Source organism: Protomyctophum parallelum (genome assembly GCF_964188405.1).
Source record: "Protomyctophum parallelum genome assembly, chromosome: 10".
In the NCBI taxonomy this organism is placed as follows: Eukaryota; Metazoa; Chordata; class Actinopteri; order Myctophiformes; family Myctophidae; genus Protomyctophum; species Protomyctophum parallelum.
Genome location: NC_139704.1, coordinates 40,600,749 through 40,672,837, shown reverse-complemented (window position 1 = coordinate 40,672,837; position 72,089 = coordinate 40,600,749). Strand labels below are relative to the sequence as shown.

Genomic DNA, 72,089 nt, shown 5'->3' with positions numbered 1-72,089 from the left:
GCCTGGCTGAATAGATAGCCTGAATTTTTGTCTCTAGACCCATTCTGTAGAACACAGATTTACTGATCCTTCTTCTTCATGCGGTATTATGGCAGTTTGCATCCTTAATAGTTGCATTACTGCCCCCTTTTGTATATCTCAGTATCTTTACTAATCTATTCAAGACTTACTGATACAAGGACTTAAGCTTCTAAAATAAATACTGCTGCTGTAATTAAAGAGAAAACATACTCTCAATAGTGGATAGACTGAATGATTAACTACCCCAAAAATATAGTTTACATTTTACCACTACTATTAACTTAAAACAGAATTCTTAATATTGTAATGATATTTGGTCATAACTCCCTTTGGGGAAGGGGGTTGTTGTCCAGACAGGGGCCAGACTGGTGAACTGTGGGTCATGGGTTCAATAGTGGGTGAAACGTTACAATGGTAATATGTTGTAAAACAATGAGTAATGGTAATATTGAGTGGTTTTCACTTAAAAAAAAATATATATATATATAATATAATATAATATAATATAATATAATATAATATAATATAATATAATATAATATAATATAATATAATCACCAAAAGCAGCTGATCTACAAGCTCACAAGCTGTCATGATGTTGTGCAGCCTATATATTTTGGTTATTTGATTTTATATAGTGCTTAAATTAGTCCTTTAATGCAGACCGATACAAATAAGGCAACATAAACCCATAATAATTGAATAAGTCTGGAAAACATCATTGGTTTGTGATCAGTTTGACTGCTTAAGTTAAATAACTCAGAAACTACAAAACATTTCAAAGTAAAAAGTTCCAGCATCTGTCTCCACAGTAAACTGAATTTTTTGTGAATGGAGTTTCTAGGTGAAAGTGATTTTTTGACATGCCACTATCTGCCTATAAATTTCTCAAATTTGAAAGCACTATATTTCTAAAACTATGAAACATTTCAAAGATTCCTTTTCAGGCAAACATGTCCACCGTAAAATGAACCTAAATAGGTTTGAATGGGGTTTCTAGGTGTAAGTATGTAGGACTAGTAGCATGCCAAAGTTTGTGCTATTGCCATTGAGAATGCATTGGGCGTTTAATGAACAGTAAAGACATCAGGATTAGGTTAAACCTGGCTGTTAGCCTGGTCCGGAGCAGGCTAAATCCAAAGCATTAGTTTCCATGGTAACTAATGTAGCATCACTTTCATGAAACCGAATCAAGCCTCAACATATCCAGGTTAACTGGTTAAATTAATCTGGCAATAAATCTTTCATAAAACCGGTTAATCGCTGATCCAGGATATGTGTTAAATCCCGGCTTAATCTCTAATCCAAGTTTCGTGAAACAGGCCCCAGGACACGCCCCCCCCCCCCCCCCCATCAATACTGAGTGGCAAAACATTGAGCAGCATTGAGTGTTGGAGTTTGGAAGCGCTCGTTGGAAATCACTCAACCGCCCTGCGTACCACCTGTTTCTAAATGTCACATAATGCAGGAGGCAGCAAAAATGTGTTATTGAAAACAAGCACTTCCGAACTCTGACACTTAAAATATAATCAAATGCAGGGCATTTCTTGACAGAAAGTAGCTCATAACGTTTCTATGGTGGATTTTTATGAAACAAAAACTTTGCAGATAGAGGATAATTCAAGCTTTTCGTACAGCTGCAATGTTGGTGAGTTTAACATTGTTTAATGCAATCAGACAGGACTTTTCTGTTTGGATGAATGGGCTGTCAAGGCCAGAAAGTAGTTTTTTGCCACTCAGTGGGTGTTCCCGCATAACTTACAGGTACGATGATGTCACGCGCAACAAAACAGAATATTTCGGAACACAAGGGAAATATCCATGTATAGAAGTTAAGCACTTTATATTTAAAATGTGTAAATGTATGGAGAAGTAGGACCATTAAACACAAACATCCAGTGGATATATACCAAGATCTCTGTCAGTCTCTTCAAAGCGTTAATCAACCAGTCAATAACCTAATAAGACCTACTCAACTGTACTTTAGCTCCTAATATCCGTAATAGACAATGTTATGGTCTAATACAAATCATTTATGACCGTAACATTGCATTCATATTTTCAATTTATGTAACCAGGACAGGTACAGTATACGTTACTTTAAGTTTACTTTCATTACTTTTATTTTCCACCAGGTATAAGATATATTAATAAAGGCCCTATGTGAAGAATTGAAACAATACTGTTTTTCTGTATCATTGTCATTCGGAATGACTCATGGATAAGATATATGATATATGAATATGGATTATTTGACCACAAGACCAGGAGATCAATGATCATTGTGGTAGCTAGCTATAGACAGTGCAGTTAATAATGAGCTACTTTGAAAAGTAACTTCACCAACACTGATTGCAACCGCCTGCATCTGAAATTTATCAAAATGTAGCAGTGTGTCTTTCTCTCAACTTTCAACTCAAATTAGATGTAAATGTAAAAATAAATGTTTGAAATAGTCTGATCTGCATTTCTACAGTGCCTTTTCCCAGAGAGCTTTACAATGTGCGTTACATGCGTTCACACGCCGACGGCATAGGCATCCGTGTAAGTTACCAACCGGCTCATCAGGAGAGTTTAGGGCTTAATTGTCTTGCTCAAGGGCACTTCAACAAGTGTCAAAGTAGGAGCCGGCCAGCCAGGGAACCTAAACGGCTGCTCTACCTCCTGAGCCACTGTCTCCCCTGTGTACTGTATGTACTAGCCTCTCCAGTGTTGTGTAGTTAGGGTGGCTGAGCAGCGGTGAACACTCGAAGGGATTTAGTCTGCACAGGGGCCCTCCCTCAGGTGCCATGTTTGTTTGTTGTCTCCACCAGGCCGAAGGCATGTGGGGAGAGTATGTTTTGCACTCCGTCCGTCCGTGTGTCCGTCCGTGTGTCCGTGAACAGCTAATCTCGGCCACCGTTAACCCGGTCGATGCCATATTTTGCACACACACTCCCTGGATGCCAACCATTAACCTCTGCCCCAAACTTTCCAGAACGGCCTGTTATAGCGCCACCAGGAGGCCGCTTTGTGCAAAACAAGTTTTTGCACAGTACACCTACAGATTTTGTCCAAACATCACGCAAATTGGTACACAGTCTCTCTAGAGCCATTCAACGAAACGGGTCTTTCAGATTTATCATCATCCTGATTGGTTAAGATTGGCTTCCAAAGTTCACAGGAGTGCTCAGTTTCAAACAAAATGCTGCAAATCATGAACACATCGCGTGATTTCCGTGAAATTGTACACCCACATTCCCACTAGGCCGAGGACGAAATGCCACATGAACAATTTCAACTCAGCCTCAAGGTGGCGCTATAACTGGCCGAAAAGTGTTTTTACCTCTAACTGCACGGATCTGTGGATAACCTGGTGGAGACCTGTGCCCGGAAGGGCACTTTTTCTAGTTTATTTATTTATTCTTGATAAATATCGGGGGATCAGTGTGGTCTTGAAGCGCAGAATCCGAAGTGGCAATGCATTTAGCTGTCCATGTCTAGACAGCCATTCAACTCGGCCTCGCCACAGACTCAATTCACATGCAATTACCTTTTCCCTCGTGCCTTGTGATCTGCCCCGAGGCTAATGTTCTTGGTGATAACATCGGCGACTGCTGCCCACTCGTCTGCCCGTGTTTACAGATGTGTGCGTGCATGGCACGCTCGCACCCTTTCCTGTGTCTGCCCAAAGCAACCCCCACTGGAGGCTTTATTGACGGATAGACGTAAAAGGCTGTCTAGATACATGATTGGTTGGCTGGTTAGAAAAACATCATTAGATAATAAAAAAGAAAAGAAAAAGAACACAATGGGGCCTAATAACGGCATGGCCGCCCTGTCCAATCTTATTAAGCTACTGATAGTAAGTTAGTATGTGCAGTTTGTGAATGAAGCCACACACATCACAATCACACTAGTCATCACAATCACACTAATGTCCTAGTGTGGTGACAGTACAACAAACAGAAATAGCGATTGGTGATTCACAAGAACAATGTTGATATAGCCTATGGAACATTTCCTCTTTTTCACATGCAATAGATTTTCAACTGTGATCCAACGTACCTTCACCCTCTTCGTGAGTTTCGCTGTCATATTTATTTCTCCTAGAATTTCAGGCCACCATAGACTGTGGTGGTACTGTTTGACTGTTTCATGATGTCATGCACATAGTGGGATGACCTGTGCTTGGTCTACATTTGAGAGCACAGTAGCCTATATGTAAATACAGACTATACCCTGTCCTGTTCTTGGCCTTCATCCATGCAATAAAAACATTCCAGTATTAGGCTACCAGTGGTGGAAAGTAACATTACATTTACTTACGTACTGCACTACATTTCCATATTTTTACTTATACTATACACTACACCTTGGATTAAAATATTGTACAGTCTGCTCATCTGCTGCCCCCCAGGTTGGCAGAGGAAGTGTAGCGCCCAGGATTACATTAGATAATTGACACTGGGTGAAAAAAGTGGGTTGCAAAATCGTGGCATATAAATTATAGAAAAAAATAAAATTTCATTTTGACCATTTGACAATAGATCTTCTATTTTCAAAAGATTTGTAAACTTGTGAAATGGGACATAATGCATAATGAATACTTTCTACTTTTGGTGCTTTAAGTACATTTTGATACCAATACTTTTGTACATTTATTCAAGTCATTTATAATTCTGGACTTTTACTTTTAGTATTTCTACATTGCGGAATTGATACTTTTAGTTTTACTTGACGTGAGTACTTTTCCCACCACTGAGAAGCTTGTAGATAAAAAATATATATATATATATATATATATATATATATATACTGTATATATGTACCTCAAATACTTGAGTAAATGTATTTAGTTACTTTACACCACTGGGTGTGGGTATTTATATGAAAGCTGAGACGGCATGCTCTAGAGACATAGCGATGAACTGGGAAATCCATTTGGGCAAGGACTTACATCACTGTCTCCACGAGGGGCTTTGCTGAGGGGCCGCGTGGATGGGGAACCATTGTATAGTGGCCACTGCAAACCGGCCGGATCCTCCCAACCCGATTCCCTCCAGCGCTAAACGACTCGTACTCTGCAGCACGGAGCATCTGCCTTCACTCAGAGCATAATGTAACTCTCTCAAAAGATCCCTGGTTTCCTGGTGCCCTGGTTACCTCACATTAATGTTATCTCCACATGAGCACATTCTGTGACATGTTCCATACTATACTGTAGTGTATATCGACCCTTAGAGAAAGGGGTTAGGAAATGCTTGTGTTGGAGGTCATCCGCTCCCTTTGAAGTCTTTCTGAAGATGAGGGATTGGGCCGTGCTATCTTAGAGCAACAGAGCAGTATCTCCATGGAGAAGTTCATACTGAAAGACACATGGCACGACGTACAACAGAAAATGTTAGATGTTGGTTTGGCAGACAGCATTCTCTAACACCAACATAGGCACGTGTACACATAATTAACCAACCAGTGCCCAAGCAACAGACAACAAATTTACCTTAATGGGAGAAACTATCAATTTTAATGGCAACATCATTTGTCTTTTCACTATAGTCCAGCAATTCCCAATCGAGGATATTGCAACCCCCAATTAACTGACAAAACACAAAGTTTTGTGTAAAAAAACCCAACAACAACAACAACATAAAACAGAGTATTTCTTCAAAGGCAATTGCATGAAAAACTTGTTTTCATTGTCATTCAGATAACTTTAGCTCCATTGATTCAAGTCAGACTCAGAACACAATCGATTGATTGGTCATTAAAATAAACAAGCTCTGGCCCAACCATCAGCGAACACTTTTGAGATATTCAAGAGGGCCTTGATCGAGAAAAGGCTGGGAACCACTGAGTTCACATCGGTCGTTTTATAATGGCAGAGTCCCACATTTCCCCCTCCTGATAAATCTGGTGTAACGTGGTGTTAGGCCCGGGCATGCCTTGCATGTCTATCCCATGTATGTCGTATACATACAGTACATGTACTGTTGATAGGCTTTTTAACAGATACATCAGTCAAAATTCTTAGGGGCCTAGCAGCAAGCGCCGTGCATTTTCAACTGGGAAGAAACACTTGGGTGGACACACATCCTTATTCATATTAATAACTAAAATGGTTAGACACTTTTATATTACTATGTTGTTTGTTTGTTTCTCTGGTTTCTAAATTAGCTGTAAAACATAGGCTAATCTCTTTATGACACACACACACACACACACACACACACACACACACACACACACACACACACACACACACACACACACATCCTCCCCTCCCATAAGTGTGTTTATGGCCCTGTGGTTTTATTTGTTTCATTCACAAGTTGTCTCCTACTCTCCTTGCAATGATTCGTGTAATTCACACACAGTTAGGTCAGGTTAGTTCACCAACAGGTGCAGATCATATAATACGTGTGTCAAACATGAAATGTTGCAGTTGCTATGTGGTCCTGGTCAAGAGTCAGATTTTAGAAGGTGATAATGTGCAGGGGTCTAACCTGTTGGCCTCTAAGCATAAATTTGCTACGGTGGGAAAGTCTTTGAAGTGGAACAGTGCAGCATTTTCCAGTTGTGCGGATGTAACCTGTCAGTGTTATTAAGAGGCCTGGTGCTTTCCACAAACTGTGACGACTTCAGAGTTACCTAAGCATGTGGACTTGCAAAACATTCAGAACTGCTCTATTTCCCATTGTAAGCAACCTTACAGCCAGTGATGTGATGTGACCTGCAGCCACACCACAACACAATAAGTTCTGACAAGGACCATAACACAGCAGTGTCCCTAATGAAGTAGACCTAATGAAATGATTACACAATGTCCTTGAATATGTATGAATAGAGGGTATGCGCATGCATAAAGTGAATGGCAGATCGAGTGGCAAAAAGTAGTTTTTTGCCACTCAGTAGGCTTTCCTGCATAACTTCCTGGTATGACGATGATGTCACGCACATACCCCTCTATTCATGCTTCTCCCTGGGTGGCAGTAGCAATTAAGCAAACATCTTGTCCTTCGTTAGCCGTGACCGTGGCCTTAGAATCCCACCAGGAGACCCCTGAAGGTCAGAGCCAGCCAGGTAGCAGCTGTTGTCTACAAGCATGTTGTTTCTTCCCATATGAGGCTGAGGTGTATAGACCGGGCATAGTGACTGCTTTCAGTGTGATTACAGTATACGTGTCCTCACTCAACCTATAACACAAATTAAATAAGTCATGAGACAAACAACGGTGACCTAAACTGATAAGGTAAACCTGGGCCTCTGCAGCCTTACTGCAGCCTGAATCTGTTTACATAAGCTGGGGGTTTAGCTCTATGCATAACAGTATGTGTGTATTGCGATCATACAGATATGGTTCACTTATGCAGCCAAGCCATACAATGTACAATGAACACGTCGCGATGTGTCCATTACAAATATTAAGCTGTTGTGTAAGTGCATTTGGGAGGACATTTTGTTGTGGAGACGGGCCAGAGGTAGAGCCCATGTCACGGAGCAATCCAGTCCATATTGCGATGGTGTTGCAGAACTCATTACATGCTCTTCTACTTTCAGTTTGTTACAAACTGATAGATACTGATGTTGACATCGCAGCTGGAGAGTAGCCATAATTGGTTGTGAAACTGCATATTCATCTAGCCGTCTGAAAGTGCTTACTCTGTGTTCTGTAGCGCTTTGACTTGGATTTCCAATAAAGGCTGCCAGTGTGTTGTTGTGATTCATGGGAGAGAGCTGGCAGCCACGCTGGATTGTGACCAGAAAGAGCGATTCCAGGCAGCACTAGTCGACCCAGATGTGACTAATGTGTGATGGATGGATGCGGACCAGAGGTACTGCCAGAACATGTCTATTTCCGTCCACCATTGTTTGCCTTTCAGTCATCACTGTGTGTAGCAAATGAACAGCCAGTCTGCTGGACGTATTCCCCTTTGTGCACCAAAGAAAGAGGATTTATGGGAAAAACACACACAGGGCATGTGTTTCCTCTCGTCTCTCTCTCAGCACGTGTCCTTCCACTGTGAGATGGCTCTACTCTCGCCTCTTTCCTGTAACGCACACACACACACGCAAGTACACACACACACGCACGCACGCGCGCGCGCGCACACACACACACACACACACACACACACACACACACACACACACACACACACACACACGAATGCCAGTTCCCACAGATGTGCAAAGTGAATGAGGAATGTCTGGGTGGCCTTTAATGCTGTAAATGCCTGGCAGCAAAGGTCTTTTGTCAAATACTTCTTACATGACTCTCATTGTAATAGAAGAACCCCCTTATTAAAGTCTAATTTATACTTTGACAACTTTGTCCTATAGCCTAACCGTGTTGCTATGTGTAAATGAGCCGCATGGCTAGCGGCAATCGACACTTTAAGGAACACTCGATTCCACCGAGCTGCTGTGTACACCGTGTGGAGATCATTAATGCCAGACAACGTCTCCATCTGCTACTCATAAAAAGCTCACTGAGAATGATTTATTACCACTGGTAGAACATGAAGTCTGGATTTGCAGGCGTTTATCTCGGTTGAATCAACAAAGCGTACCGTACTCCTCCTCAACTGCTGCTTATCTCCCACCATCACTTTCTCACCCTCCTCCTCCTCCTCTCCCTTCTCCTCGTCTCTCTCTTTCACTCTCTGATCCTGGCTGACGGCTACAAACGTGAGACGAGACAGCGGCCATTTAAATGTACTTTCCAATTTGGCATCGTGAGTATACACTAATTAATGATGTTGACACACAAATGTCACCTGACCCAATGTCCCCATACTAACGAACACTTCCAGGTGTTTACACAGGGTAATGATGTGAACCACCATTTGAGAAACGAGAACCTTGAATGTCTGTCAATGTTCTACCATTGATGGAGGCGACAAAATGGGGAACTGAAAGATTAATGCGTGGCCTAATTTGCTGCCATTGAGTGAAAACCTCATCATTACTAATTTGGTCTTTATTGATTTTTCTCTCAGACAATTATAGGTGGGCAAGGAACTTTATATCTTGAGTAATGGCACTAGAATGCATTGAACGAACCCGTTGTGTAATTTCAATCAATTTATAAAAGCCCATTTTTCTTGATTCCTGAAAAGTGTACTTCAGCAGCTCTTTGCGTACATACTACGCAGAGACTACACATTATGAGCTTGTACTGTATTTTCGGTACGCAACACCTGCACTTTGGGACTGATAATTAATTTAACAAAACCTGTTGAGTCCATCCATACTAGTAGTACATCATTAAAATGCATTAAGACCATATTCACATGGCTGCCATTTTGCTATGACATCATACAGTATACGTGGTCATTGTGGTGGTGGGGTTTAAGTCCCACCTCCTGTGTATTATGGCTACTGTGTGAATATGGTCAATTAAGCTGAGAGGTGAAGAGATTAGCAGAAACCACGGTGACAGAGTGCTGAGCTGCACCGGTCGATCCCATTGACCTTTGAGTGAACAGCTAGTCAATCAGTGACATGTGACACTGCAGCCACCTGTCCAACTGAGATAGGTGTCTGCTAGCGCACGCACACATGCCCACGCCCACGCACACAAACCCAGCTGGCCTGTACAAGATGATGAGTGCAACCACATACTGTAATGTAAAAGCAACAGGACAAAACACAATTATATTCAGTGAATGAGAGCCCATAATGACATATGAGCTTTGGTATACTGGACATTTGATCCTTTCCCCCCACAGCTCTGGTCCAAACTAAAGCAAAAAATCAATGATTCCCACTCAAGCAGCTATAGTGTTCAGTAGCAAAACGTCTATCTGTAAGGTGACGCCTGTTACAAGGCTCATTAAAAGGCAGATAAAAATGTCACAGACGGTATACAGCTGCTCTGACCCTCTTAAAAAGGAGCTCAAGTCTTTTGCTGACTGTGTATGTTCTGTGGAACAGGAGTCTGTTTTTGAACGGTGGGCACACCGTCTCCAACATGTAGCTTTGTGTGCCCCTATGTCTGTCTGTCTGTCTGTTTAGGGTACCAACAAGTGAGAAAGTGGAGCTTCACACTGTGCTCAGGTGCATGATGGGAAGCTGAGTTTTTTCAGCACAAGTGTATGTCTGTACAGGAGTTCAGTACAGTATAACAATTACAGTATAGTTCCACCGCTCACTTCACACAGGTTTCTCTCTCTCGCATGTAATCGAGGCCACACAGTAAGGATGCTGTAGTGTTTTGTAGTGCGTCCCAGCTTCCTCGCTCCGTCACGCCAATGTCTACTTTCACCAGCCTCGACTACAATGCTCCCTATTTATAGAGCAGGGGCAGCCGTTTTCAGTATGAATGTGTTTGATTTACCTTAGATTTTAACTCTCATTCCCACTCAGTTTGCCACTTCCTGCCAGAGAGGACGGTGTGTGTGAGGGTGTGTGTGTGTGTGTGCATGTGTGCGTGTGTGTGTTTGTGTGTGTGTGTGTGTGTGTGTGTGTGTGTGTGTGTGTGTGTGTGTTTCACTGACCTCTGCGTGTAGACTGTAAAGCATGATGATGATCCAAGCTTTTTGTATCTAGTCAGAGATCTTCTATTTCTCTGTGATCAGTGTTCGGCTGCTTCTTTTATCCTTCTTGTCCCTTCCCTTATTGATGATCAAACTAGATCTGTTTGTTTTGGTAGTTAATTGTCATTCATAAACATGAAATACATTAACAAGAAGAAGAAGAGAAAGAAAAGTGCAGAAATGCAGGCAAACAACTTTCACTTGACTTTGAGACTTTGGTATCTGTAGGCTACCTTAACATGAACATTCCCATCTTTAATGGCACTGAAGTGGCAGGACATGGAGGTTCCAACTCCAAACATGCTTCTCTTATTCTGACATCTAGAAAAAGACAGAGACTCCCTCTCATTGGAAAGGGCAAGGAGAGAGGCAGTCAAAAATACTGTATTTCCAGGCCCGGTTTTGTGTTTATACCAATAAAGGCACAGTCGGTGTCCATTTCAAGGCCTTTGGACGAGAGTAAACCTGTGTCTCACTGTTATGTGTGCCCATGGGGTAAGCTAACACCTCAGGGTTGAGATATCACCTTCCTTCAAGGCTACCATCTTAGGAAAGGCCACGGCTGGTTGGAACATCCTGTTTTGGAGGTAAACACTCTTCTCTCCCATGATGGAAAAACAATCTGTTCTATCACTTCATTTCAGCAGTCAGCTTCCTCTGAGGCAAGTAATCATGACAATGTGGACTATAAAGCCGGATTTATACTTAGTGGTGGGCCGACGTCGCGCATCGGAAATAGCCTAACTACAAGCACACAATGAAGCCTTTAACCGAGATCCCTCAGTCTAGTAGTCTGCTACTAATTCTAGGAGTAGATGTGGTCTTTAGTCTGCTTGCTAGAACTTGCTTAGTTTCCTGGACAAAGGCAATATAATGTAAAATCTCAAATTTGAACTATGTTTATATAAATTATATGAAAAGCTCAATGTCAAGTCATCGAAAATCCTTATTTTCATTGTTGCAAGATTGAGATGTTCAAATGATGTACAAAACGTCATGCCACCCCATTCTCTATTGTATTGTATTGACTACAGTACATCTAGAACTTAAGTCTATGGAGTACTATACATGTACTGGTAGTCTACACAGTAGACTATAACTAGGAGTCTACAATTATTCTAGTACATATAACTGATTGTCTAGCATCTGCAGATGGTTACAGTACAGTACAGTACCTTACGTCACAGTGACTTGGACAGACACACGATAGGCTATCCCCGAGAGGAATAGAGGGGATATGTCCGTCTGTCTGCCTGCTGTTGTCCAGGATCCAGGACAAAATACTTCTGACATCATGTCCTTTTAGTCTCACTAGAAGGTCATCATGGCTGTGGTGGGCTGGGGATATTCCAGCTAGACTTCCTGCTATTATGTAAAAGAATCACGGAGCACTGGGATGTTTACCTAACTGGCTGTATCCATAGAGAGAAATAAATAGAATGCAAAGCAACTCTTAAAGTTAAATGCCAATGTTCTGTTCCGTAAACAGTCAAGGCAAATAGCAAAAACATCTAGGGGCTATTGAACACAATTGACCGTTGAAAGAGTACGCTCCTGTGAATTGCCTCTCTGGACTGAGCGTGGATTTCAAAACAGCCCAAGAGCATCTGGAAACTGCACTTCTTTACGCTTTTGATGTGTCTTGTATTTTCTGCCATCATTATGTTGTGGTTAAAGGCTTAAAGAACTGAGTACTGCCAAATGTTAATTAGCTGTGCTGAAACAAAACAAGACGAGAGTCTACAGTTTACACATTTATTTCATGTCTATTCTGTTGACAGAAAGGCCTTGTTTTCTTGCTCCTTCACAAAAAGGTAATAAAAAACACTTAGAAAAATATACATTGATATTAGAACTGGAAAAAACTCGAGATTCAGTGTTTATTCAAAATATACATTTTGTTTGCATATTAAGAAACTATATAAAGGTCAGAAGAAGTTGGCTTCAGTTCAGGCTAGATTTTCTGAGGTGAATGAAGTAAGACAGCCAAGTGTCCAACAGAAGGCATTGTTTGGGTCATTATCCAAAATCTTAAAGCTTATTTAAATTCAGCAACGCAGCAAGTGTCAGCATCTCTTCCCGCTTGTACACAACATGAATACCAGGGTCAAGCCGGTGCTCTTTACTATCGCTTACCCCTCTGTCTCTCCCCGTCCTTCATGTCCTCTCTTTCAACATAAACAACAAAAACAAACAAAGAAACAAAAAACTTGGGCCAAATATAGAACTGCCCAGCTACAGCTACTGCTACAGTACTATGGCCCAAAGGTTAGTTGACTTTGGAAAGGTCCTCAGGTTGAAAAGAGAGAGGGGGGGTTTTGAGGCTCTCTTTAAGACTATATCCCTTGGTTTCCCCTCAAGTCCTGAGTTAAGCCAACTACCAAAAGGAAAGCTACAGCGAAGCCCTCCACTCTTTGATTCAGACAAACAATGAGACCGTTCAAGGCAACCGTGTGTCATTAAGACATAATCCAAAGAGGTTTATACATCCCAGTCCCACGTCCAACATACTTTGTCCTTATAACTCATCTAGTACGTCACTTTCCTAGTTGTCATTCCCAACAACAGTCCCTTTCAACGTTTCCATAACATTTTCTCCTTCCTTCAGTCTGTGTTTCCATCCTTTTGGTCATACCCCTCCCACACGCACACACACACACACACACTCACATGCACGCACGCACACACACAGTTGTTGATTTGCGACACTCCTGTCATGTGATGTACCTCAGTTTCCTGAAAACATTCTCAAGTCCCTTTTTAGTCCCCAACATAAACTCAATTCAATTCCTCTCGATCTGGTCGAGGTCCAGCTCTCCGCCCAGCTGGAAAATGTCCCTCTGCGTCCCACAGTCACCCTTCCAGAGGGTGCGTTTGTCGGCGTCCACTGCGTCCCCCACGGGGGACCCGGGCCTCGAGTCCATGCTGCACGCCGAGTCGCTGTCCAACTCCTCAAAGGAGGAGTCCTCCTCCTCCTCCTCGTCCCGCTTGATTTCCTGCCGAGAGTCCAATCGCAAGTCGGACACGGAGGTGAAGTCTGATTCTAATTGGCCGCTGCTCCAGGGGCAGGGAGGAGGCAGTCTTGATTGGTAGCTCAGGCTCTGAAAGGTCTGAAGTTTCTGTTTGGGAGAAGAAACACAGTAATGCAGATAATACTGGTTAGTTCACCTCAAAGGTTTCTAAATGTCCCCTAGAAGCTAATGCCTAATTTATGGTCTATCGTGTGACGGCGTGGCAAAATGAAAATAGCAGATGTACAAGCTCACTTAATGCGTCTTGGATTGTGGGTGGGCTATTTTCAGCGATCAATGTGAAGTATAAAATAAATCAGGCTTAATGAAGACTGAGCTATGACAGCTTTTGGAAGAAACTTGACCTGAGGGTCTTGCGGTATGTGGGTTTGTGTTTCGCTGTGTGGAACCTCCACTGTAGTGAAGGGAGTGTAGTAGGCACTGACGCATATCCACACCAAATCCCAATAGCCACAGAAACACGTGTAAATGCACATTCTGTGAGAGGCAGAGCTTGTGGAGATACACTATACAGACTGAGGTCATTTACAAACTACAAAGGTATCCTGTTCCTCTCTACTACCTGTTCTTTTCTTTCTGTGTTGTCCGACACCCAAGGCAAAGATTCTGTAACATAGAACCAGATGGAACCCAAGTAACCTTGTAGGAAGTATTTTGGCTCAAGTCATTGTTATTCACTGCTACCATGATAATATTGTCTAATATCGTCCTGGGGGGGTGGTTGTGTTGTGTGCATGCATGTGTGTGGGGGTAGAATGGGGGTGTAAAAATATGCTATCAACTGCAAAGACAACTGTCCAGCTCTAACATGTGTGTGGGTGAAACTAAGGAACGTGCAAAAGCGTACTCAAATTTCAACGTGTAAATTAGAGAAGGTGTGTGTGTGTGTGTGTGTGTGTGTGTGAGAGAGTGCGCGCGCATGCATGCATTTGTAACTCAATGTGTGCTTGGTTGTTAACACTTGACCTTGACCTCAATTACCCCTCCACCCCAGACACATGACAGCCAGTAAAAAAAAGAACACAAAACACAACTTCACCACTGACTCTACTACCTTACAATCACTAAAACAACACTCTTGATCACATATTCAAACGTATTGAAAATGGGTTCTCTTCCCTCTTTCCGCGTGCATTTGCATTGTCATTGTTTTGTCATTGTTTCCCTGGAGTCCTCTCCGTGGGGGGAGTGAAGGGGTTAATGATCCCCGGGAGGCAGCAGATGTCGGAGGCATGGAGGTGAATAAAGATGAGGTCCTATTTCAATGGAAGCCCAAGCTCAATGTGACGGACACCTCTGATGCTCCGTTAAAGCCTGATTAGCCTGATTAGCATTATTACTTACTGGGCACCCAAACCATAGCTGCCGTGGTGGAAAGTAACTAAGTACATTTACTCAAGTACTGTACTAAAGTAACGTTTTGAGGTACTTTTACTTTACTGGAGTATTTCTTACTTCTACTTCACTACATCTCAGATATTGTACTTTTACTCCACTAGATTTATTTGAAACATTTGAAAACTTGAAACGGCACATTCTGCATAATGAGTACTTTTACTTTTGGTACTTTCAGTACATTTTAATGCCAGTACCTTTGTAGCCTATACATTCACTCAAGTACATTTGGAATTCCGGCCTTTTTACTTGTAAACAGAGAATTTCTATATTGCATTATTGCTGCTTTTACTTCAGTGAAACAATTGAGTGCTTTTTCGACCACTAACCAGCTGATCTATACACGCTCACAATGATGTGTCATCCTGCGGCCGTCTGCGTGGCGGAGCGGGGCCATTGCTTTTCCTGTTACAACGCACAGGGAGTCTCCCGTTCCATGGCGTCCTGTTTACGTCTTTTCTTTTCTGCACCAGATTATTCCAGTGCTTGTCTCCTTGAAAGAGACGATACGCGTTTAGTTTTTTCCCCTGGGCTATAGGTTTGCTCGCTTTGTCGGAATTATCTTTAAATTGATTGATACAGGGGGAGGGTGACGGACCTCAGAAAGGTTTCATCTTGAGTCCGGCCGGCGTCTGGTGCGACTACTTGAGGTGATCACGTGAGAGCTGGGAGCTTCACTGTAGTTACCCCACTGGAGTGGAAAAGGGGATTTCTTTAGGCCTTTCTCTCTCACTCTTTCTTTCTTCAATCCTCTGTAGTACCACTACTAATTATCACGGGAGAAGTAGACCAGAGGAATGAGAGGGGGAGAGAGAGAGAGAGAGAGAGTGGGGGAAAGAGGAAGAGGCGGCTTCTCCACAATATGCTTCCTATTAAATCCTCTAGGGCTAAGACCGGGATTGGGGAGGGGTTTTAGTGTTTTAGTTCACTGCAGTTTACCCGCAGCTTTGCCTTTCTTTTGTTTATTTGAGCTTACCCCCGCCCAGCCCCGACACACACACACACACGCACACAGCACACACATGCGCACGCACAAGCACACAGTTCCATGCTGTTCAGGACAACCCCCCCGGGGTTGAGTTGGCTATTAAGTAAATGTAATCCAATTTCAGATTATTAATCATTGAGAACAAATACTTGATCTAATCATTCAGATTACGCACCGACTCTGACGCTGGAGACAAAGAACAACTTTAATAGAGGAATATTTTTGTTCCAATTTGAATTCAAGTGGGGAAACATTAGAAAAGCACTGGTGTGTGGAATTGGACAGATGGAGCCACTGGCGTGATGCAGACATTGAAGGCCATGACGAGATTAGAGGAAATGTCCCCTTCATAATAGAGGACAAGGCCACTTCCAATGTTTCTTTTTAGGGGCACTATTTTTGGCATCTGCCACTTGAATTAAGGTGGCTTGATTGATTGATTGATTGATTGATTGACAGACAGAAAAAGGGCCTGTCAGCTTAAACCCACAATGATGAAATACTTTGTTTTCTCAAGAGTGTTGCACACAAACGTCAATAGCCTTACAAAGTAATATACAAAACAACCTACCCTACCAGTTCCATTTCCCATTCCAAGTGCTTTTGCTTTTGTAATGCCATGCAGCGCCGCTATTCCAAAGCCCCCTCAGGTACATTTCTTAACTATTTTCAGCAATGGGATAATATTTTGTTTGGTATAGGTAGATCTTGTTGAGCTGGTCATTTTTTAAAGTAGCTCTCAAGTTCAAAAAGTGTGGGCACCCCTGGTGTAGCTCCCGCCAGCTAAATGAACACTGAAGGTTCTGCTGTGTGCTGCTAGAGCACATTGGTGAAGGTTCTGCTGTATGTCTCAGAACCACTGACATGCTTACAGTAATGCACACACACAGGCACGCACCAAAACAAACACGCACATACACATAGCCACACACTAATAAGCATACGGGCACAGCCTCCGCCGCATATGGACATGCACGGACTGGTAGTCGTGCATGCAGGCAAATAGGAGCACACAGTTCAACAGTGGAAGCGTATGCGCACCACACACACACACACACACACACACACACACACACACACACACACACACACACACACACACACACACACACACTTGTTTTCTTTTCGCTATCTCCGATAAACAACATCCGGCGACGATTGAGGAAGAACGAGAGGGACCTTGACTAACGCAAACAAACACTGAGACAGAAAATGGTAGAGGGGGAGTAGAACCGCAAGCCAGCAAGATAACCACATCACCTACAAACTCCCAGACTTCTGCTTTTTGTACATGCTGCATGGCCATGTGTCTGTCTCTGTCGCAAGTATCCTTTTGTTTATGCAGTGTACTTCAGCATGAATGCCGGGCAGATAGATACTGCAGAGTGTGTGTCTATGCTCGCACGCATGGACATAGATCATTCAGGGTGTGTGTGTGTGTGTGTGTACGTGTGTGAGGTGAGAGAGAATGAATGAATGAATTCACAGAATCAATCAATCAATATTTTGGTCTATCCCGTACTTACAGTATAATAAGACACCAAAAAACATAACTAGCCTATAGATTCTATAGGCTATTGAAAAGTGAACGTAACGTTCTATAGTATAGAACGTTACATTCACTTTTCAATTACTGAAAGCTGCATGATAGGCTGTGTGTGTGTGTGTGTGTGTGTGTGTGCATGTGTGCGTGCGTGGGTGTGTGGGTGCGTGCGTGCGTGCGTTCAATTTGAGGCATGTCTCAACACAGCACCTTGAAACACTCGCCACACAGCCACCCAGTAGGTGTTGCTTGTCGCTCAGCTATGAGCACCATGTCTGCTATCCCAGGAATGGAATGAGATGCAGATCAGACAGACAGACAGACGAACGGTGTGTAGCAGACTGGTGGAGAGAGGGAGGAAGGGAGGGGAGTCCATTTGTACAAGTTTGAACGGTTGCCAACAAATAGATATTAATAGTTAGACTGTGTCTGTGTGCCAACAACCTCCCACCCCAGCTACCCCACACATACAGAATAATACCCCTCTTTTCATCTTACTGCCTCTTCTTAGCCACTTAAAACAGACCTGAATTCTTGGTGTTTTTTCCACTGAGTCTACACCAAGTATTCTTTCCCAAAAATTGCCAATCTACAAGCTCACTTAAAAGTGGTTACTAGTGTGTGGACAATAATTTGGAGGCTAAATGATTGCTGCATCATAGAACGCAACATGCACCATATAGGCGCCATGAAAGGCCGTTCGATGCTTTAACCCTGATTTAGACCTGACACGAGATTCTACAAAATGTCCTAAAAAAAAAACTCGCCCGAAAAGATAAAAATAATTCATCTTTTCGGGCGATACTGGGCGATGTACCGGCCGATGCTCATCCACTGTTAAAACGTACTGTAAGCGTTAGCGTTTACACGTTGGGAACAAAAGCATGTAAGCGTGGAGGAGGCGACTGTGGTCCAGTGGTAAAGTACATGCCCAACAATTGGTCTGAATCCAACGCGCCTTTGTCGAGCGGCTGGTCCGAGTTCGACACCCCTGGTTTAACTGGTGACCCGGGGTCAGACTGCGAATGACTACATTCCTCAAATGACAGACCTATACTATTTCAAGACAAACAAGACAAAGGGCCGAGTCATGGAGGCTAGCCAAATACATGGCGGTTAATATGTTAGGGATGGAAAGAGGAGTGGAAAGATGAACTTGACTGACGGGGAGGATATTTGAAGAATTCTAAGGGGCAGGCACTCTCAAATCCCTGCGGTAGCCACGCTGCAGTCCATTAGCATGGCATGCATCCTCAGAATTCACACCCGGCCCTCAGTGGTGTTGTCGAACAAGACTAAAGGGCCAAACTACATGATGTTCCACTGTTTACACCACTGACCTGCATACCAGTGCTACACAATATACAATACAATCCTTAGTCTAACTCTGAGATTGTACCAATGTAATGTAAAGTGTAGCACTAGATTTGTTCCAAAGAATTGCAGATATGCATTCAGAAATGTGTATGGGTGGGTGTGTATTAAGAAAGTGCTGTGTAATAACATGACTGGCTTTAGTCCAGTGTGTTTAGCCCTCTGAGATTCACAAGAATGTAAAGTGCTTTATAAATCAAATGCATTATTATTCTTATGTCATTTCTCAGTTCCTCACATTCAAAAGTCCATAACCTTTGAATATACACCATGAAGAGGTATACATACATACGCCCTGATTCTATAACATATTATAACATACCATCATGTTTATTAAATCAATCCCCATGATTTGAGCAAGATGGTTAAGTTAAACAATGAACACCAGAAACGCTGGTGTCCAAAAAGAATCCTCCCACAATTCTTGGAAAGAATTCCCACAAGAGGCAGTAAAATGTCATCTGCTCCCGAGCTTGGCCGTAATTCTTGTGTGCTGTCTGCACTCGGACAGGACAGGCGCAGGTTGTAACCAACCCCAACGTTTCCACATTATCTCTTTCATTTCCACACACTCAGACAGCTTCTACTGGCGCTCTGAATCCTACTGCCCGAACAACCACTGTGTTGTTCATCAACCCACAAGACAACAACTGGAATCTTGCACAGGCACTTTGTGTGTGTGTGTGTGTGTGTGAGAGAGAGAGAGAGAGAGAGAGGTGTGTGTTGTGTGTGTGTGTGTGTGTGAGAGAGAGAGAGAGAGAGAGAGAGAGAGAGAGAGAGAGACAGTGTATAAATAAATACTGGCCACCATACGTTGTTCTTGAGGGTGGTGTAGCGTGCTTGCACACACACACACACACACACACACACACACACACACACACACACACACACACACACACACACACACACACACACACACACACACACACACACACACACACACACACACACAGTACCAGTGGTAATGTTGTTGGTGATTCATTTCCTCTCTCTGGACTCTGAACTGTCCTGGTAATCAGTGAGATAAAATAGTTATAGCCAGGTAAAGTGTGTGTGTGTGTGTGTGTGTGTGTGTGTGTGCGCGCGCGTGTGCGTACGTGCGCGTGGAAGAGAGACTGTTAAGATGAGATGCAGAGTGATCTGCAATGTTTCCGTCGTACAAGGTGTTCAAGACCGCTAGCATGTAAAGGCCGTGTTAGATGTGTATCTGGTTTCATCCGTGTGAAGTGGTTTACATACAACTGATCCAACCTGCACTACCTGACGCCCTCTGGCAACACCACACACAATCTAGCAACAGTACAAGAATCATAAATCATAATATTATTGAGACCAGATACCTTTAGAAGGCATAAGTAATAGCTTACTGGAGAGGTATGCTCTTGCATTCAAAGAGAAAGGCAGAATTTGTTTAGTGTGTGTGTTTGTGAAATGCAAGAGCATGCATGTGTTTAGTAAATGTGCTTGTATTCTGTGTGGTCACTCTGGTGTGCATCCTGTGTGTGTGTGTGTGTGTGTGTGTGTGTGTGTGTGTGTGTGTGTGTGTTTGTGTGTTTGTGTGTGTGTGTGCCTGCTTAGTGGTTGGCAAGGATAGAGGAAACATGCTTGCTAGGCTCCATTACCAAGGCCTTGTTGATCCAACCCTGGCTAGAACCTGAGGGTGACTGACTGGGAACACAATTCTTTTGGAAAAGGAAGGGAGGGGATATGGAGAAATTTATGGTAGTTTTTAAAAGGGAAGGGAAATCCTTCTCTTTTTGAGCACCTTTCCTCCATTGTGAGCAAAGCTGGCTGAGTTGGATTGAACGCAACATGCAACAGATAGCATCCTGCTGGGATTCGGGGCCAGGCCAGTAGGACCTCATGAGAGAACAAACTACAAATGTAAGCCTTCGCATCCAAAATATCCCCCTATTAATCATCCCTGGCTGACTGATATTACAAACATGTTGCAGGAAGGAGGAGGAGCTAGAAAGGGAAGGGGGGCAAAGTGACCAGCAAGGGCTTCAACCTTTGGATGGGCCTGTTTACCCAACAGAGTAAATGAAATGATAACCGGAGCTGGGCCTGCTAGAGCGTGGAGCAAAGCAGCGTGACCGACCACGAGGAATGCTCCTTTAGCAAGTGCCACTTTGCAAAACCGGAGAGGGGAGGTCCGAGAACACTTGGCAGCGAAGCCTCAGACCTGACGACCCAGAAAACCTAATTCAGCTTGATTTAATCCTGATCCCTGATCAGATGCTGAGGGAAGGGGGGTGGGGGGGACAAGTTGTGTTTGAAGAGCTCTTGAACTTTCCCCTGCGACTAAGAACAGAGAGGTATTTGTCTCGGTAATTGTGCTTTGGCCCGGGCTATCTAATGCGTTGGAGTAGACTCTGAGGCATTATATGGGTATTAGAGCTAAGCTGATGGCTGATTTACATTTAATCAACGCAAGAAAATGATACCAAACCTCACAAAACCGGATGAGTCACCACACATCAAGATCAGGTCCAATCATCCCTCGTGCTTATAGGAACTCAACTGCGCGTGCTTTGTGTCTGTATTTCCAAACTAACCTGAGTCATCTTGGCGAGGTCCAGGGAAGGCCGTTGCTCCTGGGCATCCTCTGGTCTCCTGCGCTTCATGCCGATCTTCTTGTCATTCAACACGCAGGGCTGTGACCGGCTTCGCGACAGACCCCCGGTGCCGACGGCGATCTGCCCACCCCGCCTCCCCAGCTCCGGAGTGGAGTCTGGGGAGCTGGCCTCGGACGCCTCCTCTCTGTGAAGCTCAAGCAGGCTGATTTGCTCGTGGGAGAGGGAGAGAGATCGAAGGGAATGGTGGTGCTGCTGGTGGTGGAAGTGGAGTGCGGGAGGTGAGGTGGGGGAGACGGTGGAGGCCGTGAACAGGGGATGCGACGGCAGGCTCTGGGTGAAGCATGGCAGTTCCAGCGCTCCATCCACGGGGTTGCTGGAGCGCGAGGGCAGGCTGAAGCTGGAACTGCGCTGCATAGCCGGGAAATGGCCGCCTGAAAATCCCATTCCCCCTCCTCGGACGCTCCCCCCGCTGTGGCATCTCCTTTTCTCCACCGTTGTCCACACGCGGGACCCCTGGGGTCTCCATGGCGACGAGCGGCACCCGCCAAACTCGTCGGGGAATGACAGAGACCGACACTGACGTTTGCTGGGAGGCGCCGTGGGCGCGGGGTTGGCGTTTGCGTCGCGGGAAAGGGCGGCGCCCTGTTTACCGTCCCCGAGGGTGAGGTCTTGGATCAGGCTAGAGATGGCGCTGCCGGCCTCTCTGCCCCAGTTGTGGCTGCTCTGGTGGCATGGCTCTGGCAGGACATCCCACAGGCTCTCCAGACTAGGACCAGACTGGCAGGAAGGTCCACGCCGCAGGTCCAGCCACCTATCTGCCTCTGCAACATCCAAGAATCAACACGGCATATTAGTAACCAATCTGAGTCTGCTGTGGCATACTGCAACAAATCCTATTACGCTCTAACACAGGAACCTAAACGACTTTCAGTATGTCTATAACAGTGGATAGATATGAATTATTTACTTTATGCCCAGTACAGAGGCAAATTATATAGTGCGGCCCTAAAACAAATCAAAACCTTTTATTTGGCATTAGTGATAAAATGATAATGAGTTGTGAAGGCTATTTTGCACGGATATAAATGCAGGCCAGGCGCTTGAGATTTTGACTTGCCCTTTAGTGTGCCTCGGGCACAACAAGTTTGAAAACCACTGGTCTGTAATGTTTGTCTGTCTTAGTAACTGGCATTGTGTGAGCCATGAGAAACAATAATAGGAATAGGAATACTAGGGAACTGGAAAACGTTCAATGTGTACACAGTAAAAGTCTGAGTGTTCATTTAATTCTGAGTCTGCAAATTAAACCAAATGGACCCTTATGGCTACATAAGGGTCAGGGTTTTACAGTGTAGGTATACACACAAAGGCCAGAAGGGAAAATGGCAACACGATCAAAGATGTACAGGTCCATGTGACGACTGGTTGTCAGCAGGAGAGGAAGCTAGAACACACATAACATACTCTTGACTCAACAGAAGATACAGAAGAACACACAGAACATACTCCTGACTCAACAGAAGATACAGAAGAACACACAGAACATACTCCTGACTCAACAGAAGAGAGAGAAGAACACACAGAACAAACTCGAGTCCTGACTCAACAGAAGAGAGATATTAACCTTAGAACACCCACCCAGTACAGGTGATTTAAGGTAGTTTAAAACGAACAGGGTTTGTTTAAAACAAACAACAATCTGATGAGGGAAGTGAAACTCTCATGTGATGAATAAATCCAGCTTCATTGCAAAACACTTTTTATGAAAATGAATTATTGTAGAACAACAGTTAGGCCATAACAGAATAGTTAAAAGGTAGACAATTTCCATGCCTTTTCTAGACTTTCCACTGCCTGTTTGAATGCTGTTTTATGTTCAGATTTCTCCTGGGTTGACAGTTGGCTAGGCACTCCCTAGTAGCTACAGTAGGTACAGACGAGTAAAGCAGTATATGACTGGACTTGCCTTAGCTTTGAATGGAAGAAATTCAAGCTGTCTCACCATAACCAGGAAGGAATCTCTCACACGTCTGTGGGCAACGACACAGTACACACCTACAGTGCAGTACCGTAGTTGCCATAGCAAGTTCAAGCCCAGACACAGGTTAACACGGAAGGCTATTGACGCACTTGGCAAAAAATACCTTTTCCCTATCCAAGACCCATCCTTTGGGATGTTTGTCTCAAATTATGGCCCCCACTCTCACATGCTGGTGGGTGGAAATCATTGTTCCAGGGCCAACAAACAATGTACGGGGGCTAGAGTGATGACCTAAAAAGAATGTTAGGAAAACAACTTAGTAAAGGAGAAAATGGATGCATTTTCAAAGGTCAGTCCTTTAGAAGCCAAGACAAAAAAAAGTAACACTGGATCAACTAACAAGACATGCTACTGTACATACTGTAATAGTGATTGCGAACGCAGTGAGCCACTTACTATGACAGCAAGGGCTAAATGTCTGTGTGTGTGTGTGTCACGCTCATGGTCACGCTGTTACACCACCCGCCCGCCACCAGAGGGCGCAGCTGTAGCACACACACACACACACACACACACACACACACACACACACACACACAACCACACACACACGAGCTGCGTTCGCTTCACGCGTTTGCGCGTCTTACTTGTAATGTCAGTAGTACTAACAATAGAGACAGCAAAGACAGGCTTGTCCCTGTGATGTCTCCGCCCCCCATGCATGAGATGATAGTGCGTGATAGCAGCCACTTGAGTTTACAGTTGCGTGTCTTTTTTTTTTACACGGGGCACAATTACTTGCGACACTGACAGGGCCAACGGGGAAATTGTTGACAGAAGCAACAGTGCATTCGATTACAGTTGACTCCCACGGGGCTAGCGTGCAACGTTGTGTAGCGGCAGGTGCACCCTACACATGGCAGAGAGATGAGTGACAACAAGGGGATAAAAGGGAGACGTGAGAGTGTGGCAGAAAAGGCACAAACAAAGAGCCCGTTATAGAAGGGGAGGGCCGTACTAGTTCTGCTTATCAGGAAATCAATAAGGGCAACACGTGGGATTATATTGGGCATAATAGTGAATAAAAACAGTTCCCGTGCTGCACCACCTGAACCAGCATAACCTTCAGATCTTGCATACAAATATTTTTAAACAAGACTAAGCTGCTCCTGGCTGTACTACTCCTTAAACACCACTGACCCACCAACCTCGCTACCGTAGGATCTGTGCTAAAACAGAACAGAGACTGACGGCAGAGGGTATAGACGTAGGTAACACGAGAGGAGAGGAGAGAGGCATACACAGTACACTCACCCACAGTAGCACAGGAGAAGAGGGTGGTCCCTCTGCTCATGGTGTGCAGCTCACGCTGTGGATGGACAGATGGAGGGACAGACAAAGATGCATTGAGGAACCAAAACCGTTCAATTTATTCCACTCTGCCGCACAACAGTATACCAGTACACCCTACTAGAACTTATGTTTGATGGGTTTTGTGTCTGTGCATCCCTCTGGCAGGCTGTGTATGAACACAGTTCACTTCTTGCAAGTGGGTGGTGGCTGTCCGCACACTGGACAAAGGGACAATGCCCTGCAGCTAATCCGGAGTCACTGGGCTCCGGACAAGATGGAGTCCATAATTAAGACTCTAATTATGTAACAACAATTTAACGCCACTAATTTCAACTGAGGATATTTAGGATTGGCACACTCACTCCAGCCTCAGACGTCTTATATCACCGACTGCTGAGTGAAGAGGAAATATTATTCCACTTAGGTGAACCTGCAGTCCATTGAGGCTGCACAAACACAAGTGAAGACCTTGACTACGCCAGAGCTCTAGTGTGGCCACAATAATGCATTGTAGCCAAAAGCCACAATTGCCTGCATTGTAAAGTTGCCAAGACACAACTCATGTCTAATTAAGCTCTCAAGGTCAACACGGAATGAGAAGGACAGTTCAGGAGAGACAGCGAGGGATATGGCCGAGTGAGAGGCACCCGTGTGTGGTTTGTTCGACATCTCTGCTGTGGCCTAAAAATGGTCTTGCCAGCCACAGCCACAGCCAGCCTGAATGATGGCTCAGTAACGTTGATTCTAGCTAACTACCACTGCCTACTAGGCTGTGGTCTGATGTGATTACTCACATTGTGCAAGTGTGTGGCATGTGGAAAGTTGAGCAGTAACTGCTGACCTATTCACATTACAGAGTCTACAGACTACTGTTTAACATCTGAGACACCGTGTGCAACCCTGACAGCAACCATCATTATCAATCGGCTCACTGTGAGCGAAAGTCAAAAGGCAATGGAGGAGCTTCTCTTACCAGCAGTCTCTCACCATCCAGGGACCTCGCATCACTGACACCCTTCTTCTTTTCCAGGGTTTTGGACAGGATGATCACCATGGTAACACGTGGGTCAGCTCCAGTCTGTGCCAGTGCAGGAGGAGGCCATGGGAAGCCATCTTAAATTTTGGCGGAGGGCAGACGGCACATCTGGGGGAAATGGATGAGAAACGGACGACCTCCCATCTGTAGAGATATACAGTAGTGGTGGAGGAGGGTCGGTCTCACTTCAGCCAATCCCTGTGTTGATATAAAATAAGAAGATTGACACATGATTAAGTATAGGGACACCCTTAAAGTATACTACACAACAGGACAACAGAGATGTGAAGCCGGGTGTGAAGGAACACATTGGTGGAATGCGTGACGGAATACGTTTTCTTTGGCCAGCTCATATTTATGACATTATTTGGCTCATCATGGCAATACATGACATTAAAATACATATTTTTTTCCATCATGCCACACCATTGCTTCAGGCACAACGAGTGTAGGAGGATAGAGGATTCCAACTTGGGGGTGTGTCTGGCTGGAGGGTGTGGAGACTAGAGAGACGGGTCCAAACACAGCCCAGCCCTCACTCAGGTTTAGGTACAGTATATAAGCTCACAACGTGAGGCGCTGTGAGCCTGTAGATTGGCTATAGAACCACGTCAAACTCAATGTACAGTAATGCCTATACAATGTGTGTGTCAGGGCGGGGGTTCTCAGTTCAAATATGATTATTTTGGGGGGGTCCCCACCGGTTCAAATATGATTATGTTCTGGGGTTGCGGCCTGAAAAGGTTGAGAACCTCTGTGCCAGACCACTCCTTCTGGTCTAGGATAATGTTTTACACAGACATAAACATATAAATTCACCAGTTTTAGTACATTTTAGAATATTCTCCAATAACAATTTCCTTCATTTCCAAGCGATATGCATAAAACAATTGACAATTGAAATGTACAACAACAGCCGGAGATCCAAACACAGTGAAATGAACCATAGAGTTAGGCATAACACTAGCTCCTGGGAAATGCACCGTTCACATCACATGACAACAGATGGCTAACAAACAGAAAAACAAGCTGACTGGTTGACTGCACCCGCAGATGGTGGATTAGAAGTAAAAAATACATGCTTCCCCATACTAACAAAAATACTTCTTAACGTCTACCTCTGCAGATGTTGCTTGTACAATGTACACAGTCACAACAAGCAGAGTATGCTTTCTTAGTGCACGAGAAAAGTGGCAGATAAATAACAACCAAATCCTCCTTAGTTTAACTCTCAGAGTGTACAAATGTAACCGTTTGGTTCCATGTCTACACTCTCAGAGTTAAGTTAACGCCAACTATTTGACTGTGTATACGGTAGGCTAAATTCGGTTGGATCCTCAGCCCATGCAGTGCAGGAATAGCAACTGTGACCTTGGCTGTGGGGTCTGCCCCTTCATTAGACAACCACCAAACACATTGCACAGCAGGCAATTACAGGATACCCACGCGGCTCAGATCCTCCAATCAACTGTTTGCTAATGACAGACGTTCTACGACGTGGCAACACATTGCGCTAATGGGACTTCCAGAACCGCTAGCCTCTCCTGCCCTGGTAATGTGCAGTTTGGAGTTAAGTGATGGTTGTTAGGCTTATATAATATGGTTGAGGGCAAGGCGAAGGGTGAAGCCTACACAGGCCTCCATCAGGTATTAAAATGAGTTCTGTGGGACAGTGCGGTGACTTGTGCATGTGGGTCATCAAGGAGGAGATGGGAGCGACAGGCATCACAGATAAAGACAGTCACTGCTTCCAGGGATTGAATACACAGTCCTGGAGTGTTCTGTTACCCTCACATTCTCCTCTCGTCTCTATGTCTCCTCTCCTCTCCTCTCCAACCCCATGACTACATGGAGCCCTCCTAATGTTTCGTGTCTGTGGCCCGGCCCGAAGCCGACTGCCAGCATATGACTCCCATTATCTCCATTTATCCCTGCGAGTCAGCGGAGCACGACTGCATGGGCCTCCACGGGCTAGGCTTGGGGGGCTGGTATCTGGTACTGCTGGTGGAAGACGGAGGAGATGTTTTCTTCATGATCAGTTTCACAGATTATTTCGCTGATTAAGAGTGACACTGAGTTATGGACAAGGCAGTGCAGCAAAAGGGGTGTGTGTGTGTGTGTGTTAGAAGGGTAGGTTAAGGTGGGGGTCGTCATGTGTCATGTGTAAAGATCGTTACAGTGTATTCTTCGACTGATGGAGTTAGGAAGTGTGACATGTTCCATTTAAAGCCAGAACAGCAGTGTATGTCAGTATGTGTGTGTGTGTGTGTGTGTGTGTGTGTTTGCGCATGTGAGTGAGTGCGTGCGTACAGTGAACAGAAGACGCATATGTGCGTACCGACTCGCATTTGTGTGTGTGCGCAGCGACTAGCAAGTGGGGTCATGGGAGAGGGCAAGCAGAGTGTGAATTCAACCCTGGAGCCATGCTCAGTTAACGAACCAACTCCTTACGATGGAGAAATGGAAGGCTTAATGGAGAGAGCAACAGGGCTTCTGTCTGTCGGTCAGACTACTGACTAAATCTTGGTTGCCCTATAGAGTTGTGCAATATGTCACATTTCCTCTGAAGTTCCTTAATTTCACAATTAATGCTTTGTCGATATTTACTGAACTAACTAGCACAGGTTAAGGAGAGGGGGTGATCCTTTTCCCCTTACACTGTTGAAAGACACAGTCAAACTTGGAATATTTTCTATATCTTGATATTGGATCTAATTACGGATTTACATGTGGTAGAATTCACAGATGTGGCTTAACCCTATGTTATACTAAAGTAGACTACGGTATATTTCTGTTCATGAAAAATTTATAAATTTTAAGTTGAAAAAAAAGTAGAGTACGGTAAATAAAACCAGGTCATTCCACGGTGGCAATTGACCATATTTATTATGGTGACATATTTATTTTGGCTTTTCTATGGTATGGCTGGCTCTACAGGAGGCTATAGCCGTCTGTAAGAGGGTGAGTCTGTGAGTGAGTCATTTGTCTGGAGCCAATCTTGCAAACAACAACCGATCGTTGCTGCCAGGCTTACTTTTTTACTGTCACAGGCTGCCCACATGAAGTCCCACATCCACATGGGATGTGCATGCCTTTCCCATGTGGATCCCAAGATGCACATGATTAGATTAGATACTTCATACACTTCATACGCATAAGCAAAATGGCCGCCATGTGCATATGCTCATTGGCAAATTTTTGTTCTGCACACCCTCATTTTCTTCATCCTATACTCCTAAAACCGGTCCTGGCATGGGTAATTCTGTAATTATCACATTTCATTACAGTAAAGCAAATGTCAGACTGAAATAAATGTTCGGCGGTGAGTGGAAACAATGATCATAATTGCATTTGGGCCTACGAATTGCTGTTAGGGAAAGTAACTAAATGGGATCCAGTTCCATAGTGGATTATACTTTATGGTAATCCCAAACAGATTTTCTTGGTTTGTGTAAACTGGGGTGCAGACAGCACAGCAGGCCCCTTGGCTTTACAATAGTCAATGACTCAGGAGGGCATTAGAAAGGGCAGTGAAGACAATATGGCTCCGTGCCCAGGCAGAGATTTGTGGAGGCCGGTGAAGGCCTATTTGGGCCCCCTTGAAGTCCTGTGACAGGGTGTTTGGTGTCCATCACCAAATTGGCTCTGCTTACAGCATACTTGTGCGGAGCGCGTCTGGTGTCAGGCCTTTGATCAGTGGCCTCGATTGAATGGAGTCGCCTCATTTTAAAATATTAAAATAATCTGGATCAAAGCATTAAACCAATAGTGTAGAAAGTGTGTGGGTTTGGGGGTGTTAACCACTTAATTGCCTGTATATTTTGTCGTTGGACGAATATCGAAAATAGACAATCATCAAGCTCACAGCAAAGTGTTACATCGCAATGCATTATGAGAAAGCTGATCTGATGCTTTACCTTTTTTTTTTTTTTTAAACCTTTGAACATTTTTGCCTACAGTAAATGACATGCCCAAAATAACGATGACAAGCTGAAAGTGGAAAAAAATCTTGTGGTGAAAGAAGAGGAAAATAAATCTTGACACCTCGTCTTTTCACCATGTCCTCATCATCACATGTTGCCTTGTGACCTTCCTGTGTGATAAAGTGAGACCGCATTCTTCTGAAAGTCTGTGGTGTGCTTTGGTCAAAGCAGGGGTAACACCCAGCCACTCCATTCTCATAATACTGAGCCCTGAGGTCGTAAAAATGGTCCTGAGGAGGTCAGGACATACCAAAAGGCCCTCTGGCCATCACCCTAGCAGCCGCTGACGGGGGGCGGGGGGGTACTTTGTCCAAAAAACAACACCACCCCATCATGCAACTGGATCTCCAGAAGCGCATAAACAATGAAAGGCTCATTCAGTCCAACGTTGCTCTGACAGTGACTGTGAACCTCGAGCCCAAATAACAGCCAGTCCTTTATCTCCTCCTGACTTGATGAGCAGGTTAAAATCATCTCGTGTCTTTCTTTCCCCCCCTTTTTATCTTTGAAAGGTGAGCAGTCACCCATGGCAACATGCAGGAACAGCATGAAAAGTGGGAGGAGGAGGAAATAAAACTGGATGAACTTCAAACACACCTTTGAAGAGAACGCACCGAGTTTAAGCCGATGTAGTGATTCATAATGATAATGTCCCTTTGCCTTGTTAGTAATATGAAGCACTTAAACGCATCCACACTTCCCCATATGGTGTGAGTCTATTGTATAGGGTGGTGCTTCCCCTGCCTGTGGTCACATGTTGCTGCTCTATTTGTGTGTACAACCCTGTCTTCATCAGCAAACACATGATGAGCAAAGAAACTAGAAAGAGTCCACAAAACTTTTTTTTCTTTTAATTTTTCTTTAGAATACTGTATGATACTATACACGGCCAAATCCATATTTCACTAAATGGTGGAACTAGAGTAGAACTAGGCCAACATAAATGCCACCCCAATTTCACATTCACATTTTCAAGTATGCTGCAATAGATCAACGCAATATGAGGTGTGCTTATGCTTGCCAACAATATCACTGTGCATATCCTTAAATGAGATGGGTTTTAAGATGATATCTCTGCGATCATAAACTTTGCTGTCAAATAGTCACAGCACCTAACCTAACAATGCACAATTCTTGAGTAAGCTATAGATTATCGTAGAATGGGGTTTCCCCAACTGTTCTCAGGGCCACCTTTTGTCTAATGACTTCACAACAACAGGTGTTAAGCTTTCATTCTCTTTGTGAGTTCAACCTGTGGTCAGACTAGCCATGTACATAAAACGGAGGTTAAAGCTGACACTTCTCGATGTGAAAAAGGCAGACCTGACCCCACAATAAAGAATAATGTCAGCAGGACAGCTCATCATTTCCTTATCATTCGGGTGTTTAGTGTTAAGACATTGGACACCTGAACAAAGACTGTTTGCCAAGTAACTCTGTTGCACGGCTACAACCTGCAAAAGCCAATAGAACACTCTCTGTACTTTGAGACGTCTTTAGGATCATGTCTGGGATGGTCCTAGTCTCAGCTAGAGATGTACCGATACCAGTTTTTCCTTCCTGATAGATACCGATTCCGATACCTTAACTTGCATATCGGTCAATACCGAGTATACCAATCCGATACCAGTGTGTAATTTAAAAATCACACCCGTGTGAACTGAGTGTTGCAACCCCCCCCCCCCCCCCCCCCCCCCTCTCTCTCTGTCTCTCATTAGCAGGCAACAGTGCAGCACTATCTCTCTCTCTGTTTCTGGCACAACAGCGCCCCTACTGGTGCTCATAGTCACATAGGTTAACACGGACATAGTCTCAAAGTCACATAGGTTAACAACACGGACATTGCTGTTCCTTGGAGTGGTTGCACCACTCAAAAATAATCTAGGACAGTGGTTCTCAAAATTGGGTACAGACGGGACCCTCAGTGTTCCTTGAGGGGATTTCCGAACAACTCCAGTCTCAGCTCACCTCACTCTTAATAACTCAACTGGAGCAGGATCTGGATCAGGTGTTTCAGTTCTAGTATGAGAAGGTATGAGGCCTCCTGACCCGCTGGGGTGACCCCTCGCATGCCAGGAATCTCCATACATCAGGTACCCCACTAATTACACCCCCAACCCCCCCCGGCCCCACCGCTTGCCTTTCTGCCTGCGGTTTCTCCCATTACCCATGAGTGGCCTGTTCTGTTCTGTGCACACTAACCAGGGCCCTAATCCATCATGGATACATTACATGAGAGCCTCCAGAACAGACTAGGACAGCATAATCCCCCTCGCGGAGCTCCACCGGGGGGACCGCTCCTATACTGTGCAAATAGGTGACGTTATATAGATTGTCACCACCAATCAACAGGCAGCGGATCAAGTGGCACTGCCCTCTGAGAGTCTGAGGCAGTTACATAATACCACAATTTCTCTGGTGTGTGTGTGTGTGTGTGTGTGTGTGTGTGTGTGTGTGTGTGTGCGTGTGCGTGTGCGTGTGTGTGTGTGTGCGCGGTGGTGGGGGGCTTAGAGTCAGGCAGACGGCTATAAAATTGGTGGAGACTAGTTCCACCATATGGGCCCTTTAACTTAAACTTCTCGGTATAAAGTGTAGTGCTGTTAAGGTCCATAATGCATTTTATATAATCCATCCTGAATACGTCTGTGTTATGATCTGCACCAGTGCAGATCTTGGGGTGAGCTTGAGAGAATGGCTTCACCTCCTGTAGTTCCACTTTTTCATTAGATCTCCCCTTTTATGTGCCCAGAATAATTTCATCACCGCAGCCGAGATTCATTTGTGTGCCCGGTATCCAGTTGTTGAGTCTGATGCTCTTGTCGCAGGTGTGTGTAACACATGTTAAATGATTCACACCAGACTCTACAGAAGTAATTATATTAGAGGCCAGGGCCTGGAGGCACAGTATGACAACTATCACTGTGGTTACCTCATACACATAGGATTTTCAAGACATGCATATCTCTACTGTACTCGGCCTTCAAGAATTGTGAATTATGTCTAACTCAACACATTAAACCTAAGATTTGTGTGAGGTATAATGCCATATCATGGCATGCTGTAGAATTGGTGCAACTCGGTGAGACAGGCCTATACAGATGACCATTTAGGCTCTGACACAATGTGGAAAACAGGTTCTGTAATCTGTAATTGTGGCACATTTAACGGTTGTCCATGCCTGCCCATGTATGTCCGCAGAAACTTTCATTTCTCTTTTATGGTCTGGCGGTGTAATACTGTAGCAGGACTAGGCATTATGGGCTGGGCCTGCAGTGCATGCCCAGCCCAGAAGCCACTCGAATCCTGTGTGATTCAGACAGGAGATATGTGGGTCTGGTCTCGCAATGAACAGGGCAACACTGGGAGAAGGCCCAGGCCAATGCAGCCCAAGAAAATAAACGCCAAATAAATGCCAACCATTGTTGTTCATAACAGCATTCTTATGATGATACTGCACAATGAAAGACAAAACATGAGGTCATTCAGGAGGACTTTGGGGAACTCACTGTGCTGAAAGGCACTTTCCAGTGCAGACGTGCATGCATGTGCATACACACAACGTGTGCACGCACACACATGTGTCTCACACACACACACACACACACACACACACACACACACACACACACACACACACACACACACACACACACACACACAGGCTTTGCATGAAACGCAGACAGAGATCACTTCAGTACAAGTCAGACAGTGTGAGTAGTACGCCGGTTTATTTTGACTAGCAAATGAATGCAAGTGATGCTTTCTCTTTTCTCCTAGCTAAAAACCAAGACCCTGAGGGTGTAGTCAGTGTCACTCCCTTGTGTGTGTTAGAATCACACACACACTGGGAACAGGTTCTGTTTTTCTTTTTTTGCTGTCTGGTGGAAACCTTGTATGTCAAAATCGTTCCTTTCTTATGACAAAAGAAAGAAAATAAAGTAGTGAAGCCGATCTATGCATTTTGACCTTGAGCTTGTAGATCAGCTATTTTCACTAATTTTGTAGCATGGCATTAATACAAGGTTTCTGCCCGACAGCAACAATATGACTCCTCATCATCAGCACATGGAAACTCCTCTTCCCTAACGCAGGAAACAAACACGCCTCTGTGGCAACAATCATATCTCTATTCGAAACGGAACGTTAAGATTAGAGACCTTAGAGTATAACTGTTGGGCTGGATTAAGATCATTATTATAAGGTGACGGTCCATCCTCTAGCCCGGGGGTTCTCAACCTGTGGGTCGGGACTCCCTGGATTTTGGGGGTTTCCCCCAGATGATTATCTTAATCATGTGTTAATCATGTGTTAACATTGCTTTCTCACTCAACAGTAAACAAACCAACATACAGTGTGTGTGTATATACAGGGTATCTGCACATTTCTAAAGTTATGTGTCAAAGATAATCAACAAACTATACTAATAAATGGTCAAACATTGGCCAAATTGTCAAATAATCTAAGAAAGAGGCAACATTGTGATCTACAAGCTTGCAACGTTATGCGATAACGTATCATTTGTCTGCGATGGAGGCTCGCCGTCTGAAACTAACTTGAGCCACTAGAGGCACAGTGCGAAGTCCGCTTCAGCTGACTCAGCGCCGCGCCAAGTTATGTCCCGATAGGGACAGAATTATAAATCATGTTTTGGGGTGAGCATTCGGCACAACTGCCAATCAAAGTTACTACTGGCCAATCACAGCAAGTCTTTTCTGGGACTTGCCAAAACACTGTAAAATTATACACGCAAAAGAGCAGGAGGCAAGTGGAGAGAATATCACTTAATAACCGATGGGACTTATCAATGGAAGGATTGTGGGGATCTGTCCTTTTCATCGCTAAACAGAGACTGGTGCCTGTCTTGGGGGGGTTGCTAGTGTATGAGAGAATGCCTTGTTTCTTTTCTTTGCAGCCACAGGTCTTTGGTTCTGTGGACGTCAAAACATCTAACTTACAAATCGTCGCTGTCGGGTGTAAACCTTTTATTTCCGAAACCATTACTTTTCAGGAAAAAAGGGGAGTAATCAGAGTTGAGACAAGAGAGAATATTCCTCTGCCTTACACACATGCAGGCACGCAGCTGCCCACACTGTAAAATCGTGACTGTTAATTTAACTCAGTGTACAAATTGGTATTTTTGTTGTGCACTCCGAGTTAAATTAACACTGAGGATTTGAATGTGTACTCGTTGAATGCAACCCTAATCAGGCCTTGCGCCTACAACACAAAGGCCTTGCAGGTCTTAAGCACACACAGGAGCACAGTAGTGATCCTACTTAAAAATCAACTGGCCTTAATTGCTTCCATAAATTATGGCTATCCCGTGTCCAAACCAAGTCCCTCTTGTCTGTGTAAAGGCTTGCTGTAGCAACCCCATTACCATGTAAATGCCCTCAAATAGTATAATTCTAGCATATCAAGTTCCTTTGTAATAAAAGTAGGAGGGAGAGTAAACATTAATTGCGACTGTGGCAGACAGGTTGAAATTCTAGCATGTCAGGCCAAATCATTTCTGTTAATTCAGTTTTTGTTTTCTAATTATACTTAAATGACGTTTAAAATGTGTTTCTTTGTTTTCTTATGCTCTGTCTGAATGTACTATAAAAGTAAACTTTCCCTGCATTGCCTTAATGTCAGCAGATTTGAGACAGCTATGCAATCATCCAGTAAGCTGTGCCTTTGGAGGTAAATACTAATACGATTTGGTAGCTAAATCAAATGGTAATGTTGTAATAACATTACACTAGTGTTTTCGAAGTTAAAAGCATGCCTTGGTGATTATCATTTCAAATCTTCTTTCATCACTACCAGCAGAGCTAGAGAGAAGAAAATGCCAAGACCAGGTTTCTTTGGAACAATCATCCCATACAGTGTGTGAGCCGCCTATACTGTAGGTTATCTTTATCAACATCCTCTTTGTAATTAGATGCTACAGCTGGGAATTTGATTAAATATTTGCCCGACTTTCTGCTTGACTTGCAAGCTGAACTTTGACTGCACTTTGCATGTGGGAGTGCATTTGTTGGTGCAGTGCTTTGCACCACATGAGGGATTCATAAATCTACTAGTACACATACTCTCCTCAGCCCAAGATTTCACTAAGTTATTGCCCATCCCTTTGGGTCAAGGGCAACTTCTCTTACTGTGGCTGCAGGCAACAACTCTAAGTCATTTGACTTGTATAGTACAGGGCAAATAAACATCTCAAGGCACACCTTCATTCATATCCATGCAAAAATAAATAATAAATAGAGATGTAATAGTCAGAGACTCTTATCCCTTTGTAAACATTTATAATAATCATATGTATTTTTATTAGGGTATATATGAAGTCTCTGTATTGGGAAATGAGGACACACAAAGTATTACATTTAAGAAGTTGTATATATTGCAATACAAATGTGTGGGATTGTCACAAACTCCCCAAGGCATCCCTGGACTTGTGAGTCATGGCATACTGTATACTTTAGGGAACCACTGGTGGAGTGTACCAAACCAGTTCCCTCTGTGGTTTAGTTTGTTTTGGTGCCCATAAAGATCAACCATGCAACTCTCACAGACAACCAAAGAAGGCAATAATGCATGCGTTACCATAACTAACTTCCTGACCCTAGAAAGAAAGGAAATAACACTCACAAAACAGTGTCAGGCCTGTACGATGGAGCTGTGTGCCAAATATAGCCATACAAGGTCTAACAAGACACAATAGCAAAAGCATTCCATTTTCATGCAGTTATATAGTAATGTAGTTGTAAAAGGAATAATGGGTAAACCATACGCACAGAATCCAATATTACCAGTCAATAAGAGATAAAGACGAGGATAGCTGCCTATTACATAATTATCAACATGGAATGAAACTTTTTTTTTTTGAAGTGTTGTTTAGTTGCAAAGACGGGCATATCATAAATGGGTATGCTCCATTTATAGAATGTAAACTAAGTATAAGTGGCCATATCTTCCACTGCATCCTGGGGGGAAAAAACAATGTACAGACCAGTGCACAATAATTCTTGCCAGCATGCAGCTAACATCAAGCTCATGCTTTTTATTTAGCTTGAAGCCAGACCTCTACATGATGCCATTACTCTCCGGAGTAGGCCTACTCGCTCCTCTCTATTTTTGGCATACAGAAACAAAAGAACAATGTAAGTCATCATAGTTGTACTTCTACCGAATAAGAATCCTCCTCTTGATAGTATAGCCTGTTCATCAAGATAATAATAACGGCTGAAATGTGCTGCAGATATCAGTTTGTGATAGGCTACTCCAATTGGGTTGTAAAGTGTGTGTGTGTGTGTGTGTGTGTGTGTGTGTGTGTGTGTGTGTGTGTGTGTGTGTGTGTGTGTGTGTGTGTGTGCGCGCGCGCGCGTGCGTGTATGTAAGCATGTGCATGTGTGGGGTATAGAGTCTTTGTGACACTCCACAAGTGTGCAATGTGCGAAAAGACAAACACACTTCCCTGAGTGTCCTCCATCTCAAACAACATTGTTTATAATGAGTTTGTGCTGTACTACTACACTGTAATAGTAGTGACACTCAGTAATGTAAATAGTACCGGGGGGTATGTCCCCCTGTCTGAAACAGGTTATTGAGCTGAGCCAAAACCCCTGCATGAACAAGCACACAAGCTACTTCGATTCATTCTGCTTTGCCGCAGGGAAGACATGCGCTACACACTAACTTCAAATGCAATTATACATTATAGGCTACTCTGCTCTGCGTATAAACTAGTAGCCAGCTAGTAGTGCTTCAGTCAGCAAGACATTCACAAGAGCAAACCCCCAGAGCTTTGTTGGGCCAGTCTGTAACACGACTTGAATGAGGCAATGCTATCGAGAATACACATAAAATACACAAACGTATGTTTTCCTCCGTGCAGAATCTAAGAACGAATGTTGTCAAAACTTGTCATCTAATTTTAGTCGCATGACATGGAAAATAAACCCTGCCGTAGCAGCCTAGACTTAAAAATCCACTCATACATTCTATAGAATGTAAAGTCAACTTTATAAAGTCAGTCACGATGATAAAGAAGTGAATGCCTTAATATTATACAATCATATGAAATCTGAACAGATTTCCAAACTACCTGGCCAGCAGAGAATCTTTCGAAGTTAAGTCATCTTCGTTTTTTTGCAACAAAGGACCAGAAAATGAAGTGTTCTCAAAGCTGGTGTTCCCCCGGTCCGCCGCTGTCAGCGTGAAACTGAACAACTGCATGCAGGCTGCTGGTCCTTTAGCTTCACTTTCAGGGTTGCCAGAGTTTGCGGGAGAAACAAGCCCAGAAGAACGAGCCACACAAACATTTGAAAATACCGGTAGTCAATCACTATAGTCTATAGGCCTACATGCATATTTTTTGAAACATTTTTTTCAGCACAAATCTGGTCACTGGCACAATATTTTCAGTATTTCAGATGGGGGTCCTGTGGACAAATACAATCATGGGGCAATCGGGGCCCTCTAGTGATGTCTATAATATGAAAATGGTTGAGAACCAGGCTTAAACAGCATTGGTAAGCAAGCCCAAATTAAGAAAACACTTTTTAAACAAGCCCAAAAGCCCAAATTAAGAAAACACTTTATAAACAAGCCCAAAAAACACAACTAGGCCTCACTCCCCGGACCCACCTCACCCACTTTGACAGGCTGGAATGGCTTAGGGTTGACGACAGAGTGTAGCATCTTGCAGTGAGACAGATTACACAGCATCTTGCAATGGGTCTGTCTGGTCCACAAGATTCACTACACCACCAAGATATCCATGTCTAATACTTCCTTAATGTCAACGAAGTGCACACCCACAACACCAAAAGGAGTTCAACAAACCATGTGCAAGTTTGCGACCCAGATTCGGCACAAACAAGGGACTAAATTTAATTTTGCTCCTATGCCACCAAAATGTGGAATGCCCTACCCACCCCATCCCCTTTCCCCTAAAGGCTCATACATAGTCTGGATTTTCGGTGGTGAGGGGACCACCGAACTACAATTTCCTGTTTTTTATATAGAAGTGTATATTTGTACACCCTATATGTACAAAGTGTAACACAAGTGTAACACTTTATCAGTGTCGTCCACAGTAACTGTCTTTGTATTGAGTTGTGCTTTTATGTGAAATGTACCCATTCTGCAAAATGTTAATAAATACTTCAATCAATCAATCAATCAATCAATCAATCAAAACCAATATTTACAAGCAACTTTGCAGAAAACAAGGTCAAAGTCGCTTATAATAAGCGGACATGGCAACACTGTTAACTTAGGTACACACTACAACCCATAGTTCAGAGGTGTGGTAGCGCTGTAATTGGCTAGTTCGTTGTCAGAGAGACAACATTCTCCAAATCCCTCACTGGCCTGGACCATGTGGTTCTCTTCTTATAGACCTATGGTTCAGGTTCTCAACTTTTTCATGTCAATGACCCCCAAATTAATGTGTTGTTAAAATGTCTAAAAATGTCTCAAATTTCTATTATTAAATATTGTATATTTTATTTTATTTTAAATAGCAGATCTACCAGCTCACAACACGGCAGCAAGTTGTGCGCTTGTAGATTGTGTAAATGTGTTAACTGTTGATGCTATAATAACACATTTTTCTGGGGACCCCCTATAGGGTTAAGCTCCGACTGGACCCCCACCTTGAGAACTATAGGCCTATACGGGCAGCTATAGGACAAACCACACCATTTACAACTTCTTGCAACTAGAACTTGTAACAGTCTTGTAACAAAACAGTTGGTCAACTGCACCAATGCAACTCCTTGCAACTGCCATTGAGGATATTGAGAGTAGTTGCATGTTGCAAGGAGTTGCATGGAAAATCATTGGTGCTGTTTAGCCTTAAGATACACTTTTCTCCATGACATTATTGTAGATTTGGGATACAGCATAGCTTGCTATTATAACAGTTGTATCGGCATCAGTGGACAAAGCATCCAACCCCAGTACTCAATTCAATTACTTTATATACTCCTGGTCAAATTTGACTCAACTACAAGATAAAGTTTATCAGTAAAAGTAAACACAATTTTCTCAGTTTCTGAAATAGCGTTTCATTGGTATTCATAATGTATTTTTGTAAGTTTGTGTAATGGGTGTCCCTTCCGAGGAGTCATGCAAAAGCACAAAATCTTTGACATGTAGTGGAGTCATTAGTGGAGTCATTAGTTTCCAAAGAAACAAATGCTCATGTAAAGTTTTCATATATTCCAACAATACAATTAAGTGCAGTAGCCTACTAACATTGTAACTAATAGTTACCAAAACAAGTTGTAACAATAACCGCATACAGCCCAACCATTGCATGGGAGGGTGTGAATAGAATGTTGTACATTTTTTACAGAATTATTCTGACAAATACATTCTGTGTTATTTCAGCCAACAATGGAATAATAGGCCTTATACAGTGGATTTATAGTTATTTTGTTGGCATAACCCTAAAAGCAGCAAAACTTTAAAAACGGTGGACGAGTTCTTAATTACAAGTTACAACCCATATTTCTAGGCCTTTCATATGGTATGGTCCAATAGTGGCCTTGCTTGAGCTGTTCATTATTTACTATTTAGTAAGCTATACCCTACTGCAGATCTTTATCTGTGAATACATTTTATAGTACATATTTACAAAATAAATCAAATTTTCCACTTGAGAAACAAAGGCCTAATCTTACATATTCTTCAAAAGACAGCCACAAACATTGTGCAATCATTCATTAAGTATGGCAACTCTTAACGATAGGAATTAATTGTTGCTGTCAAACCTCAAAACAACTGAACTCTGAACAAGAAAAGGGATGGAGTGCTCAGCCAGCAGCCAGCTAGTTACCCCTCTCAGCCAACCATGATTTTCCCAAAAAGGTTCCCATGGCTCAGAGGCTCTGATGTCCCTGGCCTGGGGGAAGGGATGTCCGTTGTGAAGGGGCTCTCTGCCTCCATTGAGTCGTCTTCTGTGCTGGTGAGAGGCCAGTAAGGTGCCAGACAGTACCTTATGACCCCTCAACAGCTCAGCTGTACCCTATGTAGAGTAGAGTCTACTAGACTATACAACTTACACAGTACAGACGCCGGTCTATTTAGTACGAACAATTCTTTCATGTGGCGTCAAACACCAACACAAGTTCTCTCCTGTGCAACATGAGTCAAGTGGTGGGTCAGGGTCAGGGTCAGGGTTGTGAGTTCAATTCAAAGAGCTTTATTGGCATTAGAAAACATCACAAACTCTGGCTTAGCAGCCATTTTTCAGGGTTTGCTAGAAAATGTTTTGTGACAAATAGCAACAGTTTTTCAAAAGTATTTAACATAGTATAGAAAAATCTAATACAGGTAGTACAGTAGCTCTGTTCAACACAGTAACACAATGATTAGTAGTCAGCTCACAAATATTGGTCATGTTTTGAAACTATCTATGGGTGTGTGTATCTGTGGGTTTAGAATGTGTAGCTCTGTTTCCACCACATTTTGTGTGCAGTGGGTGCACAGTCTGTCTTCGCCTGCGAGCCGCAGGTCTGCCTGTTGGATGCCTTTCTCTATTGCGAGGCTGTGTTCACCGAGTCTGTACCTATAGTCAAGGCTTTCCTTAGTTTTGGGTCAGTCACAATGCTCAGGTATTCTGCCAGTGCAAATTCACTATTTAGGCAAAATAGAATTCCATTTTGGTTTTGGGTGGTTGACTCTTTCCACGTTTCCAGTATTTCAGGTAGCTTTCTTTCTGATTCAATTTAGTGGGTTTTCTGTTACGGTTGTTGGTCGTTACCAACAACACAAACTGCTATAACAGTAACACTAAATAAAGAGCCCAGAATTTCAACCCCCACAAGTTCTATGGGAGCCGGGCCCCCACTTAGTACACCTTAAAGGACAACTTTAGTTTTTTTCAACCAAGGTTCATGTTTTAGGTTGTTATTAGAGAAAGTAAAAGATGAGTTTTCATTTTTTTCATTTGCTGCTTTCTTTCGTTTTAGGGATTTTTAGCTGTGTTTGACAGGGGGGTGGGGGCATTCGAGCATGGGGCTAAATATGTATATATTTTTTACAAAATATTAGTTAGGTGCTGCACTCAGGGTGCTATCTGGCTTCCATCCAACTCTGGGTCCAGTTGAGAACCGCATCGTTTGTCTGCTCGCTGTGCAGGTTATGTTGAGGGTTGAGGTTTTGGACTGGATCGCCAGGTCATGCCGATGCTGTATTTCCTCTTGACATGGTTCAGGGTGATTTCTCATTTCTGATGTCAGTGTAATGAACTGAGGGGTCATTAAGCAGTGGCCACTCTTCACAACACAAGATATTATTTTAATTGTATAGCTGTCAAGTACAAAAACAACAAACTCAACTCTTTTTTTGTCAAATACCTTTAGATTATAAAATATTATACAATTTGTACAATATACATTATTTTGTATTAAAAAAGGAGGAAAACAGAAAAGAAACCAGACTCAACTTTGAAGAACAAAAGGGAGGGTATGCTCCAAGCAGCCAGTTCTGCTCAACCACGGTTCTGCTCAACCACGGTGTCTAAGTTTTTAGACTTGGCAAAAAGTCTGAAATGCTGCAAAAGAGGAATTCCTTTCCCAGTCCCACTTCCACATGTGCACCCATGCCATGGAAAACGGCACTGCTACATGGTGGAGTAATTCAATCACTCAACTAAAATCCTATTAGAGACCTTCAAAGGGGTATCCAAGGAGATGTAGCGAAAAACATAAATATTTACCATCACACTTGAGAGGTTAAAGTGAAAGCATGGCATTCATACTGGTGGTGTGAAGGAGGCTAGCTGCACCATCAGGTCCAAAACCTTTGATTAGCCTCACGTTATGAGTGGAATAAAGGTGCCAACTCAGAGGCTACAAAATGTGCTGATGCTGGCGTGTCTACAGTATGGTTCAGTAACAGTCCACAAGCTTAGGTTGTATTTTAGACATGGTTACCGTCGTAACGATGGTTATGTATGTATGTTTTAAATGAATGAAAATGAATCTATTCTCTGTTGAGCTTAGGTACCATTGTAACATTTTAAAGGCCCAGTTTTGTTCTTGAAAGTTTGCTCAGTGACACATGCCATGGCCACAAATGCAACAATGTGTCTATGTTGTTGTAGCGTAATAATGTGATGAATGACTGAGACTGTCAGTACAGTACACATGACATTGTCAGGATTATATTAGCAGAACAGGTTAGACACACAGGTTACGCAGGGTATTAACACCAGGTTATGCAGGGTATTATTAACACCAGCCAGCCAATCATAAATAGTCATTAAGGAAGAGCTTCTTCCCTTTGATGCCACATAGTTATTAATTTTAATAGGGGCTTTCACTTCAGCATCTCCATGATCCACAAGAGCAATACAGGATGTTGTATGTCAAACACTGGCAGAAAAGCTAATGACTAGGTCAATGGGAATTTTGGTGCCTCCCAAAAGCTTCTACTGTATATTTGTGGCTAGGTTTCTAAGCAACAGTACCTTTATAAGGGAAAGGAGTGTGCCTGCAACTGCAAGAAGGACCTTTAATCCGTAATGCAATATAAGCCCCAGTGCAGAACAATGACATTGTTCCTGGGCAACAAAGAGGCGCTTGAAGCAGCCAAACAAGGTGTCTAGCCATTTAAAGACAGTGAGAGCCAATGGGAACAGCTGTGCAACAGTCTCTAGATCACAGCGAGGGAGAAAACAAGTCATTGAGCTGCAAAAATATCTAATTTCATGGGAAATTGGTGAGACTTTGTGAATGCGGGCATGACATGCACATCCACCAGGATATCCGCCATCTTGTAAATTTCCAGGCAGTAATTCTGGTAAAGCCGTGCCTGTTTACTCAACAGCATGCCTCAGTGTGGACTGCTCCCATTGGGCCACTGGCCCAGATTCCAATTAGGGACCCAGGGTTTGACAGTTATTAACGACAGAGTTTAGACAGGAAATGGCAAAACCTCAACCCTCCACAAAATCCACACCCACTGTGAATTCATTATAGACTGCTGGTTGATTGAAGGAGATATGGACATTGGACAGTCATCACGCGCGCACGCACACACACACACACACACACACACACACACACATACACACACACACACACACACACACACACACACACACACACACCACCTTTATGATCACAATTTGTCCGTTACAAAACTGGAATAGGACAAATAGGCTCATTAGTGAATGAGATTATCAATCAAGATCTGCTTTGATGCTCTGACTGAAAAATGTAAGTAGATGCACATGATGAGGAAGGATGTGTTCAAATAAGTTATCCACATATTGGCACCAAATAGCGCAGACGCCACAAGATAAGGGAACCTACATCATCATAAAAGTCCATGTTAAGTATACTGTACAGTGTACTGCACATGAACAAGCTTTGAGTTGATTGATTAAATCTGATTTTGATATTTTAGAGTTCACACTGAAGCCATTTTAAAAGTTAGTCATAACATAGCTGCTGGAAACCTTTTCAGCTATTTCTTCATTCACCACCAGATGTTCAGATTTTGATTATTTTACATAACTACAGACAGGGCATTACCTCATTTGCTGACTGCTATATTTGGTTTTATGTTAACTTCATAGATTCTTTTGCACATATCCTGAAAGTCAGGCTAAACATCTGTCCACTGGACATACAATATCAAGGTAAAGTAAATATGACACCAGTCCAGAAGATGATGGGTTTGTTCAAAGTCTGAGAAATGGCCCCCTCTACTGTAAAATGTATTTATCTTTACCTCATAGCTTAAAAAATGAACTCCACATGAATGGCCCTAAAGGGCCTGAGCACTATAGTTACTATAGTTTTAAAAGTTCACACCAACTATTAAAAACATACAATGGTGAACGATCGTATATCGTTATAGTGCTCAGCCTCAGTGTAAACGCCCCTTAACAAATATACATAATAGATTGAAATTTAGTTTATAAATAAAGCGTTGAGTTGGGATACATAATTTATTACAAAACGGTTGAAATGTGTGTAAATAATATAATTATTGGCAATTTCTTCCCCACATGACTGTAAAGTGAAAAGCCATAATTTAATTGAAGGAAAAGTCTATAAAATATACATATATATCACACATTTTCTGGCATTAGTGTGGTTCAATGAAGTCGCTTGAAGGTAAGAGCTGTTACACTGTTGCCTGTCTTCCCACCAAACTGGAAACGGGGTGTGGGCAATTCCTGTACAAACTCGAAACCTACAGAAAACAGGAGAAAATAATTTTTTCAAAGTTGCAGACAAGGAAAATACGATATCATACAATCTATGCAGTCTGACATTGTACAGCGAAACTGGTTGAGCACCGACATAATGTCTCAGATGTCTGGGATATGACCCTGGTTAACAATAGTTTAGAAAGGTTTGAGGCATTACCAAGCCATCCATTTGCCATCTGTGATGTATCCCCAAGGCTGTTAAAGTCAGACTGTCAGTGTGAAAGATGAGGTCTTAAGGCCTTGGCCCCCTGCAGCCTCTCCATAGTTCTGACTTCTATTCAATACAAGCTTCACGAGCTTGCTTTTGTTGCTTCTTGCACCTTGACAGCCGTCCAGGCAACAGTCTCTGTCAGTGGCACAGTTTAACTGTTTGCACAGACACCAATGTAAACCGGCACACGCTTACATCTCGACGAGAGACAACTATAATTTTGTGGATGAGCAGAGCATATACATACAGCTTCAAGCTTTGATTTCAACCGGCACGGCAACAGAGGTATCTCAGGCTGGCTGCACAATTATGTTCTGCAACCACGGGCGTGGGGTTGTTACAGTATACAACTTGCCATTTTAAAGAGCTCGTTTGCATTTTAATGATGGCTCCGCTTCTCCCCTCACCTTCACTGAACCTCTGTAGCAGCTGGTCTTTCGTCCAGTTACAGGAAGTGATGATGAAAAAGCCCCCCTCCTTCAGCGCATCTCTTAGCGCCCGGACATAGCGTCCTTTGCCCTCCTCCGTCTTGTCTGGGTTTAGGCTTATGGCGTCATATGTTCCTTTGTCGATGCAAACGTCAAATCCCCTCAGTTCCTCAGAGCAGCTCAAAAAGTCCACTTCCTGAGAAGACAAAAAAAGTGACAGCCGGTAAACATAAGTTATAGTCACTCCTTTGATCGACCACATTGTTTGTCTGACTCATCATAAAATATACATCCATTGACACCGTTACAATGCTACCCTACGTTCAATGGCATTCTACAAATGTAACTGCCGTACACCTCACTGGTTCACTTTGAACCTGCAGTACACTTTAGCTGGCCACATAGGAGAGGTCAATTTCAACACTGTGGAGATCGGGCCCAGCACCAATGAAAGGGCTCCTTCATCCAGACAGTGCACAGAACACCAGAGCATTGTGGTGGTGTGCCAAAGAGCCACAAATCCACCACCCAAGGGTCACATAATTTTAGTTTTATTGGAGGTTTAAGTAGAGTGACTATATAGTGAAATATGCTACTACTATGTACTACTACTGTACAGTACTGTACAGTATGTGGCTGTGCTGGGAGTGTTGCTTGGATTTGTGCACAGGCCAGTAAAATGAAAGCTGGATGTGGGAAAGTGCCAAAACAGCCTGGGAGATGGATGAAGATGTGACACTGAAGATGACCTTTTTTTGGAGGGGGACACATCCTAGCTCTCTTACCCTGTGACATTGAAGCTCTTTGGCTCACACTCAAATTCCAGTTAAGGCTGCATATGTGCACAAAAAACACAGATCCATACAATGTGTTGTAGTGTTCTACTGCACATGAGATACAGACTGAGATGCATGCACGCACACACACGCGTCAATATTGACTTCAGCAGCAGGGCTCTCAGCCCAAGCAAAATACACCTACATAGCATAGGTATGTGTTGTATATAGTCCATATGTAACCCTTATGTACATGTGGGAGGGAGGAAAACTCACTCGTCACCATGGTCCTTATCGCATGCATGAATGGTATTTGAAACTTGTTATTCTTGCACATATATTTCAGCAGATGTATTAAATCCTGTCCATTCATTTGGGGGCTGGAGGTGGTCAAATGTAAACGCTAGGCCAGACTTCCACCACTTTTAAAGCCTTCCTTCTGTCCCACCACCCGCAGGGTAAACACTGCACAGTTTCCTCTCACTGCTCTCACAGTCCTGGGCCTGAGTGCAAGTCCACCGTGTTGCGGAAAGCTAAAGAGCATCACAGGCATTTGGGGTGGAAGGATTTAATACAGCTCTAATTATCAATGGGGGATTTGGCCATGTCCTGGGGTCCCATCAGACCCTAAGCAGTAAAGCACACTATACGTTATTATTAGTGCTGTGTGGGTAAAATGTTGATTTGTGTTTTGTGTACAATTGTACATGGCTCAGTAAGGCAGCTAATGAGGAATCCAAATAATATTTATTTCTTAGTCAAATAAGGCTATTGATGACATCCTCCTAACTATACATATATTAGTAGCCTATAAGTGCTGTGTGGGTATGTTGATTTGGTTTGTGTGTACATGGCTCAGAAAGTCAAAGTCGTACGATTAGTCACATACGTTACCACAGTGAAATTTGTTCTCAGCATGACAGCCCATTTAGGAGAATTCGGCTATTATAACTCCATGCATCATCTTCATTTTGCTGCTGTTTCGACGACGGCCAAAAGAACAGATCTACAAGCCATGGCGCAGACACGCAGTGTATTAATGGAGTAGACTAATTATTCTTTTGGAAAAGGCATGAACCAAAATTTGTTTAATTTCGAAATCCATCATCACCACTGTCCCTCTCCCCTCTCTCTCTCTGAGTCGGCTTAGCTAATTTAATATGGAGAGAGGGAGCGATGTGCACCACCACATATAGTTTCTGCCACTCCCCAATCCAACCCATCATGGTGATTTATCATGTCATGATTATGAATTGAAATATTGAATACCCAGGCCTCACCACCTCACAACAGCACCAACACCAAAGCACTCCACATCCCCAAAATAAATCTAGGCTATTCGTGCCATATACGCAGGCGACACGTTGTGAGCTTGTAGAGCGGCTATTTTGGGTGTGCGGTACCGCCGCCGCGCAACGAAGTTGAAGTAGGCTATACACAATCAAAACTAAAATGAGCTCATGACATCTAAAATGAGCTCATGACATTTCATTTCGAGCGGAGAGCTACACTGCTGTATGCACACATATGCACAACCCAAACGATCCGAGACAGATAGTATGTCATGTGACATGTGTAAGTGTTACTGTTAATTCAAATAATTTGTTACGACTCACACAGGAAAGAGGGACGACGTCACCTCTCTCTCATAACGAGCGACCTCTGCACGTCCCTACCCCTCCCCCCTCTCTCTCCAAAGCAATTGAAATGGACTGAACTTGCTGGGTGTTGAAAAGCCAGTCGTTAGGCTACTTTTTGTTTTCGGGTCGTTGATTATATATTTTCTGCAGGCTGGCTCCCGTGGCGTGGCGGGACGGGACGGTTATGAAAAAAGCCGGCCCGCGCATCACTAGTGTGCGGCCTAGAGGGCATGTGCGACACCATACCTCTTACACTAAACGTGTTTGTGTCGTTTGGGAAACCAGGCCAAGGCCATTGTCTGGTATTTGATGAGGAACCAAATTGATGTATTGCTATTGATAACATCCTCCTAACTATACATATATTATGTATGTATAAAGAACTGTCTGTCAGTTATTTCTTCATAACCTGTTCACACCTACAGTTCGAACAGCTCTACAGCACCACCACCTGGACTGGAGTGTCCTTATCAATTATAATTAATAAGGACCATGTTGTCCTTAGCCATACAACCATCAGTTTGCCATTTTGCCACGTTGCAGTTCAGTATAAAATTATGCAGTGTATATCATCAGTATACGTGTAGTATTACTATTAAATCACTGCCTCGCTTGAAAAGCAATATGACTTTATTATTCATACCGACCAAAGATTATACAGGGTATGCAGTATTTGGAGGGAAAAGGGGCGGTACTACTGGAGTAATTACACAGTGATAGATATAGCAATTTATCAAAGTCAACTCACCTTTACAGTAACACCAGTAATGTCCTCAGTCTGGAGAACACTTCTGGACAGCTCAACAGACGCTGCAGAGTAATCTACACCCAGAATATTTGTGTAACCTTGTTTAGCCTTTATGCACAAAAACAACACAAAGAGGAAAAGAATAACAGTGGTCAGAGAAATGAACGTTCTTAGGCTTGCAGAAAAAAACATACTCATCATTCCTGGTCATATTTACATTACTGTGGTAATGAAATAAGACATACAAAATAAACTCCATATGGATTTGTATTGCTTTCATCATACCAGTTCAACTAATAAGGCTCCATTTCCAGTGCCTATGTCAAGGATGGCAGCATTTTCTGGAATTTGAGCTTTGTCCATCCATCGAAGTACACGGCTCATACTTTCCTCACCGAACCTTAAAGGAGAAAACAGACATTAGTGACATATTGCTATGAATATTATTGTACAGTATCTCACTTGGAATGATTTTGCTTCACTTTTATTAAACCAATACCATCCGGTATATATATATATATATATATATATATATATATATATATATATTTTTTTTTTTTTTATGACATTTTTTTTATGACATGATATCTATAGTGGACTAACTGGACTTGGTTTGCTTTCACAAAAAACATGGCTAATTGGCTATAGGCTACTTCTAGATTTAGAGAGCTGCTGTGTAAGTCAGGGCACACATCTACCATATTTCACCAACATCTCCAATGTCTCTGAAAGTCTCCAATTCTCTTTGGTATGCCTCATCCCAGCTGGAAAAGAAGGCAGGAAATAATCATAAATAGTCAGATGTCGTGGAGTGGACGATCCGCTGAAGTACACAATTTACAGGACAGCGCACTGAGCGCAGCCAAGACATTTCTGCACAGGTCACAGACGCTCCTCTGATAATCAGCCAAAAGGTAAAGGTTTGTATGGATTATTATTGTTTGACACTTTGCAGAAGTGCTCGCTACACCATGGTGCTGTGTGTATGTGTCTGATTTAGAAAGCCCATAGTAAAAGCTAACAAACTTTGATGATCTTTGTTCTTTGGAGCAAGTTGCTGCAACACTTACTATTCTTTCGTTCCGAGCTCTGAAGGACCGAAATCATCTTCCGAGCCTCTGTCTTCAGCTGGTTCTGAAGTAGTATCAGGACAGCCATGAGTGGAATCCATGCTAGCTGCCATGCCTACGACGTTGCATTGAAATGGGTAAGCAATGGAATACTGTGACACCAGGGGTCGCTGTATCCACAGTGCGTGGTTCCACTGGTTTGCTGTGGCAAGATGTGGTTATGTCAACATGGGGTCCCCCCCCCCAATCTGAGAAGTTGAGAACTCAACCCATCGTCAAAAAATAAAATAAAACACTCTGTCTGTCTGTAATAATTTTAGACAAAGTGTTTGACTACTTGTACGGTTTTGCATGTTTGTATAATAAAATAATCCATCAATCAATCAATCAATCAATCAATCAATCATGTCTGTCTGTCTGTCTGTCTGTCTGTCTGTCTGTCTGTCTGTCTGTCTGTCTGTCTGTCTGTCTGTCTGTCTGTCTGTCTGTCTGTCTGTCTATATATGTGTTTTTCATTATAAGAAAGACAGTATAATATTGAAAAATGTATTATGATATGTAATAATATGAAAGACAACATGATATTGAGCTAGGAATGGAAGTCATGGCATTCGATAGGTTACACATGTAGGTGTAACACTGGTGGTCGCCGCCTACTACAGTACCCACAACAAGTTGCGCTGAGGAGGAGGAGGAGGTACCGCGCCACGCCGTGCGTGTAGCAGCAGTCAACAACTCAGTCACAGGGGGTGGTGGGATAGATGGGATGTTTCCATCATGGCGGCATCCATTTCGGGTTATACGTTTACTTCTGTGTGTTATCACAGCGCCAACAGCAACTGCGATCATGTAAGTGTCGAACATGTCGTCAGTGACATTAAGAGGTAGACCTGTGCTTGTGTGCGTGAGTCGCCCAGGCGAGCTGAGATCGCTGCGACAGTGTATGTGTTTTCCACTGTCATCATCATCCTGTTGCCTGCTAGCCGCTAGCTAGCCTAGCTGCCCCTGTGGGTCTCGTCTATTCACTGGCACCAACTTGTGATCTGCAGATGTTGGACCCCTTTTTTTGTTTCTGGTTGTCCAGGTCTTGTGGATCAGGCGACGGCCACTGTTCTGGTTTTATACTCGTACTGTTGATACAAAGCAGCACACAGAAACAGGGAAGGTTGTTAAGAAAAGTTTTGGTCGCAGGAAATAGTCAGCACAGCAAGCTAACATATATGCTAAGTCCAATGACTTCCGACTCCGTGTGTCTGTGGTTGTAATAATGATACCGGTTAGATTCAAAACAATTATTTGATGGCTTGTCTGAATTATAATAGCTGAGCTGAATTCGTCGGATGTATGTCGTTTTCGCATAGCATAGCGGCAAGGCACTAGCTAACGTTAGCTGCTAATGTTAGCGCAGTGAGCTGTGAGCTCTATCGAACAAAGTGACAGCCAGGGTTTAAAAACACATTAACTAGTCCCAGAGATGACTGGTTTGAGGATGGCCTTGTGGTTAGTGTAAGTGAAATGGGCAATGAAATAATGTGACAGATATTCCGAGCTTTGTTGATTAAGCTAACTTTACACAGTTGTTGAGTGGTCCAGGCCCTCCAGGGTGTTGCTAGGCAGGTGTAAATCCTGCCTGCATTCTTTGCATAGTTCCAGAGAGCAAATCAGCCGCAGTTGTTTACCTGAAGATTTGCCTTGACAGCAAACTGCTGTCACTTCCCTGTAGAAAGAAGTGTCTCCTTGCTGACTTATAAAACGCAAGTTCATGTTGCTTGATATTGTCATTTGCAACGTGGTTCATTTATGATGTACACATAGTTGTTGGAGCTGCACAGAATTACATTTGAGGAAATGTCATTTAAAATCATGGCCAAAGGTCATATAATTACTAAGTATTGATGGTCATTGCTTAAATTGCTTAAATGTCTGAAAATACACTATCATTCATGAATATATGTGTAAACTAACAAAGAAAACGCATTAATTTACACAACAACTCTGATTATAGTGCTGTCAAACAACTATGCAATGAAACAACTATCTAAATGTATGTTAAAGTTATATATATATATATATATATATATATATATATATATATATACACACACACACACACTAGGGGTCGCTGCTTCATCATCGCTCTCTGCAAAGGGGTTCTTGGCCTGATAAAAGTTGAATACCCCGCTCTACACCAAATCTTGAGTTTGTAGAATAATCTGTTTTTGCTGAACGTTTGCTCCAGAATAGGGATGCCTTGGTTCATGTGGATTATTAATGTCTATAATTTTTCATTTATACAGGAGGGCTTCCTGTTAGGAGAAGTGAGGCAAGAAGAGACTGTCAGCATAAATGACGCACAGATCAGCAATGCTGAATTGCTTCATGTAGTGGGTAAGTAGTGCTCACACAAGAAGCACTCAATTCTATGACCCTTCCTTTTTTAAAGTGAACATAAACTTTCAAAACTAAGGGGGCAAAATGCATGAAACTGCTGATTTCATGTGAAATTTACAAATGTACCAGTAACAGATAGATAGTACCAGATAGATGTCCACAGACAACAGTCTTACTTCATTAGGAAATATGTAGTTTTGTGTGACACTGTCTGGTATAATGAAGTAGGGCATTAATTAACGAAAAAGTTGTTATAGGAGTTTTCTACCCGATAGCAACAATATATTAATAGGACTGACTTTAAGAAACAATCAGCTTCGATGAGCAGCTCTGCATTTAAATATAACTATTAAATTGACCTAATTGTCCTAGATCATTTTAATATTCTACACTGCTGCCTCATCATGTTTGTTCTTCACATAAGCAGTCCTGTTGCACTGTCTACATTGTGATGTTAATTTCAGACATTTTCATTGTCCCCCCTGACAGAAATCCATAACCATGAACCGTGTTCACAATTATTTAGGTAAGATATGATTATTTACTCTTTAGATTTTGAGATATTGAGTTGAATTGACTTATTTTCTATTGAATTGCCTAACAAAGTTTAAGACTACTATTGTACTACAATGCTTTGCGTCTGAATCCGGATGTAAGGAAAGCCTGGGATTCTATTGTTGTTCAGTGTAATGTTGAGCTTGCCAGAGGGCAGATGTGAATTTCAAATGATAGTACACTCTCATTTAGATTGCAGTCAAATCCAGTCTTTTGGTCCAACCATTCACTGCATTTGCAAGTTACCAGATCAGATCTGTGTGTGTTCAGACTGGCAGCCAAATCCAGCCGGAATCAACCATCTAGCGTAAACACTGAAAACACCAGCATATGTCGAAATATGTCCATGGTGGTGTGGGCTTTGGATTGACATGCATCAAAATACGTCCTTGAAATCAATGTGTTAAGTCGATAACTTGTCTTTACCCCTTCTCAATCTCCAGCTTTTATGACTACGCAGGCAAAGTCAACGAAGAAAGTCTTAACAGAATTCTTAAAGATAGGCGAAAAGTGAGTGTGTTTTTTTTACCTAAAGGTCTGGGTGTGTGCATTAAAATTGCTGATTGATCATTTATAGCATATGATTGATGATGATTACGACAGAAAAATACTTAATACTGAATTAGGTTCAGTCATCCAACCTGACAAATTTTTTGCAAACAAACAAGCCTGTGCAAACAAAATATGCAGTGATGCAAAGATAATTTGTTAATCATGCTCAGTAGTTGGTACTTGAGAAACTGGAAATCAACTGTATGCACATTGTTACTGCTTGGTTATATGCAGAACATTATTTGGAAGTGGCACCTGCACACTAATTATAAATTAGTGTTATAGCCTAATTTAAACTTTATTGATCAGGTAGGATAACGATCTCATGATCATGAAACATCGTCTTATCCAATCAATAAGAAGTCTAAATTAGGTAGGTCAGTAGGAATCTTGGGTTCTGCTTCCAAATCAAAACTATGACTGAATCACTTTCCTCTGCATGTGCTCTGCTCATGTAGAACATCATCGGCTGGTACCGGTTCCGAAGGAACACGCAGCAGCAGATGTCGTTCAGGGAACAGATCATCCACAAGCAGCTGACTCAACTGCTGGGTGTGCCCGACCTAGTCTTCCTCCTTTTCAGCTTCTGTTCCACGGCCAACAGCTCCACGCACGCCATGGAATATGTGCTCTTTAGACCCAATAGCAGGTATAAAGATCTCATGTTTTTTTTCTTTATTAGTGCAGAGGTATGAAGGGCATACAGTGCAGGTCTCCAAGCCAAACCACAGATGTTACATTGATGTGGTTACCATGAGGAGAGAAGCACACTTTTATGTAAGCCTTAGGAGACATGCACATGGCTCACAGATCAAGGATGGATTTCTTTGAAAATCATATTCAGTTACACATCTCTTGTTCTACATGCCAGGTAGTGGTATTGAGAAAGGATGAACAAGATTAGCTCTTGAACCGCTTTTTACATTCCTGCACAAACATTCCTTAAATATCTGGATTAAGAGCATCTGCTAAATGCCTAAATTGTATTGAGATGATGGAATGCATATTGAAGTACTTGTTGCCACCGCAAGTCGCATTTACTATGAAATTGTGCATTTCCAGTCAGTCGGTTTTTGGTTAGTCACCCCACGCATGCCTTATATGGTGACATCACGTGACATCATCAGGTATGGAGATCAATATCAGAGTAATCTAGTAAGAGTGGTGACACGCTTTGATCTCACTGCAAAGCGGGTGACTATGGGCTATCGTTCCAAACATTGCTCCTATGGCTGGAACTATCCCATTGAGATAGAATGAGCACTTCCGCATTCCATTGTTACAATGCGAGTCAATGGGAGTGTCATTACTCTCTTACTAGATTACTCTGATCAATATTAAGCCCATATATGGGAATTGAGATCCCCCATCAATATTGGCCAGCAACTCTACATCTGACCTCAAACCCTTAAATCTCCATATATAGAGCTGACCTGTTCTGACATTCCATATGTTGATGATTCCCCATCCATCTTTCCTCTTCGATATCTCCCTTTTGACTGATACCTGTCCATTCAAACTCTAGAAGGGCCTGCCCCAAAGGTATTATAAATGACATAAAATACCCATAAAATACCCTTTCCCATAAGGAGACAACTAATCTGTTTTTTGTTGACACTTTTCAGTATCAATATATTTACTTAGCCTGTCAGAATGTATTGGTATTGAACAATAATTGCTGTTGAGAATAGAAATCAGGTTCAATATACTTATCCCCGTTATATTTATTGCACTGATATGACGATGTATTGCCAATGACAGGTGTTAATGAAAAGACAGCATGCTTGCCAAAATAAATGTTGCATGTTTTTGACAATTAAGCTGAAACAACTTTAGTGACTTCAGTCACTTTAAAACAGTGTAGTGTTTAGTAATATAAAGGTAAACTGCCCCATTGGGAAGACACATTTTAGTATTGTCATGAAAGGTAAAAAAATACTGTTATTGGCCAGAATAACCGATTTCAATATGTGTCTAATGTGTGATCAGCATCAGTAGTCTGCGCTAAGCTAACTGTCCATCTCCATCTAGCAGGTACAACCAGAGGATCACTCTAACAATCCCCAACCTGGGCAACACCAGCCAGCAGGAATACAAAGTCTCTTCAGTACCCAACACCTCACTCAACTACGCTAAGGTTATCAAAGAGCATGGGTACGTTTGGAACACAAGTGCTTCTGTATGCGAATATGTGTGCAAGCTTGCTCTGTGTGTGTTTTTGAGGGGTGCTCCTATACACAGGTTTAATGTTTGTCTTTAGTTCAAAGTTTGTATTGTAAACGCATTGACAATGAAGGGAAAATTTAAGTCATATTGTCTCTTTATTGTTAATGGCGTTTAATGTTTGTGTTGGCACCGTTTGTTTTATATCACCATTGCATCACCTAATCAACATGAGATAGACTTTAATATTTTAGCGCCCCTCACTTCACACGGGTGTGATTTTCTTTTACTGTGCATTTGAGGGTAAACATTCATGCATGTGGTGAGCAAGAAGGACATGATTGTCTGCATGTGCATATATGCATACGGTATATATATATTTTGGTGTGTTTATGGCTACGCCTAGTCCCACTAATAGCCACTATGTGACCAGTGATATTGGTCGCTTGGCATAGTCAGTCACATCTTCATGAGATCTTGTCGTGTAGTGGATCATGTCCATTGAACATTGAATTATCCAACATGTAAATCTGTCTCATTGCCTTTTAATGTAAGCTTTTTTTGTGAACTTCCCTTGAATACCATATATGAGATGCTATGATACGTTTTATTGGAAATATTGACCGGTGTGAATTACTGCACAGGGCTGAGTTCTTCGATAAAGATGGTGTGATGAAGGATATCCGAACAATATACCTAGTCTACAGCGCACTGCAAGATAAAGTGCAGGTGAGCCCTGTAGAGTACAATCCTTAACATTCTTGCATGGGGGGATATATTGCAAAATAAGCTAAATAACTACTCCCAAATGTTGAAACATTTTGTGTTTTACCATTTTCTTGTTTTAGGCTGTATGTGGAGAGGTTGAACAAAGTGAACGTGTGAAGGAGGACATTCAAGAAGAAGTGAACAAACTCAAACTACAAATTGCTCTCAGGAAACGAAAAACCGCTGAAGAGGAGAGAAGTACGTAATTGTTTGGGAATGAATTATTAAACGTCTACACCAAAAGTAGTATGGCAATGGTTCATTTTCATGTCAAGGACGACCAAATGTATTGGTCGTGGACCCCTATCTGAAAATATTTGTGCCAGGGACTCCCATACAAGATTTGTATTTTCAAAAATGTTCTGAATTTTCTTTAAATGGCAGATCTACAAGCCCACAACATGTTAAATTGCAACCTGTGAGCTTGCAGGTCTTTCAAAATAGGATTAAAGTGGTTAAACTGATTTTGACACTATATTAACTAATTAATTATGCTGGGGACCCCCTGGAGCCACCTCAAGGACCACTTGAACCACATTAGTATGGGATGAATTTAATTTACCAAAGGTTTTTCAGTGTGATTAAACAAAATCAATGGTTAATTAAAATTGTCATGTCATCATTTATATTGTTTTTCTCTCACTTACACAGGGCTGAGGGAGGCTCAGAATGTTGCAGAGTCACAGACCGCCCCAGAGGAGAACACTGAATCCCTGGAAACCTCGCTACTGTCAAGGGTAGCCTTCCACGCTCTTTCTGCTCCAGAGCGGCCCGGTACTTCCCATAATCCCCCTTCCTACGCTGACGTCTCATCCCACGACGACGCTCTACTCTCCTCCGTCTCCTGCCCCACCAGTGCTGCTCTGCTGCCCCGGCCCCAGGCTGTGGGTTCCCCAGGCCACCCCACCCCTGGTCCCCTGGGTATGGGGTTGGGGCTGGGCCTTGGAGCTACCTCCAATCTTGGTCCCACTCCCAGCACCCCATACCTTGGCAACGGAGATGGATCCAGCTCCGACTCCCTAGACAGGCAAGCGGCAGGACAGGAGGATGATGAAGAGGATGACGAAGACGAGGACAGTAGCGAGTATGAGAACCTAGTCAGTGAAGCCACTCATTTGTCAGCGGTCCCTGCCAGCATTTTAGCCCAAGGTCGCCCTGCTGCTCTCAGTCCTGACGGAGACGCGCGTGGCTCACAAACTTAATAGATGAAAGCCATGTAGGTCGAATTGGACACAAATGTGTTGCACCTGGAGAGGTGGGCATCTCAACCAATCAAGGATAAGACATCTCTTATATGACAGAGGAAGTGCCAGCCCTGGAAATGAAAGGCATGCGCAGGTGGTGTTCCGCTGTGTATTTCGTTTCATCCTAGTTTGATCTCCATTTTAAGGGGAAATTTGTCTGGGGACAATTTTTTTTTCTTTTTTTTTTTTATCTGGCTTGCTCCATTGTGTCTGTCTGGTTTCAGTGTCGGAGACTCGGAGGTGGATATTACAACACAATAAGTGCCAACTGGTTGGCCAGTCCTCTCCGTACAAGACCGACTGCACAACACTCTCTGGATCATGCTATGTCACCTCTACAGCACCCATCTCTGAGCACCCAACTTTACCATTACCTCTTGCACTACTTTTTGCCTTCTTTTAAACAATTTATTTAAGAAAAGCAAAGGGAAAATATTCTGCTGCCTTCAAACTTCTTGTTTTTGTGAGGTAGGTGACTGGTTATCATTATTTTATTTTCAAATTTGAAGAAAGATATATATATGTAAACTATAATTTTACCTGCACAGTTATGACATTTGTCCATTTATTACATTTATTTCCATGTAAGTAATCCACGGTATGTTTTTAATAACTCTGTTACAACCTAGAATAGTTTTCAATCCTGATGGACTCTGCCACTACTAAAATGGGTGCTTAATGCTTATATAATTTTAACTAGTCTCACTCGATTGACAAGGATGTCAACAACTTCTTCTTGGGTAACACTGAAATTGTATGCGCTTTGCTGCACTTAAACAAAATGTTAGCCGATTTCTTTATTGTGCTTTTACCAATGCTGTCATGTTGTGCCACTTGACCAAGCCGTACCCGTCTCGGCTTTTGTGCTTTGTTTGGGGTTCACAGGGCAAAACACAATGTACTGTAGCTTTACTGACCAGACGCTTAAAGTCCCCTTCTGCGGCTGCAACAGAGCTAAACCAAGGCAGTGTGGATTTGTCTGTTCTAGAAACCGTGTGACTACTTCACTGACTCGATATGCATTAAATTCACAACATGAGGCTAATGTGCCCCCCTGCAGTGTGTGTATTGTAACCCTGGTAACTGAGGCAAAGAGGCGGATCACCTTCCTGCCTTGGCAAAGTTGACAGTAGACCTCACCTGTTCAGACCTGATTGGGCTTACACTATTTGTATGGACCTCAATAATGTGACAAAGACGGCATGACCTCGATTCAGTATAACAGTGCCTTCCACTCAGTACAGTACCGCAGGCTCCTAACTGCACACAGACAGCGTATTTCAACATCTCTCTTGAGGGGGGTAAGATGATCCAAAATGGTGTTGTCTTTACAGGAATCGACTGCCGTCATTCTTAGGGTTAGTCCTGTATTTGCTACGTCCTTGTATGTGATGTGTTCTGCCTGCCTGAACCACTCTACTGCTTTCCCATACTGTCTTCTTTTTTTTACACTACAGAACCTTCTAGTGAATGCTTACACATGGACCTATATGTCATACTCGCTCCTGTGACTTAAAACGTTCCTGCTTGCTTCATTATTTGAAACTGGAATTGTATGCTTATACATACTGTATATTTAGAGGGAATGTGACAGACGCTGTGAGGCAAACAGTCAGTATGTGACCTTTTCCTCTTCCTCTTTCTTTTTTTTTTTTTTTTTTTCTCATAAAGGAGCAAGACCAGCCAAGTAGCTTTCTTAGTTTCAGATCTCGGCCAGCAATTTGTAATGACAGAACTTGGAGATGTGGACTGCTTTGGGTGCAGAATGTAGCCAGTCGATGTTCTTTACACAGATAGACTTTTGCACTGCAACTGGAAGGCATTTAACAGCGATAAGCAGGTAGCTAAAATTGGAATATTTTGTGGAGAAACAAATTGTAGGCAGAAGCTTTTGCCTTGTGAACTAGTCCTGCGTTCCTGTCACAATCTAGTTAAATGTCAAGCTTTTTGCCTTAGGGTCACTCGGCACTCAATGTTTGCTCTGTTATTAATGTCAATGTATTGCTGATTGGGGACTGGCACTCAAAATGTTACTTGACTTAAATCACCTAGAAAGTAACACAATCACAAAATGTTTATGTGGCAAAATTCAACAAGTTACTTGAGGACCTTTCCCTATGTGCACTGGAATATAAATATTTGAATAATAAATGAGGAAGATAATGAATGTACAGTAGACGGGTGTGTGTGGGGGGGTGTTGGTGTTGGCTTTTAAACAGCACTTGATAAGCCTGTCTCAGTAAGAGGCTGTGTAGAACACAAGCATAGCTAGGTTGTGCCGTTGTTTGTTATCCATTTAACTTCCAAGTTCAAAGATGACACAGATGTGTACTAGTCACACTCGCAACCCTTTTCGGAAGGCTGAAGACAACAGCCACTTCCCAAAGAAGCCCTAAGGACAGCAAGTTATCCCTGAAGCACAAAGTCCCTTTGCACAGCCTTTATCTTTTGGGCTGTTATCTGGCTATGTCTGTATTGGACAAGAGTTGTTTGATCACACAACTACTAGACCATGGTGGTGTGTTTGGTCAGAAGAGTTCTCCCTACATTGAAAATACTGTCTGGGAGATAATAAAAGAGACATGCTATGTGATCTGTTGTCTTTCTTATTATTGTTTGAGGTCTGAAAAGTGGTTCCCGCTGCTTAAAAATTGTCATTGTATTGGTAAGAAAAATATATCATATTCAGATTATGCACACAACATAATTCTAGAATTTTAAAAAGCGTGCAGTGATTTGCTGTTTTCTGATGACTTCACGAGAAGTGGTACGTAAACAAACTACATGTGTATAGCAAATCATAAATGCTATGAATAATTCCGAATTTATCAGCAGACTTCGGAATGCAGTCACTTAAGACTATAGTCACTTTTGTAACAACATCCGGCGTGTGGTTATTATGTGTGTATCGAATATCGTATCCAGCATCACGAACTGCTTCCCCCCCAAGCTGTCATGCATTACTGCAGACCGCTGCTGCTGCAGTAGATGACATCATCCTTCTGTCTGTGTTGATCAGAAGCAATGTGAGGTTGCATGCCGGGAATAATATGCAACATACTACGATGCTCTGGAATAAAATGTACGCGTACATCGGAAATTGTCGTTGCTTCATAGTTTGAAGGGGGTAATAATCGAGGTTGAATGGCATTTATTATATTTGACATTTGAGACCCGCTTTGATCAGAGTGCTTTGATGAAGCCCTTTAACGCCTTGGAATGGGAGAACGTAAACTCCGATTGGTCGACGTGAAGGGATACGGAGAAAGTAACCAATGGGGCTTTGCGGGCAGATTCAGGTGTAGAGTTTAGATCCCATCCTCCGGAGGACAGTGTTGTCGTGTTGTGATTGGCTTGGTGGTTGTCAGTCAATTCATACGCTTCTTTGGTTGTCTACTACATTGTCAACAATCAGGACTAGGAGTTAATTTGGCCTTTAATAGCGTCGTCATCAGACAATTCTCTGTGGGAAAATATCGTCTATCACGTACATTTAACGATGAATGGTCGGAAAACAAAACACGCTACCTGACAGGCTTGACAACCAACTATCCAATCACGGTGTGACAATCGTGTCGGGCTATGGGATTTGGACTGCGGACCGTAACAGGCCCACGGACGTCCACAGTCACTACTGTTGTTTTTTAACCAGTCTGCCCCCGTAGCTTCCCCTCCGCGACGCCATTAAAGACTGTCAGCCTGGCGTTTGGAAACGGGGATTAAAAATGATTTAAAAACGACAAAATACACGGCAGAGGGACGGGGGGGGGGGGGGTCGTAACTCCTTTTGATGGACCTCGAAGCCGTGTCGTCCTGGACGGAGGGAGCCTCTGCAGACGTAAAGATGTGGCTGTCGACCAAATAAGAGCAGGACTTCGGGACTCACGGTCGGAGTGGGACTGTGGAGGGGGGGGGGGGGCTCGGAGACTTGTTTGTTTTGGTCGTACTTGGAAACGAGGATCGTAAACACGGGGGAGAAATCAAGGGTAAGGCCGTGTTTGTGTGTCTGACCACCGCGGTGGATCCATGCAGAGTTGGAGAAGAGCTCCTGAACCGATTAACATTAGCGAGTAAAAAGTAACGTTAGTAGCCACCAGCTGCTACCAGACTCTTGCTGTCTTTGGCAATAGAACTGAATGTTGTCTAATCAACCGTGCACCTGTAATTGAACACGTATTAGTTTGTCACGATTATATTATTAACCTTATTACGGCCTGCAGAGCTTCAAATGCCCGATCACTGATTCAAATGTAAACAAATGGGTCGCACGGTTCGCACCACCACCAAATATAAACACGAGACATGTTATTCTCTCAAGGTGATTTAACAGACAACAGCTACACGATATTTGGTGTGTTTTGGGTCTTTGTTTACGTTGGCAGTGTTTGTAAATCAAGCCGATCTATGTGTTGATTTATGACTGTGTAAGAAAGTTGTAACTATCATAGTTTACATCTACCAATCAAGGTCTTTAAGGCTATACTAATGTAAAAAGTGCGTATTGAGCCTTTAAGGTAATGTTATGTACACGTAAATAAACGCAACAGCCTGCTACTTAAAATAATGACTACACCCCCTCAGTGGGAAGAAGCAGGGAGTGTGATGTAAACATAGGTAATGTCTATGTTGTGGACAGTTTTTTTGTGCTAGTCTGGAGTGTTGTCTTTCACCAATGTGTTGATTTTCACAGTGCACATTGATAACCTTAGAGGCGTGGCGCAGTAACCCTGCTCCTCTAAAAAGTTGAGCTACTGAGCTATTCATTAACTATTTCCTGGATAATTATGTTAAGTGGTAACTTTAATGTCATTTCTATTCTCTTCTAGGCAGCCAGGTTTGCCATTCTCTCTTCTTGACAAGCCTGCTGGCGTTTGCAATGAATGCAATCTGCATTTTACTTCAGTTAGGCTACTAAAGTGTTTGCAATTTAATTTAAGCTACTGAGCTGATTGTTTGCTTTGAGATTACTTCATGTTTGAGTAATATGATAATGGTATCCTCAACAAATGTTGTGTATATATAAAATACTTTTGTTGAATTTGAAATCGTACTTTGGGGTGATCGAGTTCAGTGTCAGTGCATCTGTCTTTACCAGTGGTGTGTAAAGTACATTACAGAGGCAAATATTACACTTTTACTCCGCTACATTAAAAAAAAACTTTAGTTACTTTGTAGATTTAGATTATATATATATATATATATATATATATATATATACTTCAGTACCAATGCCCCATATACTTCGGCCATTTTCAAATAGCCAATCTACAAGCTTAGTTATGCTATTTTCAAATTATTTCTATTTTAAAACTGAAACTGGACATTCTGCAGAATGAGACTTTATAGTATATTTTGACTCCAATAACTTTATACTTTTACTGAAGTAAATTTAAATTACTAGACTTTTACTTGTTTAAGAGAGCATTTCTACATTTCATTGATAGTACTTAAAGCAACAAATGCGAGTACTTCTTCCACCGGTCTTTACTAGTCACGAGTTATGAGTGTTGTGTATCTGGTTTCATCTGTCCTTGTGTCTTGTTACCCAGCTTACTGTAGGACACATTTGCTCTGTATGTGTTTAAAGCCAGTGTCGGTTTAGGTTTTGACACAGTATCATGTTGCAGCTACAACGGCATCTTCGTCCTTACCTTCCACCAGCTGTACCTAGAAAGAAAGACACAGTACGCTTTCCCACTGGCTTTGATTTACTGTGCCACAGATTAATGCCAGTGTTCCAACTGTCAGTGTTCCAACTGTCAAGCTCATAGCGCGCCACCGAGTGGCGCGCTACGAGCTTGTAGGTCTGCTATTTTTTTTAAATCTAAGAACCACTGACATAGAAACTTAGCTTTTTCAGAAAACTGTCAGGATGTAGAAGACATTTTTAGAATCTGATCTCAGGTCAAAATGGGTCAACATGCAGACTATTTGTAAAATGACCTGTCTCTCGTTTCCCCATCCTAGGGTCCTGTTTTCTGTGTGGGTCGTTGAGAGTTGAACCGCCACCTGAGCATCGGTGAGCCCCCCCCATCCCCCCAGTGGCGTCACGAGGATGACCGAGCTGGGCGTGAAGTGGCCCTGTGACTACTGCACGTATGAGAACTGGCCCTCGGCCATCAAGTGCACCATGTGCCGCGCACAGAGGCCCACTAGGGGTGCCATCATCACAGAGGAACCCTTCAAGAGCTGCAGCCCCAGCCTGGACGCCGGCAGCCGGCGCCAGTGGGACCCCGCAAGCCTCAGCAACCACAGCAACAGCCCACCCCAGGGGGGCTCCAGTCTCCTCATTTGCCCGGACTCCAGTGCGAGGCCCCGCGTCCGCATCGCCGACGTCCCTGAGCCCACTAGCAAGTGGTCCTGCCACATGTGCACCTACCTGAACTGGCCCCGTGCCATCCGCTGCACCCAGTGCCTGTGCCAAAGGCAGCAGGGGCAGCAGCACCACGGGCAACACCACCTGGGGCATCACGCCCAGCAGCCCCGGAGCCCCACCGAGTCGCCCCAGACCTCGGGCTCTGGATGCCGCCCTGCTCCCCCGACGACCCCCACGGACCCCTGTGAGGAATATAACGACCGGAACAGGCTCAACACCCGCGCACAGCACTGGACCTGCACTGCCTGTACATATGAAAACTGGCCCAAGGCACGCAAGTGCGTAGTGTGTGACCTCCCCAGGCCAAACAGCCTGCTGGCAGAGCCCATCAAACTAGCGTCGGAGCCCGATCAGCAGCCTCCCTCCATCCTTAATGAGCAGGACAGAGACAACCGTAGGGGTGTTGTTGCCGTCACGGGGGGCGTCAGTGTGGTGGGGGGAGTGGGGGGGTGCAGCGGAAGCCAGAGGAGGTCACCGCCGACCTCCAAGCGGGAGTCGGAGGTGAACATGGACTTTCAGCGGATCGAGCTGGCATCGGGGGCTGGCATCGGAAGCAGAGAGGAGGAGGAGGTGGACTTTAAAAAGCTAAAGCAGATCAAGAACAGGATGAGGCGGACGGACTGGCTGTTTCTCAACGCCTGCGCCGGTGAGTTATGTCAATAAATATTAAGGCTCTGTTCAGGCTCAAGCATCTGCGGGGTTATTGGCTGCAATGCAATTTAACAGCCTGGTCCATTTGTTTTGGATTTCTTCCTTTTTATATTGATGGAGACCTTAATATACTTCCGCAGACAGTGAAAACCTATGAGTCTGCACAGGCACCACTCTCTCTCTCTCTCTCTTTCTCTCCCCCCCCCCCCCCCCCCCCCCCCCACACCCAAACCCCTTCCTCCATTTCTCAGGTGGCTAAATCGATGAGTACTGGTACCTGCTGCCAGAGATTGAAGCCCCCTTCATTTTTTTATATTCCTTAACGCACACATCTTGTCATTCCATGAACTGTACAGCACACTGGGGTTATTCAGTACACCAGCCATCCCAGGCAGCTACCACCACCCACATGCTACATTTCTTTTTGACAGATACTCTGCTATGCTACACCTAACAGCGCACACCAGACATCTCCCCACTTCTTCCCATCAATCCTTACCGATAACATCAGTGTTGCAGTGACAGAGAGTTGTTGCTCATAATACTTAAGTTAAGCCTGAGATATACTTAGTTACGCTTGGGCATCAGACAGTGAAAATGGCTGAATCTACTACAAGCTCACCACGCGTCCTGCATGAGCTGAAGCAGAGGATTTGTTAGGTCAGAGAATGCTCTCTGAGACTCAAAGACACAAAGTACTGATTGATAGTAGCCTAGCCTAGCCTTGTTTTCCTCTTGCCCCTTTAAGCAAAGCAGACTAACCCTGTTCCAGTTTAAACTTAACTTGAAAGATTGCATAAGCTTAATTTATGGTTCTGCATCATTATATTGGAGCCTGGCTCCATCACACTGTTCAGTTTAAGAGAGAAAAATAATCACAAGAAGTTTTGCATTTGTGGTTTAGTACCACTGTTCCTTAGGTCTCTAACGTCTGGCTTTCAGACATGATGTCATGTGGCAGCCAAGTCTATGGACTTTTAATGTTTGCTTTCGCTGTTGTCTTATTGGTATAGTCCAAGTTTTGAATAAAATAAGTTGAGCATAGGATGGCACTGTTTAACTGTGGTAGTACTGTAGTAAAGTTGAGCTATTCGGACACGAGTGTCCTTTGTTGTCGGTGAGATTTCCCCTGTTTCAATGTGCACACACACGCACGCACGCACGTTTGTAAACACGTATCAGTGGCCGAAGCAGTTGTGACAGGCCTAGTTGGTAGCTGTGGGACCTGCTGCACTAAAAATAACATCAGCGAATCGATGCTGCACAACTTGCAGAAGTCAAAAATAAACAAGTCTGCACATCAGCACTGACCTTCTGCCCTGCAGCATGCATGAGCATATCTCATTATATATTATACGCTTAACTGACGTCACTTAATAATTGTCTCCACCAGGCCGAAGGCATGGGGAGAGAGTATGTTTTGCACTCCGTCCGTCCGTGTGTGTGTGTGTGTGTGTGTGTGTGTGTGTGTGTGTGTGTGTGTGTGTGTGTGTGTCCTTCCGTCCTTCCGTCCGTTCGTCCGTCCGTTATCAGCTAATCTCCATTGGCCTGGTCCATGCTAGACTGTGCACACACACTCCCTGGATGCCAATGACAAACCTCTGCCCCAAATATTCCTCAACGGCCTGTTATAGCGCCACCATGAGGCCAATTTAGGCAAAACACATTTCTGTAGATAACTCGTACACATTTTATCCATACATCACACAATTCGGTATACACTATCTCCATAGTCATGTGATCAATACAAATCTGCACAATTTCCCATCTTCCATCCTGATTGACTAAGATTGGCTTCCAAAGCTCACATGATTGGTCAGTTTCGAACAAAATGCCACAAATCACAAACAGACACAGTGTCCAATTTCCATGAAATTATACACGCACATTTCCACTAGGCCGAGGACGACATGCGACTATTCCCCCCCACCCCCCCCAAATCAGCCTCACGGTGGCACTATAACAGGCCAATTCCTGTTTTTTACCTATAACTGCATCGACAACTTAGATGCAACTTGCACACTCCCTAGAGGCCATGGAAAAAACATTTTCCCTCATCCCTCCACATCTGCTGGTTATAGCGCCACCATGAGGCCGATTTCTGCAAAACACATTGTTTATGGTAGTCGCACAGATTTCATCCAAATCGGTACACATGATCTCTGTAGTCATGTGATCAAGACGAGCCTGTTGGATTTGCCTTCCAAGGTTTTCAGGAGTAGCCCGTTTTGTACAAAATGCTGCACATGTCCTGCTCATCCAGAATTCTATCCTCAGAGATGCTATGAGTGATCTGGCTCTGCATTTCCTCAACAAAATGAAGAAAATTGTTGCAAGAAACAAACAAACAAAAAAAAAATGTTTATATTACTCCTAAATATTTTGCCAAACATCACACACACTCCTATTTTCCTGGTGGAGACCTGTGCCCAGAAGGTAATATTATTATTGTCAGCATTTTGTTGAACTAAATTATTAGGTCTTTTACATCTACAGTAAGTCACCCAACGCACCCTACGCTCTGGACTATGCAATGCACAGCTTTGTCTCTTTATCATGCTTAACTAAGGGTTTGGTTTAGCATAGGCCATTACCATTACCCTTTAGCCTAGCTTAGCCTTGTTTTCCTCTTGCCCCTTTAAGCAAAGAGCCTCGTCGGGGTCTGATCATACCTGAAGGTTGAGGAGTTATAACTTCAATTTGGTAAACCACAATTCCACCCTTTAAAGCTCAGCAGGGGCACATTGGCTCACTGATGGGACCCTGAGTCTTTAACAGCCTGAGCCTACTCACTTGTGCCAGTGTGGGTTTATTGGACCAATTTCTCATCTTTTACTAGAGGAAGGCTGTTTCATTACTAGGGTTTAGGGCAGACCACAGGCGGCCACCTGGGGATGTGGGAGAGACCAAAGGGGGGCTTGTTTACATTAGGTGTATGTGCCACTGCAGAATGAATCGGAATGAATGAAGTAAGCAAATAGTATTGTTGGATAAGAGTCAGCCAGAGAATTCCGGTGACCTAGTTTTCTGGCCACCCGAAAATAATTATCCAGAGACATTATTAAGTAAGTCTGCTATAACCTGTAAACCGTGGTCTCGGTCTGTGCAAAGCAACATATTATCCACATATAATTAAATATTACACACACTGTGATGGAACGCACCAAAAAGCGTCCGCAAGCTCGCTGTATTTCTCTCGTCAATCCTGGCCAAACGGGGATGTCTGGTCATATACAGTGTATTTCTATTAGAATATATGTGCAGACAAACGCTTCTTTTCACCCAGAGTGGGGAAAGGTAACATCAGAGATTAAAATAGGGTGCATTTTGCATCCCAAACCGCAGTTTATAGTTAAGGGACGCAATAAAACAACGACCTCTGCATCCACGGGATGCACTACTGTACTACTGTTTTTTAATTTTAGTTTATTTTGCTAGCTTTAGTTATAATGATCATTTCTTCTTCTGTTTACTGCATGAATATAACCATATAAAATGAAATTTGTAAAAATGGCAAAATATGACTCCTAAACGTGGTTGAAGTGGGACTCATAAAATGTCCCTGCGACTCATCTAAAAGACCATCCCTGCATCCCGGGACTCATTAGATTGAAAACCTCACTGTAACATGCACAGGCAGAGTGTCCGTGCGTGGCCAGTAACATTCATTAACATTTAGCAGGAGAAAAGCAGCGTCTGTGGCTCTGTGCGCTTCTGCTTGCATGTCCTCAGGGTTTCATGCATTGGAGAGAGAGAGGCAGGAACGGTATAGACTAGAGGCTCACTACACTAGTCCATTGGCATTGCACCTTCCCTCTACTCTGAAGTGCTCCCCACGCGGATGTCTCACTCTCCATCAGATCACGCAGGTTGCCGTCATTCAGGGTGCCATTGGCGTGCAGACACGGGCTGTGAGGTTGAAGAAGCACCAAGCCTCACAACGCGGAGCCGTGTCAAAACAATCAGGAGCTCCAGTGATGAGATGTATAGGCTGCATCTCCCTCACTGGCCAAACATGTGGTGTTTCTATATGGTTACCATTGCCATCCCCCTCTCCCTGTAAGCACATGTCCATCGCCCAACCCTCCATAGTGCTCCCATGCCCGGTGATTTGTGTTTCCTGTTAAAAAAAAAGAAGGGGGGTGGGGGCCTTAAAAGCCTCTACTGGCTCTTTTATCCAGTGGGGATTTATTCTGAATGGGGGGGAAGGAAGATGGATGGATGGGTACAGGAAAACAAACATAACTTAAATAGCTCGCCGACCAAAGTGGCTGATGGATTAAAAAGACAATTTGCTGTGTTACTTAATATTATACTATATCATACTCTTGAATGTTCAAATGTAATCAAACAACATTTGTATACTTTTTGAGTGGATTGAAGGCAGACCTGCAAACTCGGGTGGGCTGAAAAAGGTGACACGTTTCAAATCGACTGCTTGATGATCTACCCTGGAAAATGTATCGGACTAAAACTGTGTTGAATGTACAGTAGCAATCTGAATTCTGAAATTCAATCTATTACACACTGCAGCTGCTCAACCCAAATCTGAAAATGTTTTTTATTTTTGTACCATACATTCAATGGCTGCTGTTGAGATGTGTTCCCATCGGAACACCTGCAAGGTCTTCTTCATTCCCTGAAGAAGACCTTAAAGGTCGAAACGTTGGTTTCTGTTAATAATCTTCCAGCATCGAGGCTATGAGTGTGCAGCCTTTTTCTTTTTTTCTTCATTGTGCTGAGAGCACCACAGTTACACAGGCATCTGTAAGCCCTGTATATTTCTACCACCATATTAACCCTCTGGCATCTGGCGTTTTGCCTTAAAATTCAATTTGACTATCCTCTTTCTGCAGCAGTGCCATAAGAGACTCAATAATAATCATAGGATTAAATCATGTGATCAACCTGGTGGTCAGATTGTATGATGTATGACATGCTTTTTTATTATTATTTGTAGATATTCTTTGTGGGATAGGTATACAGTAGGCTGACAGGAAATGGGGAGAGAGATGGGGGGGGGGGGGGGGGGGTGGAGGGGGGGGGGAGTAAAGGCCGCCGGGATCGGGAGTTGGCAGTCGTGGCACACTGCCAGACTGGATTACCAGCCAAGGTGCCCAGACGGCTACGCCAACCGCCCGGGCCCATAATCTGCGTACTTACATGATTCACTGTCTGCAAGGCAACAGCCTGAGCCTATACCTCCGTGTGACTGCGTCCTGTTTAAAAAAGGAACGTATCTACAAGCTAACTAGTAAGACAAACACAACACATCGTGAAAGGAATCTGGTGGTGGCAGCACTGTTGATTTTGTTAGTAGTGTTAGTATTTTTGTAGTTCTATGTGGGGACAAAAGATTATTAATTTATAAAGATGGTCGAACTTCATTGGAGCCACTAGAGGGGCAATCACCGCAATGGACTACAAATGGTCTCCTAAGTAGGCATAGTTTGCTCCTCCCTGACCTCCCCACCACCACCCTCCCCCTCCAGGCTAATAACAACACTGACAACCTAATTGCATTGAGAGCAATATATTATGGCAAATGTCATGATTCCATTTCCCAAATCCGCCCCCCATTAACCAAGAGTCTATGACGGTTCACTCCAACATTCTTCCTGTCTCCTAATAATGTGTCCGCCCCCTTCATGCAGATACGGGAAGTAAAGACGTGCCTCTTGCTATTTTCCTCTTGGACCCAACCCACTGTAAAGCTCACTCATGAACAGGTCTTTTCAGAGAACTGTCCAGCGTCGGCCGGGGCACCCTGTCCTCTCACCCCAAACCAATACTTTGTCTTTACTTTTGTCCCTAAATTAAAACAAGACAGCGCTTGATTAGCAATGTCATATAGGCCTTATTGCGAGAGTAAGCATGCAGGGTGTCTTCAGGAACGGAACAAAGAGTTAAGAGTTGCTAGACTGTTACAGGAAAACAGCGGTGCATTTAGCCCAAATCCGTTCACTCTAGCTGGTGTCTTTCAGTGTGTGTCTGAGTGCTTGCAGGTTTTTTGTCTCTCTGTTTTCCCATAACACCTTATTGAGTACAGTACTGGCTGCAGGGCCAACGAAACGCCCACACTAATGGAGCGCTTAGTTTGTGTGATCCCTCCCTGTCACGCTGTGCAGCAACTATGCTGTATAAACCTACTGTCTGTACCCTGTTCCATCTCTCACTGAGCAGCCAGCTCCACATGGCACATCTTCTCACCATCTTCTCTCACACACGCACACACACACACACACACACACACACACACACTCACACTCACACTCACACTCACACTCACACTCACACTCACACTCACACTCACACTCACACTCACACTCTCTCTCTCTTTATCTGTGCCCACCTCTCTCAGTTTGGGTTGCTAAGCATTGTGTGTGTGGTCCTCTTGACCCTCTTGAACAAAAGCACAGCAATGAGTAATATTGTGTAACGCACGCGAGAGACATGCATTTGCCACTAGTAGTAGTAATCCAAAGAGAAATTCCTGCAAACTTACTTTAAAGGTAGAAGTTGTTCTGTTAACACTTGAGTCGAACAGGTTCAATTTAATGAGGGTGATTTATTTTATTGATTTATTTGAAGTTTTACTAGAGAATAAGCCCCTTGAAATGGAGCAATTCGTTGTCAAGGAGGTTCTCAAATGTATACTTAGGTGTGCACGGTATCGTACAGCACGGTATCGCTCACATTCATGTGAGCTTGTAGATCTGTTATTTCTGTTACTGGCCATGTGTGGAGCGTGTCTTGAGTGTACAGGGTTTGATGAGGTCAGATCAACATAATGGAATGTCAGAACAGGTCAGCTCCATATATGGAGATCTAAGGGTGTCAGTGGGGGCAGTCTCTTGAGTGTACAGGGTTTGATGAGGGCCCAGGTAGGGCCGGGCCTTCATTTTCGAGCCTGTTGAGAACTCTAGTTTGCGCCGGCTGCCGGGCGCGGCTGCACAAATAACTTTGGGGCAGGTGGCCCGTCTAGAGTTTAAATGGACAGGTATCCATACTAATATTGATGACCTCAGGGATCTATCTCTATATGGGCTTAATTGCGATAGCAGGTCGCATTTACTATGATCCCTGATTTACTATCATCCTTGATGATGTACTTGAGACCTGGGCACCGTATGGGGGCTTCCCTGTGTATGGGGACTTTGAGTGACACACTGACTGACTGACAGGAAATGCACGGTTCCATTCGGTCACAATTAGGCATTAAGTTGAAGCGATATGTGCAGGACAGCTCACAATGTACAGTATGTTTGGTAGAGGTGGTCAGAACCTGTGAAGTGCACAAAGACGTTGCAGAGATGTTGCACTATAAACTAGAAAAAGTGCCCTTCTGGGCACAGGTCTCCACCAGGTTATCCACAGATCCGTGCAGTTAGAGGTAAAAACACTTTTCGGCCAGTTATAGCGACACCTTGAGGCTGAGTTGAAATTGTTCATGTGGCATTTTGTCCTGGGCCTAGTGGGAAT

General features: G+C 43.3%; 4 protein-coding genes across 5 annotated transcripts in view; 2 read left to right on the top strand and 2 right to left on the bottom strand.

The window, feature by feature from the left end:
• Positions 1-12,282: 12,282 nt before the first annotated feature.
• On the bottom strand, positions 12,283-38,018 carry LOC310865402 (protein FAM53B-like). The gene is made up of 5 exons (XM_083774501.1): positions 37,901-38,018; positions 25,763-26,023; positions 24,751-24,805; positions 21,435-22,276; positions 12,283-13,660 (listed from the first exon to the last, which is right to left on the bottom strand). Exons 2-5 carry the CDS (start codon positions 25,841-25,843, stop codon positions 13,325-13,327), a joined length of 1,314 nt encoding a protein of 437 aa, XP_083630627.1. The 5' UTR covers positions 25,844-26,023; positions 37,901-38,018; the 3' UTR covers positions 12,283-13,324.
• A 6,744-nt stretch (positions 38,019-44,762) lies between these two features.
• On the bottom strand, positions 44,763-50,023 carry eef1akmt2 (EEF1A lysine methyltransferase 2). The gene is made up of 6 exons (XM_083774468.1): positions 49,908-50,023; positions 49,536-49,601; positions 49,123-49,237; positions 48,838-48,945; positions 45,653-45,869; positions 44,763-45,015 (listed from the first exon to the last, which is right to left on the bottom strand). Exons 1-6 carry the CDS (start codon positions 50,018-50,020, stop codon positions 44,918-44,920), a joined length of 717 nt encoding a protein of 238 aa, XP_083630594.1. The 5' UTR covers positions 50,021-50,023; the 3' UTR covers positions 44,763-44,917.
• Positions 50,024-50,633: 610 nt separating this feature from the next.
• On the top strand, positions 50,634-60,173 carry abraxas2 (abraxas 2, BRISC complex subunit). Of its 2 annotated transcripts, none has more exons than XM_083774486.1 (9): positions 50,634-50,756; positions 52,205-52,295; positions 52,788-52,824; positions 53,297-53,363; positions 53,864-54,054; positions 55,440-55,559; positions 56,213-56,297; positions 56,417-56,534; positions 56,988-60,173. In XM_083774486.1, exons 1-9 carry the CDS (start codon positions 50,685-50,687, stop codon positions 57,536-57,538), a joined length of 1,332 nt encoding a protein of 443 aa, XP_083630612.1. In that variant the 5' UTR covers positions 50,634-50,684; the 3' UTR covers positions 57,539-60,173. The 2 variants fall into 2 exon arrangements, with proteins under 2 accessions (XP_083630612.1, XP_083630611.1); XM_083774485.1 differs by having other exon boundaries at positions 55,437-55,559.
• A 1,062-nt stretch (positions 60,174-61,235) lies between these two features.
• Positions 61,236-72,089, top strand: part of LOC310865460 (ubiquitin thioesterase Zranb1-like) — a 25,559-nt gene continuing 14,705 nt past the window's right edge. The window contains 2 exon segments of the mRNA XM_083774584.1: positions 61,236-61,566; positions 63,548-64,602. Coding sequence (XP_083630710.1) covers positions 63,636-64,602 — 967 coding nt within the window. The 5' untranslated portion in view covers positions 61,236-61,566; positions 63,548-63,635.

Excerpts from the sequence above, each read along its gene's own strand:
- LOC310865402 (XM_083774501.1), bottom strand. The coding sequence starts at position 25,843 with ATGGTGATCATCCTGTCCAAAACCCTGGAAAAGAAGAAGGGTGTCAGT. Across the intron at positions 22,277-24,750 it reads CTTCTCCTGTGCTACTGTGG|AGGCAGATAGGTGGCTGGAC; the intron begins GTGAGTGTACTG and ends TGGATGTTGCAG. Across the intron at positions 13,661-21,434 it reads ACCTCGCCAAGATGACTCAG|AAACTTCAGACCTTTCAGAG; the intron begins GTTAGTTTGGAA and ends TCTCCCAAACAG.
- eef1akmt2 (XM_083774468.1), bottom strand. The coding sequence starts at position 50,020 with ATGGCAGCTAGCATGGATTCCACTCATGGCTGTCCTGATACTACTTCA. Across the intron at positions 48,946-49,122 it reads GAGCCTTATTAGTTGAACTG|GCTAAACAAGGTTACACAAA; the intron begins GTATGATGAAAG and ends TTGTGCATAAAG. Across the intron at positions 45,016-45,652 it reads GCTACAGAGGTTCAGTGAAG|GTTTCGAGTTTGTACAGGAA; the intron begins GTGAGGGGAGAA and ends TGTTTTCTGTAG.
- abraxas2 (XM_083774485.1), top strand. The coding sequence starts at position 50,685 with ATGGCGGCATCCATTTCGGGTTATACGTTTACTTCTGTGTGTTATCAC. Across the intron at positions 52,296-52,787 it reads TGAATTGCTTCATGTAGTGG|AAATCCATAACCATGAACCG; the intron begins GTAAGTAGTGCT and ends CCCCCCTGACAG. Across the intron at positions 56,535-56,987 it reads AACCGCTGAAGAGGAGAGAA|GGCTGAGGGAGGCTCAGAAT; the intron begins GTACGTAATTGT and ends TCACTTACACAG.